Source organism: Solanum verrucosum, unplaced genomic scaffold (assembly GCF_900185275.1).
Source record: "Solanum verrucosum unplaced genomic scaffold, falcon-dt-bn FXZP01000054.1, whole genome shotgun sequence".
Taxonomy (NCBI): Eukaryota; Viridiplantae; Streptophyta; class Magnoliopsida; order Solanales; family Solanaceae; genus Solanum; species Solanum verrucosum.
The window spans coordinates 159,647-231,735 of record NW_026020199.1 but is presented as its reverse complement, the minus strand read 5'-3'; the positions used below and the strand labels follow the sequence as shown (position 1 = coordinate 231,735).

The 72,089-nt window shown below is 35.3% G+C and overlaps 4 protein-coding genes and 1 non-coding gene across 5 annotated transcripts; 4 read left to right on the top strand and 1 right to left on the bottom strand.

Annotated features, from left to right (window-relative positions):
• Positions 1 to 29,689: 29,689 nt before the first annotated feature.
• Positions 29,690 to 30,660, top strand: LOC125829999 (uncharacterized). The gene has a single exon (XM_049509223.1). It carries the CDS (start codon positions 29,736 to 29,738, stop codon positions 30,468 to 30,470), a length of 735 nt encoding a protein of 244 aa, XP_049365180.1. The 5' UTR covers positions 29,690 to 29,735; the 3' UTR covers positions 30,471 to 30,660.
• A 9,591-nt stretch (positions 30,661 to 40,251) lies between these two features.
• LOC125830001 (protein trichome birefringence-like 4) lies at positions 40,252 to 43,850 on the top strand. The gene is made up of 5 exons (XM_049509226.1): positions 40,252 to 41,348; positions 41,952 to 42,144; positions 42,640 to 42,833; positions 42,956 to 43,114; positions 43,400 to 43,850. The coding sequence occupies exons 1-5, from the start codon at positions 40,252 to 40,254 to the stop codon at positions 43,770 to 43,772; spliced, it is 2,016 nt and encodes a 671-aa protein (XP_049365183.1). The 3' UTR covers positions 43,773 to 43,850.
• Positions 43,851 to 56,517: 12,667 nt separating this feature from the next.
• LOC125830008 (small nucleolar RNA R71) lies at positions 56,518 to 56,624 on the bottom strand. The gene has a single exon (XR_007443121.1). It is a non-coding gene; the product is annotated as a small nucleolar RNA R71 (small nucleolar RNA).
• Positions 56,625 to 57,390: 766 nt separating this feature from the next.
• On the top strand, positions 57,391 to 58,281 carry LOC125829989 (uncharacterized). The gene has a single exon (XM_049509216.1). It carries the CDS (start codon positions 57,391 to 57,393, stop codon positions 58,279 to 58,281), a length of 891 nt encoding a protein of 296 aa, XP_049365173.1.
• A 915-nt stretch (positions 58,282 to 59,196) lies between these two features.
• On the top strand, positions 59,197 to 59,511 carry LOC125829988 (uncharacterized mitochondrial protein AtMg00860-like). The gene has a single exon (XM_049509215.1). The coding sequence runs from the start codon at positions 59,197 to 59,199 to the stop codon at positions 59,509 to 59,511; it is 315 nt and encodes a 104-aa protein (XP_049365172.1).
• The last annotated feature ends 12,578 nt before the right edge of the window (positions 59,512 to 72,089 follow it).

Genomic DNA, 72,089 nt, shown 5'->3' with positions numbered 1-72,089 from the left:
TAATTATGAGTTTGATCACATGAATAGATAGCTAAGACGTTAAGGAACCCGTATGACTTTATGGAATTGAATTCGTGCAAGTAGAACTCCCGAAATTGATCTTAGCGTGAACGGGTAGTTTGTGAGTGTCGTTGGTTAAAGGTGTGTTGGGAATTATTAAAATAACTCAATGTTTCTGTGCAAGACGCTGAGGTGGGATTTCTGCCGCTAGGACGGAATTGTTGTACAGTGTGAGTACCGCTATGGCAGGTCAGACGCGACTTAAAGTCAGAAATAAACCCCAAAAACATTTTATTCTGCAATTTTCGAACTTGAGAGCTAAAGAACGAACCCAGGGGTTTTCTTGACAGTTTTCCACCATTCTTGAGGCTAAAGGTAAGATTTTCACTCCCTAAATCTGTTTTTCGATCCATAGAACGTAATCTAGCGGGTAATTATCGATGGGAAGGGTTTTTGATCTGGAAATTATGGTGGAAGAAGCCCTAACCTGGGTATGGAGATCAAGGGTTTGACCTAGGATTGATATTATTGTTTATAATCTAGGTAATTAGATGTTGTTTATTGATCTTCGCGCTATTATGATTGTTTGTAGACCAAGAACACGCAGAACGAATATGGAAAGGAAAGAATCAAGTTTCTTAAGGGATTCAAGATTGTTTCGAGGTAGGTGATGGGTTGTGATTTAATGATTGTGTGATATATGTTTGTTATTGCTTCATTATAATACGTGTATGTATGCGAATGTTGCATTATTGATCACACTTGTTGTAAATGAGGATAGATGAATGATGAATGTCATGAATCATGAATTGATTGTATGATTATGAGAATGTACATTGTGATTGTGATTGTGTCTTGTTAAATGGATCGGGTGTTGAGTTCTGACACACTAACTTGGATCGGTTGCCACATTCCGGCATAAATATGGGATCGGTTGCCACGTTCCGGCATAATCATTGGATTGGGTACCACGTTTTGGTATGCTAACAGTTTGGGTTCCATGAGAGGATCATGACTTGACATAACTGTATAATTGAGACTTGTGAAATGCTCTATTGTTATTGAATGTCGTTGACATTTTTTATATTCAGTATATGCATATGATTATATTGTTGTAATGGCTTATGTATGTTGCACTTGTGGGATAGCCGTGTGATCCTACCAGTACGATATGGTTGTGTACTGATACTGCACTTGCTCGTTATTTGTTGAGTATAGGGCATCTGCAGGCGGCTATTGACAGACCTCGCTTAAAAGATCAGTGATCATTTCGAATTCAAGGGTGAGTCAGTTCTTCCGGGCTGCCATGAGTTCTCTTTTCTTTAGTCCATCTTATTAGGACTTAGACTAGTTCATTAGATATTTTTATGTTTAGCTGGGTTGTACCCATTTTCCTTTAGACTTTCGGTTAATTGTTAGAGTTTTGGTACATTGACTTTTAGGTTCTAGGCATTTAATTCCGCAATTCGTTGTTAGATCTTTTGGAAGTTTATGGGAACTTCAGTATTTAGTCATTTATGTAACACCCTAGAAAATTTTTTGAACTAAGACTTGAACCATCCTTCGTTGTGAGTAGGATTTTTACCGAGGAATTTAAAATTTCTTGAGTGTTAAGGTCACTAGATGTAGCACATTGAGTTCCAAGAATAACCAAAGAGAAAAGCATTCAAGTCATTCCTAGTTCTTCTAAATTTTGGGTCAACTTCAGACGACCATAACTCTTAGTACAAGATGATTTAGGTGGGCTATAAGATAGTTAATGAAAGGTCTTTGAATTATCTTTCCAACGCCACCGAGTTTGCTAAGTTTCGAGTTCGGATTAGTGAGATATGCCTTTTTGAAGTCAGGTTGTCCAGTTAAAGAAAGTTACCCGAAAATAGTAAGGGGTATTTTGGTCGTTTCCTTACCCAATCAGCTTTAATTCATTTTTAGTACGGTTTTAAGGGTCTAATCCTATTAGGTTCAGTTTTATAATCCTAAAATATGCCTAGGGTTTTAGTTGAGAGTTCAAGAAGAGAAAAGAAGAGAAAAAAAGAGAGGATCAAGCGTTCGTCGAGATTCATGTGTATTGTTGCGGATTTTCTCCACAGATTTGATCCCTAAGAGGTATGTAAGCTTCCATAGTGTTGGGTTAGTTTACCCACACGTCAATCATGTTATTTTCAGTGAAATTTCATTCTTGAAGTTGAAAGATTAGAGTTCTTGATGAGTTCTTGATATGTGTTCTTGAAGTTCATTCTAAATCTTGTTGTGTTGGGGTTTTGATGATTTATTGAGATGAAATTTAGTAATTTGAGTGTTATTTTGAGTATATTAGAGTGTAAGTATGTTAAGTAATCGAATCCAAGTGATTGGGGAAGAAACCATTCCATTCTGGGTGAGTTAGGGTGAGAAAATGAGCAAAGAAAGTCGTCGAAGTTTTATGGGTTGGGGCCTAGCGTGTCACGCCAGCCAGGGCGCCCCAACCACTTCTCTAAACTTTAGGGACTAGCGCCCCGCGCCACTCAAAGCGCCAGGGTCTCCTACCCCCACCCGTTCATCATTGTTTCGTCCGTTTGAGTTCTTTCAAAGAGTACCTTTACTCTTTTTTTATTCTAAACACTCTAAACTACTTCTAAACACCTAGAAATCAGTCATAAAATGATAATAACCTTGAATTCATAATTCAAATTCAAGGAAGAGTTAAGAGTTAAGTTTTGAGAATTCTTTCGAACATTCTAAGAAAGTCTCTTTGAGTTCTTTTGAGGAGTCTTCTATAATTTCTAGTGTCTTGTTTCAAGACTCGAGCAAGTGAGTATGAGGATGAGGAGAATGTATTCATAAGTCTACTTTTTCATCATGAGACCCTTCATATCATGAACCATAACTCTTGAATTCATAATTCACATTCAAGAGAGAGTTAAGAGTAGGGTTCAAGAAAGCCTTTGAGTTCAATTGTGAATCCTTTGAGATCCATCATCGATTTGAATTACATTTTGAGGAAGTAAGTAAGAGAAAGAGAAGAGTCATATACATGAGTTCCATGTAGTTTGTATACCTTCGAGTCGAGTCGTTCGACCTCATAAATTATGCATGGACTCCATAAATTGAGTATCATTGAGAGGAGTAGTATCTTCAAGTTCTAAGTCTTGAGTATTAAGTTCCTAACCCCTTTGAGATTATATTTCTAATCATGGTACTATTACATGTTACCCATGAAGTCCTTGAGTTTAATTGTTCATGCTCATAATTCCGCTTGAACCCTATAAGTCGAACAGTCTTGAGATGAGAAATATCTTTGAGTCCTTAAGTTGAGTAGTTCATGCTCATAATTCCGCATGAACCCACTGATTTGAGTATTCTTGAAATGAGTAGTATCATTGAAGTTCTTGAGTTCCAAGTATTGAGTTCTATCTATGGTTATTGAAAACCCTGCATTGAGTCGTTCACGTCCATAATTTGGCATGAACCATATTTTAAGAAGTCTTTTACAAATGTTTAACTTTGTTTTAAGACTTAAGCTTTAAGTTGAGTAAAGAGTAAGAGTAAAGTTCATTTTCTTTAAAAATGGTGTATGGGAACTAAGTATTCCCAAGAGTAAATGTTTTTACATTTACGATGAGAGGAAACTGAGATTTCCAAAAGAGTTTTGAGCAGTTTGAGTACCATCTCTTTTAAGAGATAAATTTTTGAGTAATTATCTCAAACCACAGAAAAGTTATGTTTTTAAAAACATATAAGCTAGTATATTTTGAGAGTAGTATTGAGCATCGATATGGGGGAGAGTACAGATAACTCACATCCCCCATAAATCATGTAGCCATCATGGGTAGAAAGGATCATACTTTTTAGATGACTCTTTAGTGCGTTTTAGCATAAACTAGTGGATCCACTTAGTTAAGGCTTTCTATATGACGGCAAAGTATAGGACAGTTCTGGCAGCGTGGGAAAGACGTTGTATCATCACTTAGGCTCATAGTGGTGGTTGTCGGTTAGAAAAACTCCCACAAAGTTATATTGTATTTTTATATATACAAAATGAGTATATTGTATTCTTTAATACATTGAGTTGTTTTCTGTTGTTTTAAAAGCTTTCCATATATTGTATCTCTTATTGTTGCTTTATATTGAGTTGAGTATCCATAGTTGAGTATCTTGAGTTGATCTGTGCTCCATTGTGTCGAGTACCTTATTGTTGAGTTTCACTGAGTTGAGTATCTTATCCTTGAGTACTTATGAGTTGAGTAAGTTTGATTATCCTTGAGTATTCCTTGAGTTGAGTGAGTTTGAGAAGAGGCAATCATGTTTCCCTTTTTATCAAGTTTCAAGCTGATGTTTATGCTCTAGAATTCCCCTTACATGCTCGTATATTCCACGTACTGAGCCATTTGTCCTGCATCCTTTCATGATGAAGATACAGGTATTCAGGGTCATCAACATGAGCTTTGTTGATACCACATGGAGTTCGAGTTAGCTATGGTGAGCCTCCTTTCTTCCAGAGGATTTCATTTACTTTTTAGTTATATCAGTTGTGAGGAGGTCGTGGGTCCTGTCCTGACTTCCATCTCTGTCCGTTAGAGGCTTCATAGATAGAAAGTAGAGTTTGAGAAGTCTATTTCATTTATCTTATTAAATGTATTGAAAACTTGAGTTGCCTATTGTTGGCTAGTTGAATATTCTATTTTTTTATTCAAATTTTTACCCATTTGAGTTAAAGATTTGTAAGTTTTATGAATTTTATTCAATTTTTAAGGGTTTGCATGCTTGAGTTAGTCTTCCGCTTGTAGTCAGCCAGGATGAGGGTTTGCTTCAGGACCAACAATGGTTCTCGAGTGTCGGCCACGTCCAGGGTGTAGGCTCGGATCGTGATAATTTAAACCACCGTCGTATCTTTAAATGCTTGATTTTGTATTAATTAGTTAGTATTAATGGTTCTCCCACCGAAGGATTAGTGTGGGTGCCAATCACGATGGTCTGAGCCGTGACACTAACTCCTTTACGGTTATTAAGTTTTCTCCAAAAAACATACAAAAATAGATATTTATTATACTATAATAATATTTAGAGTTGAGGGTCAAAACCTAAATTATCCAGTCTTTCAAATTTCATACATGAACTATTGAGAGAGTGTGAGTTCCCTACTTGAACTATCATCCAATAGTAGCGAAATATACCTCGACTAATTTCTGATAATGTGTGTGCACTCTCTCTTTTGTTTAAATATTATGTCACGTAAGACTCCACGTGAAAAAATAATTTCACTGTAGCAAATCTAAATGAATTAATATTAAGTTTAAAGGTTAAAATTATTACCATATAAATTAATTTATTCCAATCGTGACATCCATCAGTATCTTCTCCATCTTCTTAGTCGTGATCTCATTTTTGCCGTTGCATCGATATCTCCGACTTGAAAGGGAAGAGTATAGATTTTTTTAAAAGTCAATTAAAAATATGTTAAAAAAATTAAATATGTCATCAAATATAACTGTTATATATGCTAGGTGGACGAAGTTATTATGGAAAAAAAGACATAGAAGCATAAATAGACAATCATTTGATCTAATCAACGTCTAGGTGTGTTTCGGTAACTATTGAATGATAGTTCACATTAAAAAAAGCTTACAGTTTCAATAATGTAAGACAGATACATATCAATTAGTGTGTCTAATTAAGAGATATAACTGAGAGTCATTAACTAAGGAGTGTGTCTAATTAAGAGATATAAATAAAGGTCATCAATTAAGGAGAAAATCATGTTTGTCACAACTTTAGAGGATATGGCATATCACAATTCCTAAAATAAATCAAAACAGTCGAAATTTGTCTCTCTTTTTTTGGCGATTCAACAATTTTAGACTTCTTAAGTCAAAAACATGTACACTTTATCAAATTCATGAAATCTTTTAGATAAATATGTATATTTTGTCAAATTTATATATACATAATAAGATACATTGATAAAAGTTAAATAATGTGGAAAATACATGCTAGCAACATATATTGTCATATACAAGAACTCTACTTAGATACAAATATATATAATTTGTCGGGTATATGTTCCCTTCGTCATATACATTGGTGAAAATAATATACATTATGTCTTAACTCAGAAACATGTATTCTTTATCAGCTTCATGAACTCTTACCCAGATACAGTTGTATATTTTTATAGATACATATACACTTAATCATATATACTAATAAAAACTAGATACATATAATCGTAACTCAAAAACGTGTAACATATCTCAATATTGTATCAGATATATGCATAAATCTCCACTTATTGTCTTCACAACAATTGATTTTTTGACCAAAAGGCATCATACTTGTTCACCTTTCTGCAAACTTTGGAATATCCTCTGCCTTGTTGTTAATGACATTAAGAATCACAATCGATCCTTTATAGAAAATTTTTAGTGATGCAACTTTTTAATGTCATTTTTCAATCAACAACAAGCCTTGAAGTAGGACTAGCCAACAAACAGTTTAGCACTAACAAGTTAGTGAAAAAGAGAACAAAAATAGTTATGAACTATTTCTTCATGCTGAAAGTGCTATAATGGAGGTGAGGGAGAGAGAGAGTGATGAATAAAATGTGGGAGGAGAAATTTTGGAGAGAGTGTGTTGATTTGGAGTGAGTGCATAAATTTTTGAAATAATTAAGTGAGTAGTTAATTAAGGATTCTATTATAGGCTAATTTTAAAGAATGATATATCTCAATGTATCTAACTTAAATATGGTACAAATTTTTAATTAATGAAAATATATGTAATTATTTTATAATATAGGTAGAATTAGTATATATGGTATATGGATGTATGTTTAATCAGGTAGTTTTTCAAGAAAAAAAACTCTACCAATATTGATTCTACAAAAACAAACTCCATTGATATTTTCAAAAATACCCCTCAACTTTCATTTATTGGTTGACTTTACCCTTATCATCAAAGTAAAACTATTAATGTCCTCGCCATCTAGAAACTCAACACATATACCCTTGATTTGGATGGAATCTCCCAAATTGACTTCAGTTGTCCAATTTCAATCAAAATTATTCGTTTAAAATGAATTTTCAAGTAAGTCGACCCGCAACCCATTAAATTAAAATTCAAATCAAATTAAAAACAAAAATCTACTACCATTATAAGAAAATCCAAATATAATTTTCAAATTTTCCCAAACCAAATACTATCTTCCATTATTTTTGTTGAGTGTACCACCATGCAAATAAAACACCCAAAGTCCATTTTTGTTCTTGTATGACAATCATGTCATTCAAAATTATCGTCACCGATGATTCGAACAATAAAGCAGAAAATTGATATGTTTTTTTTAATCAAGAATGGGTCATCGAAAAATCTCATAAATGGCAATAGTGATGTATTTCCTTCATGCATCCTTCAACATTGGATAACATAGCCATGGACCAGATCTAAATTAACTATCTCTCTTTGTTTGTTGTGAATCAAGTTGACTTTGTACGGGTCTATGTGTTAGGAATTTTGAATGAGACTGATTTGTATGGAATTATTGGGCCGAGTAATATGCTGGAGAGTTTTATATGGGATCTAGGCCCAATTAGCTATTGTTAAAAAGGTCTAGGGATTAGAAAGAACGGTTATGCAAATTATGTCGAAGCTTTGGCTTTCAGTTATCTCTCATCCCCTTTCTCTGTTCTAGTATCTCATCCCCTTCTAGTTACCTTCTTCTATGTTGATCTATCCGTAATTAGTATGTTATTACTTTGTTGTGTGTATTAAACGTTGTAATGTGTATCCAGTAAATATTATATATTAGTATTTGTGTTGGGAATCGAGTTTGTTTCATTGGTGCTTTCATCCAAAGGTCTCTCAAATGGAGGACCATAGAGTACTCAAGGATTTCGTTGATGATTCAATACGAGAAATAAAGGATTCTATTCGTAAATATCTCACAGAATTTCGTTCGATGTTGCTGGAGGTTTTGGGGGGAAAGGCTACATCTTTTGAACCCCAAAATACAGTTACAAATGCAAAATTATGGCAGTTTCGAGGCAAGAATCCGGAGGCTTGGATAGTCCAAGCAAAGCATTATTTCGATTTCCATAAAATTGAGAAAGATCAGTAACGTGGCGTCGTTCTACCTTGATGGTGAAGCATTGAAATGGTACCAATGGCTATTTAGAAATAATCAACTAATTGATTGGCCGCATTTTGCTGATAAGGTGAGAATTCGATTTAAACAAAAAGGATTTGAGTCCACGGGAGGGAGATTCGCTAATTTCGAACATGTAACATATGTGACAAAGTACCAAAATTATTGTGAGGATAGCCTCGGTGAGTCAGGTTTACTATTCCCAAGTCACACATATGTTCATCCACAATGGAGAAACATAACCAATTCACTTTTATCGTAAAATAACGGTGAACAATCAGAATGCAAAAGCAATACCAATGCACACAAGGTGTTCGATGAATCATCTGATAGGCACAAAGATGCAAATTCTCTCTGTACATCCAGTAAGCCTATTGAATTTTTCATTACCCCTAATGATCTAGTAAGTTCTGTTTCCAAAATTGAAAATAGTTGTGGTGATTATGTTGAAAATGAAGACAAGAATGATGAAGAGGAAATTGTAACCATCAGAAACAAACCTATAGATTTTGTGATTGCAAATGCAAACAAGCCTTCATTCTGGATTAATTCTATAGTATCTACTACATGTGACATTTCCATGTTTGATATATGCAAAGCTTTAGATGATCGTTGGAATCAGTTGTTTGCTTACCCTGTCGGGCTTGCTCAACGTTTGGAGGAGATGCCTTCTATTTCTTACACTTTCAATTATGCCAAACTTATGAGCAAAGTTACTAATGATGGTCGGAACTGGAACTATGTTGGTTGTTCTATTATTTTATCCTTAGACATGCGTCCTAAATTTGTTGAATGTGAGGGTTATAATCTTAAATGTTTGGGGTCTCAAAGTAATTTAGTTGGAAAGGGTATATTTTTACATGTATGGGATCCTGGAATACATCGGCAGTTTGTGAAGTTAAACAATTTGAATAGTGGCATTTTGTTCCACATCCAAACTCAAGATGTTCTTGTGAATATAAAGCAACTTAAGAGACCTATTTGCGTATTAACTGTGCATCAGCGAGAATCATTACTTGTTGGTGGTGGAATTGAAAAGTGGATGGTGCGTCGCTGGAATTCTCAGAAAGTAGATCACCAACAACTATTTGAAATCTTCGAACAAGAATATGAGCATGTTCTTGCAAAGTGGACGACAGAGCGATGTGGTAAATATAGATGGGTTGAAGATTTGGATGGTAATAATAAAATAAAATGCAATATGTGTCGTATAGTTGTCCATCAAGAATTCCAAGAAGTGAGCAATGGTCAGAATCTTATTTCATGGTTCTATCTAGCATGTGCAAAACTTGAATTTAAAAAAAGTTATTGTTTTTATCCAACCCCTGTGGTATATTAATGGCAAGTGCTAATGCCTTTCTCTGGACCTATGCTACATTTGTATGGTCTCAGCTTGAAGTTGCTTATCATAATGTGGATAAAATGATGAACCACATTAACCAGTACATCAGTGTATTGACTAAAAACGAAATGGAAGCAACACTGTCATTGGAATTCCTGTCAGTCTATATTGATGTATTTCCAATTACAGCATATGCAAATGTTGATGAGAATGTCACATTTGATATTGCCTTAGTCAAGTGGCTATTGATATATTTCCTCCAAAGGATTTATCAGGAAGATAAAGAAGATACAATACTTGTTAAAGCAACTTTTAACACATATCCAGGTCTTATCAAGTTTGCCGTAATAATATCAATATTGTTCTACCCGAACCTTGAGGACAAGGTTCTTATTGAGGATGGGAGTATTGTTATGAATCAAGTCGACTTTGTATGAGCCTATGTGTTAAGAATTTTGAATGAGACTGATTTATATGGAATTATTGGGCCGAGTAATATGTTGGAGAGTTTTATATGGGATCCATGCCCAATTAGCTATTGTTAAAAAGGTCTAGGCATTAGAAAGAACGGTTATGCAAATTATGTCGAAGCTTTGGCTTTCAGTTATCTCTCATCCCCTTTCTCTGTTCTAGTATCTCATCCCCTTCTAGTTACCTTTTTCTATGTTGATCTATCCGTAATTAGTATGTTATTACTTTGTTGTGTGTATTAAACGTTGTAATGTGTATCCAGTTAATATTATATATCAGTATTTGTGTTGGGAATCGAGTTTGTTTCACTGTCTCTAAGAAATTTAACCCCGAAACATGAAATCTTTCACCAAATTATATCAAATTTCATACATGAACTCTCCAAGAAGTTTTCGAACTTTTGTAATAATATTCACCCAAAACGAAGCTCGTTTGTGGCAATTAAATTTTACAAATTTAACCTTCGATAGAGCTTTAGTGACGGATTGCCTTTTTCAAATTGATTCTCTCCAAATCAATGGATCATGAAACAGTATCATCAACGAAAATAGATCGAAACAAAATTCATAACTCGCGACTTTCAAATTTTCAAATCAAACTCAAGCTTCTTTTCTTTTATTTTTTGAAGCGGTGAAACAACTAATTATTCAAACTTCAGTTGCAATTGAAGAAGAAGAAAAAAAACTTCAACTCCAATTCAATGGCTATCCATGAAATTGGTTGGAAACCGTTGTAGATCTCTTCATAGTTCAATCCAATTCAGTGTCAATATTTTAACCCTCTTGTTAGTCATCTTGAAGATTTAATTTGGTATGTGTTGGATTATTTATTATATTATAATGGGTTGGGTTGGATTTAAAGAAGAGACTGGATAATTGATTGAAATTGGGCGATTGAAGTCAATTTAGGAGATTCTATGGATATTCTTAGAGGGCTCGGGCATGAGTTTAAAATGGGAATGGATCATTTAAAAGAATTTGACTTAATTTTAATTGATTTGGGATTTCCGTCCAAAGACTGGTATAGATGATGGGTGTGTTTAGTATGAAGGAAAATGTTTTCCATGGAAAATGTTTTCCTAGAAAATGTTTTCCTCGAAAACAAGTTGATTTTTGACTTATTTTTTCATGTTTGGTTGGTGAGTAGAAAATATTTTTCGGAAAAGATTTTTAGTGTTTGATTTATCAATGAAAAATATTTTTGAGAAATATCTTTTATTTTCACTAGAGAAGAAAATGTTTTTTGATATTGAAAATAGTTTTTAAAAACAAACTTAATTTTTTTTTGGGGGGGGGGGGTTCGAGGATAGGGGTGAAAAATTGAAATTTTGAAGTTGAAAATATTTTTAAAAAACAAACTTAATTTTTTTTGGGGGGGTGAGGGCTGGTAAGGGGGTGGGGGGGAGGGGATCGAGGGTTTGGGTGAAAAAATAAAATTTTGAAGTTGAAAATATTTTTTAAAAACAAACTTAAAATTTCTTTTGGGGGTGGGGGTGCTGGTAGGGGGTGGGTGAAGTGGGGGGTCTGGGTAGGGGTGAAAAATGAAATTTGAAATTGAAAATATTTTTGAAAAATGAACTTAACATTATTTTTTGGGGATGGTGGGTGGGGTGGGTGGGTGGGGGTTCGAGGGTAAGGGTGAAAAAAATGAAATTTTGAAATTGAAAATATTTTTTAAAAATAAATTTAAATTTTTTTTTGGGGAGGGGGGTGGTAGGGGGTGGGTGGGTGAGGGGTCGAGGGTAGGGGTGAAAAAATGAATTTTTGAAATTGGAAATATTTTTTAAAAACAAACTTAAATTTTTATTTTGTGGGGGGGTGGTAGGGGATGGGTGGGTGGGGGGTCGAGGGTAGTCGTGAAAAAATGAAATTTTGAAACTGAAAATATTTTTTAAAAACAAACTTAAATTTTTTTTGGGGGGTGGGGGGTTGAGGGTAGGGGTGAAAAAATTAAATTTTGAAATTGAGAATATTTTTTAAAAACAAACTTAAATTAATATTTTTTTTGGGGGGGGGGGGCTGGCTGGCAGGGGTGGGTGGGTGGGGGGTCAAGGGTAGGGTGAAAAAATGAAATTTTGAAGTTGAAAATATTTTTTAAAAAACAAACTTGAAATCTATTTTTTTTTGGGGGGAGGGGGGGCTTGTAGAGGGTGAGGGGGTCGAGGGTAGGGTGAAAAAAATGAAATTTTGAAGTTGAAAATATTTTTTAAAAACAAACTTAAATTTATTTTTTTTGGGTAGGGGTGGTGAGTAGGGGGTGGTTGGGGGCTGATTTGAGGGTAGGGACAAAATAAATTTATTTTTTCAACAAAAAAGTAATTGTAATTTGAAGTTGGAAGAGAGTTTGGAAAATGTTTTCCTTAAGTTTTGAAGGGAAGTCATTTTCCTTAAATTTGAGGAAAATGAGTTGATTTGGAAAACATTTAACCCAACCAAACATGAGAAAATTGGAAAATATTTTCTGGAAAATGTTCTCCTTCATACCAAACACACCCGATAAGTTGATTAACGGTAAGGGTAAAATTAATTTATTTTAACGGTAAAAGTAAAGTTAACTAATAAATTAAAATTGAGGGGTATTTTTGACTTTTTTTTTTCTTTTACCATATATTTAGGGCTGAAAGAAAACCTATCAACATTAATTCTCCATATCTTTTCTTCTTATTACTGAGTTTTTGGCTAAAATCATCCTTCAACTATGACTCAAACCTAATGTACATCCTTATATTATCTAAGTGAGCAAAAAACATCCTTATACTATCCAAAAAATAACAAGAATCATCCTTCACTCTATTTTTTGTTAAGAAACTGATTGAATCAATAAAAAATATTTTTTTTGAATTTAGTGATGTCTTAGCCCCGACGAGAAGATCAAAGTTACTTAAAAAGAATAAGGATATGGATAGGAAATGAATCTTTCATTCTCAGAATTTAAATTTTGTGAGTTGTTAGTATATATGTTTTTTGCATCATCAAGTAAATTGACTTGCAACAATACGTAACTTTGGAAATATTTATACAGTAGGTTCCGATGGTTAGAAAGATTATGTAAAAAAAAATCATTTTAAAAATATTGCATCCAACTATATAAATATGTTCTTTAATAAAATATTTAGTACGTATGTACGTTATATACAATGCAATTCACATTTTATACAGTGTACAGAAATGCTGGAACTTTAGTGAAATTACGTAGGCGTTTAGTTATGAAAATAAAATAAAAATTACTTTATTTGAAACTTTTGAAGTTGGGGTTGTATTTGGCCATACTTTTTACAAAGAATATTTAGAATTTGAATATGAATATGATTTAAATCCTTAATTTCTGAAAATTAGAAAAATCACCGACTTGACTAGCTTAACCATGTGTTCATATATTCATTCAACTTGATGCATTTTTTTTTGTTGGTGGCGTGAGTTTCTTAAAAAAATAAATAGAAGGATGAATCTTGCAACTTTTTCGGATAATGCATGAATGTTTTTTGTTCACTTATATAACACAAGGATATACTCTAGATTTAAGTCATACTTTAGGGATGATTTTAGCCAAAAACTCTCTTATTATTGATTAAAGTAGAAGCTCAATAGTATAAGTTAAGGAGGTAAAAAATTTTAAAAAAATAAAAGAATGAAAAAAATAATGAAGTCGAAAAAACTCATGAACTATTCAACGTTTTTTGGGTGTTTAAGTTTTATTAGGAAGGCAAGCAAATCAACTTCTTCTTTTTTGTATTACTCCATTGTATTTGTGTAATACCCCAGAATTTTTTTTCGAACTAAGACTCGAACCATTTTTCGTAGTGAGTCAGATTTTTGCAATGAATTTAAAATTTCTTGAGTATTAAGGTCACTAGATGTAGCACCTTGAGTTCCAAAAAGAATCGAATTGGAACTAGCAAAATCTGAAATTTTGCAAGTTATGCTTAAGTTATGAGTTTTGGGTTAACTTGAAATAATCATAACTCCTAGCACAGGATGATTTAGATGTGCTACTAGATATCGTAGGAAATACCTTTGAATTATCTTTCCAACGCCGCCGAGTTTGCTAAGTTTCGAGGTCGGATGACTGAGATATGACCTTTTGAAGATAGGCTGCCCAGTTAAGGAAATTAGCCGAAAATAGAGAGGGGTATTTTGGTCTTTTCTTTACCCAATCATATTTTATTCATTTTTAGTAATATTTTAAGGGTCTAATCCTATTAGGTTCAGTTTTATAATCCTAAAATTAGCCTAGGGTTTTAGTTGAGAGTTCAAGAAGAGAAAAGAAGAGAAAAGAGGAGAAAAGATGGGAGGATCAAGTGTTCGTCGAGATTCTTGCATGTTGTAGCAGATTTTCACCATGGTTTTGATCCCTAAGAGGTATGTAAGCTTTCATAGTGTTGGGTTTATTCACCCCACACGCCAAACATGTTATTTTCAACGCAAATTTCATTCTTGAAGTTGAAAGATTTGAGTTCTTGATGAATTCTTATAGGTGTTCTTGAAGTTCATTCTAAATCTTGTTGTGTTGGGTTTTGACGATTTTCTGGAGACTAAAGTGAGTGTGTTTCAGGGCTGTATTAAGTAGATTAGAGTGTACTTATGTTAAGTAATAGAATCCAAAGGATTGGGGAAGAAACCATTCGATTCTAGGTGAAATAGGGTGAGAAAACGAGCAAAGAATTTCGTTGGATTTTCTGGGTTGGGACCTGGCGCGATGCACCAGCCAGAGCATCCCAAACCCTCCTCTGAAGTTTAGAGGCTGGGGCCCCACACCACCCATAGCGCCAGGGTCGCCTGCCCCATCCAGTTTGTCGTCGGTTGCCCCGTTTGAGTTCGTTTAAAGTGCACCTTCACTCCTTTTCGATTCTAACTACTCTAAGCTACTTCTAACCTCCTAGAAATCATTCATAACATGATAATAACCTTGAATTCATAATTCAACTTTAAGGTAGAGTTAAGAGTTAAGTTTTAAGAATTCTTTCGAACATTCTAAGAAAGTCCCTTTGAGTTCTTTTGAGAAGTCTTCTACAACTTCTAGTAACTTGTTTCAAGACTCAAGTAAGTGAGAATGAGAGTGAGGAGAATGTATTCATGAGTCTACACTATCACCTAGATTCTTCATATAATGAACCATAACTTTTGAATTCATAATTCACATTGAAGAGGGAGTTAAGAGTAGAGTTCAAGAAAGTCTGTGAGTTCAATCGTGAATCCTTTGAGATCAACTATTGATTTGAACTAAGTTTTGAGGAAGTAAGTAAGATAATGAGAAGAGTTCTATCACGAGTTCCATAATGTTATGTAGACCTAAGAGTCAAGTCGTTCATGCCATTAAATTTTGCATGAACTCCAGAAGTTGAGTATCTATGAGAGGAGTAATATCTCCAAGTTCTAAGCCTTTAAGTGTTGAGTTCCTAATCCCTTTTGAGAAGTATCTTTGAGTCCTTGAGTTGAACATTTCATGCCCATAATCCCGCATGAACACTATAAGGCGAACAATCTTGAGATGAGTAGTATCATTGATGTTCTTGAGTTCCAAGTATTGAGTTATATCTATGGTTATTGAAAACCTTGCATTGAGTCGTTCATGCCCATCATTCGGCATGAACCATATTTTAAGAAGTCTTTTACAAATGTTTAAACTTTGTTTTAAGACTTAAGTTTTGAGTTCAGTAAAGAGTAAAGTTGAAGTTCATTTCTTCAAAAGTATATGGGGACTATGTATTCCCAAAAGAGTTTAAAATGTTTTCACATTTAAATAAGAACGGAAAACTGAGATTTTCAAAAGAGCCTTTGAGCTAGTGTTTCAGTAAAGAGCCTTTGAGCTAGTTTTTCAGTAAAGAGCCTTTGGGCTAGTTTTTAGTTAAAGAGTAAATGCTTTCACAATAAAGCAAGAGAGGAAACCTTGATTTACAAGATAGCCTTTGAGCAATTATCTCAAATCACAAAAAGAGTTTTGTTTTTACAAACATATGAGCTAAGTATATTTTGGGAATAGTATTGAGCACCGATATGGGGATGCGAGTTTAGATAACTCAAGTCTCCATAAACCATATAGCCATCATGGGTAGTAAAGGATTATACTTTTTAGATGACTCCTTTAGATGCTTTTAGCATAGGCTAGTGGATCCACTAAGTTAAGTGTTTTATATGATGGCAAAGTATAAGAAAGTTCTGGCAGCGTGGGCAAGATGTTGTATCACCACTTAGGCTCATAGTGGTGGTTGTCGTTTAGAGAATCTCCCACATAAACTATATTACTTTATTATATAAGTAAAGTTAAGTTTGTTATTGCATTTTCTTTAACGAATTAAGTTGTTTTTACTGTTTTATAAGCTTTCCATATATTGCATCTTTTACTATTGCATTATCCTTGAGTATTTCAAAACGAGTATCATATCTTTGAGTTGAATATCTAATCTCTGAGTTGAATATCTTATTCTTGAGTATTCCTTGAGTTGAGTAAGTTTGAGAAGAGGTAAGTATGTTTCGTTTTTATCAAGTTTCAAGCTTATGTTTATGCTTTAGAATTCCTCTTACATGCTCGTACATTCCACGTACTGAGACATTTGGCCTGCATCTTCTCATGATGCAGACAAAGGTATTCAGGATCATCAACAGGAGCTTCGTTGATACATCCGAAAGTTCGAGTTAGCTATGGTGAGCTTCCTTATTTCAGGAGGATTTCATTTACTTTTCAGTTTAGTCAGGTTGTCGTGGGTCTTGTCCCGACTTTCATCTTTATCAGTTAGAGGCTTCATAGATAGTCAGTATAGTTGAGAAGTTTGTATTATTCATTTATTTTATTAAATGTTTTAAAGACTTAAGTTACCTATTTTATGGCAAGTTGAATATATTATTTTTATTCTAAATTGTTCATTTGAGTTGAAGTTTTTGAAAAGTTGAGTTTATTGAATTTTATTTAGTTTTAAGCTTTTGCATGCTTAAGTTAGTCTTCTGCTTGTAGTCAGCCAGGATGAGGGTTCGCTTGGGGACCAGCAATGGTTCTTGAGTGTCGGCCACGTCCAGGGTGTAGACTCGGGTCGTGAAAAACTTGGTATTAGAGCACAGAGTTTAAGTGTCCTAGGGTGTCTATGAAGCTGTGTCAGTAGATTCTCGTTTATGGTTGTGAGGGCCCCACTTATATAAACAAGGGACTACGGACATTTAAGAAAAGTTTCCCTTCTTTCATACTATTAATCGTGCACTAGAGCTATGTCCTAGAGATTTTATTCTTACTCCTACGTTTCTCAGATTCATTCATTCGACTACCCACCATACTAGTGGTGGTTGAATAGAAAAGTCAGATCCTTATGGATGAGTTGTTCTTAGCAAGAGTCTTGAGAAAGTCATGAGACTCCAGAGGGGCTTGAGAGTAGCCCAAAGAGTAAGTCAAGTATTCAGTTTCAAAGGAATGCACCCATAATTATATGAATCGTGCGTTTGAGCTAAAAGTGAGTTGTACTCTCTTCTTTAAGTCTTGTTTCAGTTGAGATACTCATGAGAAAGTATGTTTAGATCTTGGGTAGTATTTTCATCTTAAAAGATGGCATGAATGACGATATCATGAGCAGTAGTAGGGAAAGACCCCAGAGTTAGAGGCAAGTATGCAGAGGTTTAATAATCCTAGAAAGGGAGACAGTGATGAGGCAAGCTATGTTATTATAGTCATGCACCTAGTAAGTTATTAATGAAGACTTTTCCCTTATGGGTAGACTAAGAAGTGATGAGTTGTGAAGATTGCATCATAGAAGGTAGAGTGTGTTTTAGCTAAAAAGGAGTTTGCGATGAAGTGTCATTGTGTAGGTAATGACCAAGTGTATGTGTTGAATAGAAGCACCGAGTATTCATGAAGGGATAGATATAAACTAGGCTTATTATATGTTTGAGAGGGTCATGATGTACAAAATGTTATAGAACTGATTGAGTAATGAGGTATAGTATAGTAGGTGAGCAATCGTATTGATATTCGGGTTTAGTAACAAACATTAAGCTTGAATTTGAGACAAATGTCATGATCCAAAGAGTGGAACCATGAGGGTGATGAAGTTAGTCTTGAGATTTGATCTTGTATACTTGGCATAGAGTAGGTGAGGAATTGAAATGTTAGCTACAATGAATATGAGTGGTACAGGTGAGAGACCCTAACCTTAAATAAAGGCAGTGAAGTGTGGCTAAGTCACAAGAGTAATAAGAGCGTTAAGAGGTGTACCGAGAGGGAATGTAACCAGAAGAGGTTAAGGGAAACACCTTAGAAAGAGGTCTTAGTACCGCTTATAGAGAGATTGGTAGGCATGAGATAAACTTCTCCCAAGTGTTAGATTTAATGAAGAGGTAGACCATTTAGAGATGATGAAATATGTGCATAGCTTTCAAGTGTTAGCTTTAGACCTAATGGGGAGATAACAAGATGAGAAATTGAGTCAAGTGTTTGAGATTAAGATGGTAATGAATTCCAAAAAGTTTGGGAGATATTCTTTCGGAGGTCCTTTTAGTAATGGAGTGATGTTAGAAAGAGGAGGTTGATGTTCTTATCGTGTTAGTGATGGTGTGATAATTCCATCTAAGGTTATTAACAATGAGGAAGAAAAGGATTAGGTCTTACTAAGAGAAATATTTAAATGAGATCCCTTAGTTGGATCTAAAGGAGTCGGTTAGTAGGAGTTCATGGAGTTGTTCGAGTACTAAGCTTGAATGTGGTGGTAAAGAGTACTAATTTTGGGATGAGATTCCTTATAGAGAGGTATAGAACCCGAACCTAAGTATTTGGGTTAAGCTTGAATATAGTAAGGGAAGACCATTAGACTCAGACCTTAGTAAGAGTAACCCATTCCATACCCAGTCCAGTCGTCATTCGATGGCGAATGATCCCAAGGGGGAGATATTGTAATACCCCAGAAACTTTTTTTGAACTAAGACTCGAACCGTTTTTCGTAGTGAGTGAGATTTTTGAAAGGAATTTAAAATTTCTTGAGTATTAAGGTCACTAGATGTAGCACCTTTAGTTCCAAAAAGAATCAAATTGGAAATAGCAAAATCTGAAATTTTGCAAATTATGCTTAAGTTATGAATTTTGGGTCAATTTGAAATTCTCATAACTCCTAGCACAGGATGAGTTAGATGTGCTACTAGATACCTTAGGAAACACCTTCGAATTATCTTTCCAACGCCACCAAGTTTGATAAGTTTCGAGGTTGGATAAGTGAGATATGGCCTTTTGAAGAGAGGTTGTCCAGTTAAGGAAAGTTAGCCGAAAATAGAGAGGGGTATTTTGGTCTTTTCCTTACCCAATCAGATTTTATTCATTTTTAGTAATATTTTTAAGGGTCTAATCCTATTAGGTTCAGTTTTATAATCCTAAAATTAGCCTAGGGTTTTAGTTGAGAGTTCAAGAAGAGAAAAGAAGAGCAAAGAGGAGAAAAGAGGAGAGGATCAAGTGTTCGTCGAGATTCTTGCGTGTTGTAGCAGATTTTCGCCAAGGGTTTGATCCCTAAGAGGTATGTAAGCTTCCATAGTGGTGGGTTTGTTCACCCACACGCCAAACATGCTATTTTCAGCGCAAATTTCATTCTTGAAGTTGAAAGATTTGAGTTCTTGATGAGTTCTTGATAGGTGTTCTTGAAGTTCATTCTAAATCTTGTTTTGTTGGGTTTTGATGATTTTCTTGAGATTAAAGTGAGTTTTATTAGGGCTGTATTAATTATATTAGAGTGTACTTATGTTAACTAATCGAATCCAAGTGATTGGGGAAGAAACCATTCAATTCTAGGCAAAATAAGGTGAGAAAACGAGCAAAGAATTTTGTTGGATTTTCTGGGTTGGGACCTGGCGCGATGCGCCAGACAAAGCGCCCCAAACGCTCCTCTAAAGTTTAGGGGATGGCGCCCCGCACCACCCATAGCGCCAGGGTCGCCTGCTCCATCCAATTTGTCGTCAGTTCCCCCGTTTGAGTTCGTTTAAAGTGCACCTTCACTCCTGTTTTATTCTAACTACTCTAAGCTACTTCTAAACACCTAGAAATCATTCATAACATGATCATAACCTTGAATTCATAATTCAACTTCAAGGTAGAGTTAAGAGTTAAGTTTTGAGAATTCTTTCGAACATTCTAAGAAAGTCCCTTTGAGTTCTTTTGAGGAGTCTTCTACAACTTCTAGTAACTTGTTTCAAGACTTAAGTAAGTGAGAATGAGAGTGAGGAGAATGTATTCATGAGTTTACACTATCACCTAGATTCTTCATATAATGAACCATAACTCTTGAATTCATAATTCACATTGAAGAGGGAGTTAAGAGTAGAGTTCAATAAAGTCTTTGAGTTCAATTGTGAATCCTTTGAGATCAACTAATGATTTGAACTAAGTTTTGAGGAAGTAAGTAAGATAATGAGAAGATTTGTATCATGAGTTCCATAATGTTATGTAGACCTACGAGTCAAATCGTTCATGCCATTAAATTCCGCATGAACTCCAGAAGTTAAGTATCTATGAGAGGAGTAATATCTCCAAGTTCTAAGCCATTGAGTGTTGAGTTCCTAATCCCTTTTGAGAAGTATCTTTGTGTCCTTGAGTTTAACATTTCAGTGTTGCTTACCATGATTTAAAATTGATATGGGTTAAAAATTGGAGCCCTGTGTTAAAAATTTTGAGTAGGGTTGAAAGTGGAGCTCATGCGTTAAAAGTAAGATGCATGAGTTAAACGTGGAGCTCATACGTTGAAAGCATGACGCGTGAGTTAAAAGTTGAGCCCTAGCATTAAAAGTTTGCATGGTTAAAAGTAGTAGCCTATGCTTTAAAGTAAGCATGAGTTGAAAATTTATTTTGTTTTGAAGGATGGAGTAGCAGGATATTGTTAAAAATATATTTGAATTTTTTTCTCAACATGTAGTAGCACAAAAATCTTCATTATCATCACGTTGATTGCAAATTGATTTGAAATCACTTGGGTCTGTCTTCAATCGTATTCAATTATTGAATCATTTAAATTATGTGCTCTGATACCACTTGTTGGGTTCAAAAGTGATTAGAGCGTCATGCAGAAACTTATAATTTGCAAATCATAATGTGATAAATTAGATGACAAAAAAACTATACTAAAAGATGTAATATTATTATATGATAAAACCAATTGACCTATATAATTAAAAACTAATAAAAAACATAAAATATGTAAAGAGAAAATCTCTCCATAAACAACGACTCTTTATTGACTTACATTGCGGATGTTGTTAAGTTCTGCTATTGAGAATAATGATCTTCAATTTATAGATCTCCAAATTGTTCCTCCAAGGAAGGAATAACCCAAATATGGAAGAAAATTATATTTTCCTTTCAGTAAAATTTAAAGCATTTATGGTAATACTTTGATTTTTCTTTAAGGAAAAAATAAACTTCAAATAAGAAAGAAAATCAGGGTAAAACCCTAACAATTTTTTGTAACTCATTAGATATAATTAGAATAATAAATATGATTGAATTTCTTATTTAATAAAGAATTTATTTTATACAAAGAACTGAGAACATATATTCCACTGTATGGACAAAACAATTTAAATGGATATTTTAAACCCTTTCTCAAAAAATAAAAAGTATGTTGTAAAACAAGAGGAAAATATAAGAATACTAAACAATATAGTAAGATAAGTAGTGATGGAAAGTATAAATCTCTTCAACTGTATTTCACAAGGGTGAAAGACTACCCTTTTATAGGATATTCAAACCATCCTTTTACAGCATTTGACAAATACGTTAGAATGATAATTAATTAATTAATATAATAAATAGATACATTACGTTAGGAATAGATTAAGTGAAACATCCACCATTAAATGGATTTGTAACTCTCCCTCTTGGATGTTTATAGATAATGTGTCTCGTTAAAACCTTACTAGGAAAAATCCAGTGGGAAAAAGCCTAGTGAAAGAGTACACACATCTTGTAATACGCCTTGAGTGTTGCCTCATTAAAAACCTTACCACGAAAACCCAATGGGACAAAACCTTGGCTAAGGAAAAAAAAGTGCAACGCGTATTAACTCCCCTGATGAAAAACTTATTTGATATCGTGGAGACGACACATTCCAATCTTATATGTTAGCTTCTCAAATGTTGACGTTGGCAATGCCTAAGTGAATAAATCCGCAAGAATATCAGTCGAACGAATCTGTTGAACATTTATCTCACCATTTTGTTGAAGATCATGTGTGAAAATGAACTTAGGTGAAATATTCTTTGTTCGGTCTCCTTTGATATATCCTCCCTTTAATTGAGCTATGCAAGTAGCATTATCTTCATACAGTATTGTTGGAATCTTTGTTTTCACAGAAAGACCGCATAATGTAAAATGTGTTGAGTCATTGATCTTAACAATACACACTCACGACTGGCTTCATGAATGGTTATTATCTCTGCATGATTTGAAGAAGTAGCAACTATTGTTTGCTTCATCGAACGTCATGATATAGACGTACCTCCATATGTGAATAAATAGCATGTCTGAGATCTAGTTTTATGTAGGTCAGACAAATATCCCGCATCTACATAACCGATCAATTCTGACTTGGATGCGTTAGAATACAACAACCTCATAACAATTGTTCCTTGAAGATATCTGAATATATGCATAACACATTTCCAATGTCTTCTTGTTGGACATGAGCTGAATCTCTCCAATAAACTTACTGCGAAGCAAATATTTGGTCAGGTACTGTTGGCAAGGTACATTAGTTCCCCGATAGCACTGAGATATGGTGTTCATCACTAAGAATATCTGCATCTTTTTCTTGGGGTCGGAATGGATCTTTATTTATATCGAGAGATCTCACAACCATCGGGGTACTCAAGAGGTGTGATTTATCCATGTAAAATCGCTTCAAAACTTTTTCAGTATATGTTGATTGATGGATAAATATTCCATTTTTCAAATGTTCAATCTGAAGGCCAAGACAAAATTTTGTCTTTCCAAGATCTTTCATTTCAAATTCTTTCTTCAAACACTCAACAGCTTTTCAAAGCTCTTTAGAAGTTTCAATGATGCAAGTCATCAACATAAACAGATATTATTACAAATTTAGATTTTGACCTTCGTATAAATATACAAGGACAAATAGGGTCATTTTGATACCATTCCTTTAACAAGTATTCGCTAAGATAATTATACCATATTCTACCACAGGAGAATATGTTTCCTCATAATCAATGTCAGGCCTTTGCAAAAAATCTTGTGCCATAAGTCGTGCTTTATATCTTACGACTTTACCATTTTCATTGCGTTTTTGCACAAAAACCCATTTGTTCCCCATTAGCTTGACACCTTCAGGTGTTCGGACTATTGGTCCAAAAACTTCACGTTTTTCAAGTGAAGCCAATTCTGTTTGAATGGCTTCCTTCCATTTTGGCCAATCATTTCTCTGTCTACTTTCATTTACAGATCTTGGTTCCAAATCTTCATCTTGTTGCATTATTTCAACTACAACATTATAGGCAAAAATATTATCCACCACAATAATATTTTGATTCCACCTTTTTCTCGTCAAGACATAATTTATAGAGATTTCGTCATTCTCATTATTTTCAAGTACATGGACCTCCTCTTTGGTGTCATCATTTATTATGTCTCGGAGCTCTTCATGAGCAATTGCCTCCATATTATGATCATCTTGATCATTTATTCTTTTCCTTTTCCGAGGATTTTTATCCTTGGAACCAATAGGTCTACCACGTTTCAAACGTGGTCCAGACTCATTTACCTTAACATTTTGTCCTATCGGGATATCAACTCGAACTTGAGCATCAACAACTGGGATATATGATTTAGTAACCCGTGGAAGGTTAGTAAATGCATCCGGCAGTTGATTTGCAATATTCTGTAAATAAATTATCTTTTGAACTTCTTGCTCACATTGATTTGTTCGAGGGTCTAAATGAGACAGTGAAAGTAAATTCCAATCTATCTCATTTCCCAACTGCTTTTGTTCTCCCCCTAATGTTGGGTATACTGATTCATCAAAATGACAATCAGCAAAGCTTGCCGTAAATAAATCTCTAGTTCTAGGTTCCAAATATTTTATAATAGAATGAGATTCATACCCAACATATTTCCCCAACCTTCTTTAGGGACCCATCTTTGTGCGTTGTAGTGGAGCAATTGGAACATATACCGCACAACCAAAAATTCTAAGATGAGAAATGTTTGACTCCTGACCAAAAACCAATTATAATGGGGAGATGTCATGATAACTGGTTAGCCTTATGCGCACAAGTGCTGCTGCATGCAAAATAGCATGCCCCTAAACCGAAACAGGCAACTTTGTTCTCATCAACAATGGTCTAGCTATCAATTGAAGACGTTTAATCAATGACTCTGCTAAACCATTTTGAGTATGAATATGTGCAACAGGATGTTCAACTGTTATTCCAGTGGACAAACAATAATCATTAAATGCTTGAGATGTAAACTCACCAGCATTATCAAGACGAATTGTTTTTATTGCATAATCTGGAAATTGTGTTTTTAACCTTATTATTTGAGCCAACAACCTCGCAAAAGCCATATTGCAAGTTGATAATAAGTACACATGAGACCATCTTGTAGATGCATCTATCAAGACCATATAATATTTAAATAGTCCACATGCAAGGTGAATAGGCCCACATATATCACCCTGTATCCGTTCCAAAAATGTGGGAGATTCCACTCCAACCTTAGTCGTTGATGGTTTGGTAACCAACTTTCTTGTGAACAAGCAGCACTAGAGAATTCTTTTGATTGAAGAACATTTTGGTTCTTCAAAGTATGCCCATGTGAATTTTCAATTACTCTGCACATTATATTATTACCGAGATGACCCAACCGGTCATGCCAAATGATAAAATCATTAAAACGAGTAAACCTTTTGTTTACTACGGCATGTGATTCAACTGTACCAATATTTGTATGGTACAACCCAGAAGAAAGTGCAGGCAATTTTTCATGCACAATTTTCTTCTCCGCATTTATTGTAGTAATATAAAGGTATTCAACCTTTCCTTCATTCGCAGTCTCAACATGATAGCCATTTTGGCGAATAAGCTTGAAACTTAACAAGTTTCTATGAGACTTACTACAATACAATGCATTTATCAATTACCAATAATATTTCTCCGGGTAGTAATAAGGCCGCTCTTTCAGAGCCCTCAATCAATTTTGTACTACCGGATATTGTATTAACATATGCCTTTTTCATTACCAAATGAGAAAAATATTTATTTTCTCTTAGTATTGTATGAGTTGTGGCATTGTCCAGAAAGCACATATCTCCATTACTCATCTTGGATCCAACTGAAGATTGGAAAATTTTATTTTATCTTTAGAAAAATAAAAATACATAATAAAAAGTACGAAACTTAACAAAAGAAAATCTTTAAATAAGACATTAAAAACACATAACAACATTATTCATTTCCAGTTCAATTATCAATCTTCAATTGCGATCCCCAAAGAAGTCCTCAGCTTCTAGATAAGTAATATCATCGAGCCCATCAAAAACATCATCTTTCAATGCTAAGTTTGCCTCAACATTCTCATCATATTTTTTGAGAAGATCCTGCCTGAACATCATCTTTAAGAGTCAAATGTGACTCCACCCGGGCATTAGAAGAGGAGGCACCGCCTTTATTTCCTTTCCTTTTGAATGAATTTTGATACAGCCTAACAAAAATGCTCAAGTGCCCAACATTCATTTTCCAGTGACCTTTAAGGCCACAACGATGACCTTTAGAAGGATTACTTTGAGAACCAACATTGTTCTCCCTTTTTGTTATGACCACCACCTCGACGATTATTATACGTCTTTTGCCCTTGCCACATCCACGCACATTATCATGGCCCCGATTATTTTGTCTTATTTCAGACTGGCCGTGTGCTTCTACTCTGTGTGCCTCCGGCAATGGAGCACTTCTAGCAGGACGGGCTTCATGATTTTTCATTAAAGGTTATTATGCTGCTCAACCACCAAAAGGCATGAGATTAATTCAGAGTATTTTTTAAAACCCTTTTCACGGTATTGCTGCTGTAATAACATATTGGAGGCATGGAAAGTAGTTACTGTCTTTTCCAATATGTCCTCATCTTTTATAACTTTCCCACATAATTTTAATTGGGAAGTGATTCTAAATACAACAGAGTTATACTCAATTACAATTTTATTATCTTGAAACCGTAAGTGCATCCACTCATAACGAGCCCTTGGCAATACCGTTGCCTTGAGGTGGTCATACCTCCCTTTCAAACCTATCCACAATTCAAGCGGATCTTTCACTGTTAAATATTCAACCTTCAGACTTTCATCAAGATGATGACGAAGGAAAATCATAGCTTTCGCTTTATCCTGACTTGATACTGATGAGTCAACAAATTGAACTCATTTAGGGCTTTATTTTAATAGAAATAGTGTCCAATGCTTGTTTTATCTCAATACTTGATTAAAATGCTTAAGTTTCAGGTATTTGAAGTTTTACTGGAAGCATGGACACTTAGGCGCAAAACGGAGCAAAAATGGCTGAAAATAACAAGAAATGAAAGTATGCGGATCGCCGAGTCTAACTTGGCGAGTCGCCGAATTGACATGCACCACCATTTGTTCCAGCACGCGAAACCTTGAAGGAAGTGGATCAAAAGGAGACATAAGGAACAGTCAACGAGTCACCGATTAGTTCCGCGAGGCAGTACTGTACCGCCCAATGATCCAAAATATGAGGATACTGAAGGCAAGGCACTGAAGGCGATGAGTTGATTAAAGGGCGGATCGTCGAGTTCATCGGTGATCTCGACTAATGTCGCCGAACGATCCTCTGCAGCACAATCTGTGAAAACTATAAATACTAGTTAGAGTTGTAGTCTTAGTGTGGAACAATTATTATTATTATTTTCACTTTAGAACATACTTTAGCTGATATTTTTCTCTCAAGTTTGGAGAGGGTTTCGTGGAGACTTGAAGAAAGGAGTTCATCTTCCCCAAGTTGGAAGTGAGTCTTCTTTATTCTTCTTCCGTAGCTTAATTCAAGGTTTAATTTTTTATACCCAGTTGATTTCTTTATCATGTTAGGTATAATTTCTTATTTCTTGATGTGTGGCTAAAAACTCCATTCTTGGGGTGTGATTTAGCAAATATGAGTTGATATTCTTGTTGGGTCTTGCTTGCTGATAGGTTAGATGTATTTTAATGGTGATTTCACCTAGTGGTTGTGGTTTAATCTAAAGGGTTTGTAGTTGCAAATACAAAGCCACCTATGTGTTTTCAGCATGCCCGAGAGGGAGGTCGCGAAACCAAAACCACTAAACTGATGGCCTAAGGAGTGGGTCTACATGAGGTTCAGCCCGAGAGGGTGAGCCCTAGTCCCATATCCTAACACTCAGCTCGAGAGAGTGAGTGGAGTAATGCGTAGGCTGGTTTTCATGCGACAAATGGGTGTCCAAGAGGAATGCATTTGAAACGGGGTAAGTTGCCCGAGAGGGAACTTATTTCCATTTAAAGTTTAGCCTAGTCATTATTATTTTGCGAATTTCCTATCGAAAGCATATACCTAACAATTTATCTCAACTTATATTGCGGCCACATCCCAAGAACCTTTCCCCATACTTGATTTTCTTGTTTATTTTGTTGTTTTAGTACTTGTTACAAAACCCCCTTTGATATTTGACACTTTTGTGTCACCCCCTTTAATTTACAATGTCTTTTATCGCAAATGTCTTTAGCTACGACTAGTTAGAATGTAAATTCTATTTTTCTATCAATTCTCAAAACCGCTCCCTTGGGACACGACCCCAACCTTTAGTTGGGTTACTATACTATCAACGATCGTAGACACTCATACCGTAGGTTTAGTGTCGTTAGTCACGATAAGCATCAGATGCCTTATTTCCTTCTATTATACAATCACCAAGATCCTTAGCGGTAAGGTGAATTTCAGCATCAAGTACCCATGACAAATAGTTCTTTCCAAAAATGTCAAGTGCCACAAATTCAATCTTTGACAAATTCGACATGATGAAAACTGACTCTAAATGAAAATTGATTAACTTTTAGGAAAAAAAGATAATCCCAAATTAAGTAGGTCTCAATTGGTTAGAGACTCGTGCTGATAACGTGTTGTAAAACAAGAGGAAAATATAAGAATACTAAACAATATAGTAAGACAAGTGGTGATGGAAAATATAAATCTCTTCAAGTGTATTTCATAAGGTTGAAAGACTACCCTTTTATAGGATATTCAAACCATCCTTTTACAGCATTTGACAAATACGTTAGAATGATAATTAATTAATATAATAAATAGATACATTACGTTAGAAATAGATCAAGTGAAACATCCACCATTAAATAGATTTGTAACAAAGTAGATTTAAATTAAATTCAATAATATATAAAATATCTTTTTAAAAGATATCGATCAAATAATTGAGACAAGATATATTTCTGACACTTCTAATGATCATTTTTCTGAAAATAAACACCAAAGTAATAACAGTTACATAAACACAACACATAACCTTACAAGTGAAGCAAAAAAAAATAAATTAAATCAATACTAATGAGCAAAAGGCTCGTATAGCAAAATTTACTTAAACCAAACATCATAAAAAGTTATATAAACATATCTTAATTACATACTGTTAAACTATTCTCCTCCACAAAGGAGTTCTATTCTTTCTTTCTCACTCGATTACTAGTAAGTTTGTGAGTGACATCATCGGACTTTAATTTTTGAAAACGATAATAATGTGCATTAAACTCCAATAAAAGGTTAGACATTTATATGTAATGTGTTATTAAATTATAAAATAATACTACAAAACTATAATAGAGAAAAAAGTAAAAGAGAAGACTTATCATTTTTCTCCGTGATTTAATACCAAGAAAAATCCTTTATTTATAAGGAAAACTTCCTTGGTCTCAAAATTAGGATTACTAACATTTTTAGGGTTATTAATTTTCTCCAAAACAAATATACAAAAATAGACATTTATTACATAATAATAATAATATTTAGAGTTAAAAGGGTCAAAACTAAACTATCATAGTCTTTCGAGTTTCATATCTAAACTATTGAGAGTAAAAGTTTTGTACTTGAACTATCACTCAATAGTTAGCGAAACATTCCTTGACTTATTTTTGATGATGATGTGTGCACTCTCTTTTGTTTAAACATTATATAACGTGACACTTCATGTAGAAAAATAATTTTACCATGACAAATCTAAATAAATTAATACTAAATTAAAAATGAAATTTAAAGGTTAAAACTATCACCATATAAATATATTTATTCCACTGTGACATCCATCATCTTCTTCTCCACCTTCTTAGTCGTGATCTCGTCTCTGACATGACATTGATTTCTCCGACATAAAGGGGAGAGTTTAGAATATTAAAAAAAGTTAATTAAGGATATATTAAAAAGTTAATATGTCATCAAATAGAACCTATATTAGTTGGATGTAAATTTTATGGACATACGCCTAAAAGCATATCTAGACAACCATTTGATCTAGTCAGCATCTAGGTGTGTTTCACTAATCAATGAGCTAATTTAGATATAAAATGTATTTTTGACCTTAACTTCAATAATTTATATCAAAAAAAGGAATAATTTTGATATAAATATATCTTTTATAACATAAAATTTGATGTCAAAATATAATAATGATGATATATTCCACCGGTTCATGAACAAAACAATTTAAATATACATTATTCTTAACTTTTCTCCAAAAATGAAATAAAAATAAGTTAGACTATAGTGTGTGCCTCGAGGAAACCGAGTAAGAGGACACCAAAAGTCCGTCATGTCGATGACGGAGGCCACCCTCTCCACCGCCGGTAACCGCCGTTCTTACCGGTGCTACAACTGCAACGATGCCTTTCACATAACCACCACCGCCGGCGTCAGCTCCTCCTTTCGTTGCCCTCGCTGCTTTCATCGCCACCTCCTCCCTAATTACACCATTGCCAGTCTTATGCCTTTTTCTCAACATTTAACTCTTACCAATTTTACCCTTTCCACCAACAATTCTGTTACTTTTGATTATTCCGATTCCGAAACTGAATCCGATGAGAGTGATTCCGACGATCTTTCGTTTGAGTTGTCTAACTCAACTCAATTCCGTTCACCGACTCTTAAATCGTTTCTCAACTCACTTCCGAGTGTGAAAATCGATGAATCATCGAAAAACTGTTCGATTTGTATGGAGGAATTTGGAATTGATACGGAAGCGAGTCAATTGCCTTGTAAGCATTTTTTTCATAATGATTGTATTGTCCCTTGGCTTAATCGGAGTAATACTTGTCCACTTTGTCGGCATAAATTGCCGCAAGAAGATGAAGATGAAATTGAAAAGGAACTAGAAGTGATTTTGGATGGTGAAATTGGTGGTAGAGAATTTCGAGATAATAATGTTGTTCTAGTATCAACAGCATCATCCTTGACTGAAGTTGGTGAGGATGTTGATGATGATCTTAGAGAAAGGGATCTGGATGCAATGCGCGATGAAGATGGTGATATAATGATGGTTGATGCTTGAAGTTAAAAAGAGAAACATATAGATATGTATATAATTATCCTTTTTGGGTATGATTTTTATCTACAATGTCTTTCGATTTTGCCCAAAAAGATCAATTTTTTAGTGGTGTCCTCTCTTATGCTGAAATATAGGATATAAATGTTATGTTATAGGATCAAAATTTAGTTGATGTTCGTGTTTTATCATAAGTTCATATGTGGAGTTTTCGATGCATTCTATAGAGATTTAATATTTGTTGTGAACATTGAAACTCTTTTGGTGGCAGTTTACTAGAGCATTTTTATGTACATACACCCACATTGAAGCCTTCTATGGCAATAGAATCTACTGTAAATTTCTATATGGAAATTTTGATTTGGTGATCTAGGAAACTTGCCATGAAGCTAGTTTTAAGAGGAGACTCTTTGGAAAAAATAGACCTTTTCTACGTAAAACACAGGAAAGAAATGATAAGTACACTTGCTAAAGATTTCAGACTTTGGAAAAAAGGTTACAAGAAACAAAAACTGAATGCAGCATAGAATTGGTCATTGTTGTTGGATGTACCTTTTAAGACCTGACCTATTTCTACCTAATGCTTCTTGTTTGCAGTACCTAGTCAAAGCACGTGGTAACTTGTGGAAAGCTTTGAAGAATGGTATTCTGCTGAACCAGATGCAGAGGCCAAAAGGCCCAGGTTAACTATTAGAGTCTGCTTGGTGGCAGGTGCATCAGTGCCCGTACTAGTAAATATGGGAAGTTGGTTGTTGCTATTTCCCTTGTGAGCGGTGGGGGTGTTGGGATTTTATTTTCACTACGTCAAGTCTGTAGCGGTCAACTTTGAAGGATTTCCTATGTGTGTTGTACAACTAGAGGAAATGAGAAAACTTTACAATTGAGAGCATCAATTAGATTAATTATTTGTCCATACTAGTCACTTAGAGATAGAAACCTCTTCTATGTTCAACATTATCATGTTAAGCAATGCAGTGTCGTGAAGTATTTCTTCAAACTTTCCATTTAATTTTTGTAAGGTTCTATTTCATAATATTACTTCAATCAAGAAGTATGCTCTTTTATAGAAAATGTATATACTTTAAATTTTTTTGTTATAAACAAGAAATGAGTAATGATTCCCGCCCCATGTGTTTATGTTATGTTTTGGATATGATTCAATTGCTTCAAATCTATGTAACAGAGGGTGAAGTCTATATGTATGGCATATACATGAGATCTTCTTGGTAATGGCATCAATTCTTGAGTTTTAAGCATTCCCAACTGTATTCATTTAATCTTCCATTTTAAGTACAATCTAGTTTTGAGGTCACTGTCATCGGTAAATGATGATTCTTTGTACTTATGGGTTGAATTTAATCTTACATCTTGAAATTTCTAGACGGCATGGTATAAGTGTCACAGATGTTCTGAAGATAAATCTTTTGGGGTGGTAGGAATTTTGTGGTGAGACCTGATTAGCAACGCTTAAAAAATCTGCTTGTTTTGGAAAGTGCTTCTTGAAAAAGTACTTTTGGAGAGTAGCAGTGAGTGTTCGGCTAATCAATTTGAAATGTACTTTTGCCAATATTAGAGTAGCAATTTGCGCTAACCCTTCGTCTTCTCTGAGATTTTAGTGTTTCAATTTCTTTTTTTCTTTTTGTCTCCAACCTTTGCAAAGGCGAGTTATTCTTCTGCTTCAATGGAGTTCGGTGGTGGTTGTAAAAGGGGAAGGCCATATAGCCTTATGAATGGCAATGGCAGCTTTAAGAAATCTAAGCTAGGTAACTTTTTTTGCTTTACTGTTTGCTGCATTTCATCCTCCATTTCTAATCTTTGTTTAGTTGCTTCTTATAGGCTTCATTATTTGTTATCTATATGTGCTGTCAAATCTAGGGTTTTGCTAATTTTTCTTCTCCTGGTTTTTTGAATTTAATGATGTACATGTCACTCTTTATTGGCGTTGTCTATTTATTGTTTTCTAGTGGCCTTTATTTTGGTTTATTCTGTATTTTGTTCCGTGAAGCAAGGTTATAATGCTTATGATTTTCATTGGTTTTTCCTTTTGTTTTCATTGTTGTCATGTGTTCGTCATATTTCTTTTTTACCAAAATGCATAATGGTGTATATTAATAGAGCTTTTTTCGGCTTTATATATTTTGTTGTCAGTTGTGGTGGATGACAATATCTACGTAGTGGTTGTAAATATAGTTTGATAGATAGAATGCCACACCAAAGTGCAATGTTTGAATAATTAAATGAATTTAGAATTCGGAAGTTCTAACTATGAGTGAGTTTCTTATAAAGTATGATACTTAAAAACTTACAAAGTCAAATTTGAAACCAATGTAGTAAAACATTTTTTCATGATTGAGCTGACAATTTTGTTTTCATGTAAGAAAGAGAGGACAACAAATTTGCTGTAGTTACTGGTCCTTTTTTTTTTCCTCCAGAAGGCTTTGTCGTGCTTTCTACCGTATTTTGTCATGATTTCTTCACTTCTATTGTTCTTTTTTGGATTTGCTTTGATATACTGTTTGTTGAGCCGGGGGTCTATTGAAAACAACCTCTCTAACTCGCAAGATAGGGGTAAGGTTTGCATACTCTCTACCCTCCCCAAACGCATTACACTGGGTATGCTGTTGTTGAGCACTTCCTTTTTTAAAAAAAATAAGCACTTTTGACTTTTCAAAAGCTTGGCCAAACAGGCTATAACCATGCACGAACCTTTTCTTTTTTTTTTTGTTTTAAATATAAAGATCTAAGTGCTAGACTTCATTGATTTCATAGATACATAGGGTGTATAGTCCACACTCCACAGATGCTTTTGTAACTAGCGATACCAACTTGGTATTGAAACTGTTTACAATAATTGCTTATTTATTAAAAGATCGATTGAGTTCAGCTTTATATGGTTTCATTCCTCATGCTCCATTCCTTATAAGTGTGGGGGTGGCGCTCTATGGTGCTGATTCTGAACATAGTTTTGTAGAAAGAGATAATCATGACTATCATAAAAATACTTTGTCCCATTTTATATGGCGTTATTTAATTGAATGTTGCTTTTGAAACTTTATGACTTATATGTAAATATTAGTGATTGTGGAGCAAAATGTATACAATAGTGGTTCACAAGTTAGTTTGATTGAGAAATGTTACATCAAAGTTCAATTTTTTTTATTGTTGTAATGAATTTCCACTTTTGAAAGATGTTTAGAAAAGGAATGTCGCCAAACATTCTGGAGTATATTAGTTTTGATATTTATCTAACAAAACTAATAGTATCAAGGAAAAAAAAGATCATGATAACAATAAATGTAAATAAAGTGATTGCTTCTTGAGCTGTGGATGGAGTTACTCTTTTTGTAGGATTTTGGAAGATTTGAGCCTAAATATGCTAAAAAGTTGCATTTCTGGCAGATTTTAACTCCTGAATTTAGTTTTACTTCATGTACCATTGCACTTATCATTTCAAATTTAATTATCTGCTTTTGTAATTGCTTAAGCACAAGTTCTGGCTTCCATAAAATTAAAGTACTTTTTATTTGCATAATAGCCGAGGCACAAGTTTTTGTACTTTTTCTCGTTTAGGTAAATTTTGCTCAGGTTCCGCTTCTAGCTTGTTTTTCTGATCAATTGTTTAGTGTATATACAGCTCTGAGCTACTGGACTGATGGCAGGTTTTCACTAAGCGGGGCAGGGAAGTCAAGTATCAGACTAATAAATACCTTTAGTGCTTATTTACTTACTTTTAAGTGTGGGATCTTAGTCAGTCTTTTCTGCATCTGTTGTCCATCACTTAACTGTCCCCATCTTCCAGGTGAGAATTTTGGTCATACTCCAGGCTGGTCTCATTTCTTTGTTTTTCCATACATTTAAAAGTATTACACATAGACTCGGGTCTATCTGGAACAGCCTCTCTTCCTTCAAGGGGGTTAGGTCTGCACACACTCTACCCTACAGACCCCACTCACTGGTATTACACAGGGTTTGTTGTTGTTGTTGTTGTTGTTGTTGTTGTATGTAGAAGTAAGACGCACACTCTCTACGTAAACTTCTTTAGGCCAGAGGTCTATGATGCAAGACTATGGTACCATATGCAACTATGCTCAGATTAGCTATACATGAAATCCATATCCAGAGTTTACTTTTTTGCTTTCTTATAAATTAAAAAAAAAAGAATACATATCATGGGTTTAATTTTCTGCCTTGTGATTACTCTTCCAAGTTCTGGTTTTTCTATGTTGCTTGTGATCCATTAGGTTTGCCATTATAGTTCTGTTAGTTGTTTGCCCACTCCTTATATTGGGGTTCTAGTAGCTGCCGCTTGAAGTTAAACCGTTTTTGGGAAGTAGTCAGGGTGAAGAGTCCATAATTGTAACTCTTTTAGTTTGAAAATTGAGGATGTTGCTCTGGCATATTTGCTCAAGTGCCAGCATGTTTTATAATGATTTTAATTAAAAAGGTTTTTAGGATGTAGTCTTTGAACAGCTTCTTCTTTAGGATGTAGACTGGATTTAGGTACGCAACAATCGTTCGAAACATCTGCTACCAAGTCAATGGGTTGGTCAATGAATGTGTGCTCTTTGCTGAATTAACGACTGATTTTGGAACCAAACCAGGTAACTTTAGAGGTGATGGCGATGTTAGATTCTGAAGAATCAATGGCTCTACTGGTGACCTGTTGAACTGAAGAAGGCTGCTTTGACTTTGATTAGCCAACGAGTGCTGGGATACTGTGCTGTTCATTTGTTGGTGATATTTGTACATATGGTATAGCTGTTATAATAGCATGGTTTCTACTTTGTCAAGTCGTATAGTTCAGTTCTGTCATAGAGAGGTAATTCTATCTCTAAACTATCTTACAGAATCCTACTGCTGAGGTTTGCAAGGGCTTGGGTTGAGCTGGGGTAGTTTCCAGAATACCAGACAATTATGCAAGGGTTGCTTCCAACTCTATTGAAGTCGAGCTACTTGTCATTGTTACTCTATCAATTGTATCGTCTAAAGTCTAAACCATGGTTGGTAATCATCTACATCATTAGGAATGGTTAGTATTTGATTGAGATACCGGTGCATGAGTTGGATTTTCTTTGAAATTTTGTACTGTGCGAAGGAACAACACTTCGAAGGAAAACAAACAGCTGGGCATTATGGTCATAAGTGCAAAACGAGTTTTTTTTCTCTTTTCTTTTAGTGTTTTTTTGGAAACAGCCTCGTAGTGGTAAGGTATATATATACTTTACCCTCCCTAAACCCTACTTTGTGGAATTTCATCGGGTAGATTGATGTTGTATTTTACTTTCTATATAGACAGTGTTTAGTGTGACACAGAATGTCTTTCAGAAGAAACTTGCAGATGACATGTTAGAGAGTCCGGCACCAAAATGGACGCACTTTGGGCACCATATACTAGAAGGACCCATTCTAATGGACATTTCATCAAGAAATGAGCAAACTGTCCTTTACTACTCTCAACTCTGTCTATTTCCACTGTAAAATAAAACACAAATATTTTGATGGGTTTGCCAGTAAATGATCAAACTATAACTTTTTTATTAGCTTTTCATGTGAAGGAATATTTATTTTAAAATTTAAGTGTATTATCACCGTCCAGTTGATGCATAGAATTGTGAGACTTATAGTTTGCAATGAAAGTGAACACAGTTAATGGTGGTAAGGGACAGTTGCAACCGTTTTGATCTGTATTTTTGGGGAGGATCCTTTTGATATGGATACTCAAAATGTCCCTTTTGAAGCCCTACTCCATATTAGACCATCCTAATTTACTGATGAATACTCCTATGAGATTATCAGTTATGACAAAAGAAGATAATTATGACAGTTAGATTAATTTTTTGAAAGAAGTATGAGCATTTCTTCTGGAAAAATATAGATGGAGAAGAAACTAATCCAACTGAGCCGATATCTATTCGGTCTAATATTGTACTCCCTTGCCTAGTTTGATATGCGATATAAAATTATGATTTCAAATTAAATTAATTTGAAATTTAAGTTTTGTTTGGACATTTAAGTTGCATTTTTCTTGTAAACAAGAAAATTTTATAAGTTGTGAAATCTATATAAAAAAATACAATATATTGAGATGGTGGGTGCACTGTTATAAAAAGAGTGATCTATGATACAAATTTGATCGGTTCGACATTTAGGTTTTTACTACTAAAAACCGTTAAAATTTTAAAATTTAGGTCTAAAATCAATTCTCTCTCTCTCTATATATATATATAAACACCAATTACTACTTAGAGAAGTGGTATTTAATTTTAGAAAGAAAAATATAAAAATTAAATTTCTAACCTCACAGAGAGAGGTGCAACCAGTCATAATTGCATTATGTGATACTTCAAGTGTGAGTTCACACATCTATATTTCAGTATTTTTTAAAATATAACACTACTATATATGATTTCGGGAGGGGACCATGGGTTCACATGAACCCGGTGACCCCCCTTTAGTTACGCCTCTCTGATTCTCATACTATCTTGCTAAATGAGCTAATTATAGTTCATAAACACAATATTGAATATCAAATATCCAATTGCACATCTCCTTGTTTTTTGTGAAAATAAATATTTGTGATTACAAACTTTTTAATACATTTAGTCTTATAAAAATATACTAGTCAATAAGAGTAGTGGCCAATTATTTTTTAATACAAACTTTTCACATGGTGCATATCATCACTTCACGATAAACATGAACCTTCTTCTTCTTCTTTTTTCGTAAAATTTAAAACGATGATAAAGATTTATGGGTCATGTTTCACATTTAATTTTTCTCTTTTAAAATAATGATTTAGAATTTCAATTTTATTTTTTTTTTGAAAATCTAGGATTTTAAATGAAATGATGATCTCAAATTGAATATCCAAACACTGATTTGAAATCATGATTTTATATCACATGTCCAAAAGCTAAATGTATACAAAGGAAAAATCACTTGTCTATCACTGATACCTGTTTTAAATGTCACTCTTGTTTTCTTAACCATATGATTAAATAATGCCACATAAATTAAGACCAGAGACTATAATTTATAATACAACATCTAACATGAAATAATGCATTATCAATCCATGTATAACATGTCTCCATATAAACAATCTTTAATAGTATACATCCTTTTTACGTTATCAATATATATAAATTAAATGATTACTAAAACCCAACATATTCTAAGAATAACCACAAATGGTTAAAAACTACAAATATAGTAAAACAAAGTTTTGCGGTTAAGGAGGATTGCGAACCGGTGGAGAGCAAACGTCCAAATAGGCCTATTGTTTTGTTGATAGTTCACCATATATAATTAGGTGCTATTTCAAAAAATATTTGACCAAGTTTTGACCTACCAAATGTTTTTCTATAAATATATTAATAAATAATTTAATGCACTCTGAAATAATTATGACCTACCAAATGTTTTACTATTATTATTTAAATGGAGAAGGGCCTAAAATGTCCCTTAACTATTTGAATTGGTACAAAACTACTCTTCATCCATCCTTCAGCCCCTAAATATCCTGACATCAACCTTTAGGCTCAAAAATACCCTTATTTCTAACGGTCTACACTTATAAGGTGGATGGCAGGACAATATTGCACCAAATCTCATAGTTTAAGGGTATTTTGAGTACTTCTGCGTTAAATAATTTACTTAATATATAGGCTTAATTATATGATTGACCCGATTTTAAGTTTTATAGTAAAATCACCCCCCTCCTGCCTCCCCTTCACTTCCTCTCTCTTCCACTTTTTTTCTCTTGGATCTTGTCTACTATTTTTTTAAAAAAAAAATCAACTTATGACAAAACAAGGGAGAAAAAAGGAGAAAAATAACAAGGACATTCATATAGAAATAATTAGTTCAATAGAATATATTTTTTTGTGTGCTCAAAATTCAAAATAAACTAATAAAAATAATCTTTTCTCCTATTCCCACCCCTACCCCACCGTGATAATTACATAAATTAAAAGAATATGAACATGTAAGTTCATTTCACGTTTGAATCTTTGTTATCCAAATTAAGAATAAAAGACTTAAAAAGTAAAAAGAGGGAATGAACAAGACAATTGGATAATCAATAGAAAATTTTTTATTAATAAAAAATAAAAATCTCTTTTTAGATGGACATTTAGATGCGGATTTTAGATGGATCCCAAGTTATGAGTTGTGTTATAATAAATTTGGTATTGATTTAAAATAGGCCAATAGGAAAATATCATGAAAATAATATTTTTTGAGTATTATTTTCAAGCGTATCAAGTCAAAATATGAATTATATGTGATTTTTTATTATTTATTTGAGAATGTTTTAAATTTGGACCAATCAAATTTGATAACATAATAAATAAATATTTAATGATTTTACTTTAGGGGAGCTGTTAAAAATAAGGGCAAATATGAGCCATTTGGTTAATATCGGGGGCATTTTTTAGCCTAAAGGTTGATGTCAGGGGTATTTGGGGACCGAAAGATGAATGAACGAGAATTTTGTACCAATTCGAATAGTTGAGGGGCATTTTAGGCCCTTCTCCGTTATTTAAATAAATATATAAATAAACTACCATAAAAGTTAAAACTCACATTAATAACCTAACATGTCAATATAAAAGTTAAAGCTCATACTAATAACCTAAATTGCAAGCTCACAAATTCACATGTTTGGTTTGATAGTTGAAAAATCTGAACCAATCCGATCATATACCTCCCTAGTTCTAGTAGTGTACTGTGTAACAGTAACAATATCCCAAACATTGATCCTATTATCATACACTCAACTGGTGCAACTAAAGGCTCCCATGCATCTTTTCTCTGATATATGTTTTATCTTTTCGAAAAAAGAAGAAGTCAATATAACAAGTAAAAGATACCTTAAATTGGTTGGCAATTTAAAGTGATTATATATAAAAACATTATTTCAATTTATGTGAGGTATCTTTTTCTATATTTAAAAATAATTTAATATTCAACTTTATATTTTATTCTTTATAAGATGATTTTTATAACTTTACAAATATATCTATGACTTGTTTTAAATAAAAAACAGTTTTAAATTTTTATTTCTTTTTTCCTGAAATTCTGTATCCATTCTAAGTGCATCACATGGATGGAGAAAATATAATATACTATGCAAATGTTTTATGCTCCAAGTACAATTTTTCTAATCAATTTAATATTTGAAACTTGACATATCAACCCACATGATATTAGTTCAGTTTACTGAAGAAGAAAGCTCTTTTTATTCTTTACAAGATGATTTTTATAACTATATAAATATATATAATCAATGTATAATATATGTATCCTCTCCTGGTGCGACAATAAGCACCAGTTAACTTTGGGGTGTTGATTTTTAGTAGTAGTGGGGTGGCATAATGACTTTATTTTAACGATTAGGAAAGTAAACAATGAATCTGGCCATTTGTTTGTGTAAATATTCCTTTTTAAAATTATTTTTAAAATATAAACCTATTCTGCTACGCGCCTACGCCAAACAAAAAGAGCTATGACAAAACATTAGGTTGAAAATTTCTATTTACTATTTTTGAAATTAGTTTAAAACTAGAAAAAGAACATCATAAAGAAATGATCAACTTAGCATTTTGACTCCATAAAAAGTGGAGCACATATTTGACAAAATACCTATATAGCTCATACTCCATCCATCCCTTAAATCTCAAAATATGCAATTATCCGTTTTGTTATTCCTATTCTCTCATTCTTATTACACAATTAGATCTTGCGAACTTTTCTCATTTGTATCCTAATTTTGTTAAAAAAAACGATGGCAGATTCAACGCCAACGTTGCCAGTAACACGAAAACAAAGTTCATTTCCGTTACCACCACCACCATTGCAAATTCGAGATAATAGCCCTCGAATATCAGAGTTAAGGAAAAGTCTATTTTCACCTTCGTTGCGAACACCGACATTCAGAAGTACTCAAAAATCTATGTTGTTTTTGGCCTATGTTTTCACTTTTTTATTTGTCACATGTGCTATCTTTTTTGTATTCAATAATCCTTCAATCAATCATTCTTTTAGAAAAGTCCTGAATAGTAGGAGATCACATTTTTCCACAATTTTCTCACATTATTTTCATTCTGATCATGAAAACTCAACTGTTTACTCTCTTCCATATAATGATTCTTCAATTTCTCAAAATGGTTTTATTGCAATTTCACCTAGTCAAAGGAATGATTACTCTGAAAATGGTTTACAGAGTTCCATAAAAAATGATCCTAGTAGTAAAAGAGAAGAAGAAGAGATACAAAAGGCTAATTTGTTGTCGAATTTGGAGAAAAATGATCAGTTTTTGAAGAATGAAGGTAAATCTAGTAGTAAAAAAGAAGAGGAAGAGAGACAAAAGGTGAATGTGTCGTTGAATTCGGAGAAAAATGATCAGGCTTTGAAGAATGAAGGTAAATCTAGTAGTAAAAGAGAAGAGGAAGAGCCACAAAAGGTGAATTTGTCGTCGAATTTGGAGAACAATGATCAGTTTTTGAAGAATGAAGGTAAATCTAGTAGTAAAAGAGAAGAGGAAGAAACACAAAAGGTGAATTTGTTGTCGAATTCGGAGAAAAATGATCAGGTTTTGAAGAATGAAGGTAAATCTAGTAGTAAAAGAGAAGAGAAAGAGAGACAAAAGGTGAATTTATCGTCGAATTCGGAGAAAAATGAGACAAAGAAAGAGGCTTGGTGGGAAGTGATGAGTCATTGTGATGTTTTTGATGGAATGTGGGTGAAAGATGATGCTAACCCTATGTATGAACCTGGTTCTTGTCCTTTTATTGATGAGCCATTTGATTGTTATCAAAATGGAAGACCTGATAATGGTTATCAGAACTTTAGATGGCAGCCTAAGCACTGTAACATTCCAAGGTAAATAGTGCTACTTTTGTTATTTATTGCATATGCATTACTAGGTAGAGGCAGAGACACAGTATCGGCCTAACGTAGTAGCCTTGGTTCAAATCCTGTATTTATCTTAAAAATCCATTGAATATGTATACATTGTTGATTTAGAATCTAGTAACTTAGAAAGATTAGAATCCAGATAAGCTTCAAATCCTTGCTCCATCAAGGACAACCTTAGCAAAAACTCTAAGAGTTGTTGTAGTGTGACCTGGAGGTCACAAATTCTAGTGTTGGAGGTACTCTACCATTTCGCATAAAATGTTTTCTTGTATATGTGTCTGTAAATAATAACCACCAAAACCCCACACCTAAACCTAAACTTACTTACAAGTGAGTAACATGCCCCAAAATACTACGTCTGATATTGACAGGTTCAAATTGTGGAAACAACCACTTACAGAAATGCAAGATAATGCTGCGTATAATAAACCAAATATGGTATGTCCATTTCTGGATCCTGCATATAGCATGAGTTGTGCACCAGTCTGTCCTTTTTAAATTTTATGCATTGCTAGGTTTAGTTTTGGTAATGTTCTTTTTGTAAAACAGTATTACTTTACTTTTCAGGTTGGATGCCAAAGAAATGTTGGAACTTTTGAGAGGAAAGCGATTAGTCTATGTCGGTGACTCTCTGAACAGGAATATGTGGGAATCAATGGTTTGTCTGCTCAGAAATTCTGTTGAAGACAAGAATAGGGTTTTTGAGGTATCTGGGAGAGAAGATTTCAAGAAAGAGGGTGCTTATTCTTTTATATTCGCGGTAAGTTTCATCATTTCACTTATCTTCCCTTCCCACTAATGTCAAGATTATCCAACAAAATGTTGTTGCATCTTAGTAAAAGGAGGTGAGAGGAGTACTGATGGAGGAGGAGAGAGTAGGAGGTTAAGGATGTATCCGTTGTAGATATGCATCTGCATTGCTGGAAGCAAAGTTTTGGAAATTAATAATCTAACGGAACAATGAAGACGAAGGTAATGGTACATCATTTTAGGTTCTTCTCCAAGACTTGTACATGATGCATCTAAATTGCTGGATAAAAGAAGTCTATTAGGCAAAGTGACCAAGCTAACTTAACAAATAAGAAGTCTTGCATTATATGTCGGAATTTACTTGGTTCTTGTTGTTTCAATATATATACGACATAGCTTTTGAAAACTGAAATGAAACAAACAATGTCATATCATAACTAGGTATCATTTTAGTTTCCTTAATTCCTTGAAACAATCTGTTGATCCCTTGTTAAACTGTGTGCAGGATTTTAATTGTTCCGTTGAGTTTGTACGTTCTACATTTCTCGTTCAAGAATGGGAAATTCCAGATGGGAATGGATCAACTAAAGAAACACTCAGATTAGATTTGGTAGAAAGGTCATGTGACAAATACAAAGGAGCCGACGTCCTTGTCTTTAACACAGGACACTGGTGGACTCATGAGAAAACATCTGAAGGGTACTACCCTTTTTTTTTACGTTCATCATGTATTCATACGTTTTATCTTTTTTGCAGAAATGATATTTATTTTGATTTTCATTGTAGAATGCTAATTTACTATTGTACTAACAAACTTTTAGGAAGGGTTACTATCAAGAAGGTGGCCATGTTTATGGTGAACTAAACGTTGTTGAGGCATTTCGCAAGGCAATGACAACATGGGCAAGATGGATTGAGGCCAATGTAGATCCTCAGAAGACAGATGTTTTCTTTAGAGGCTATTCAGTCTCTCATTTCAGGTAATTCAAATATCGTGTTCCCTAATTTACCTTCAACTCTAGATCACATTCAAGAAAATCCTTCTTGGTTCATTGGTAAGAGCATGACGCGTGATGTGATGTGTGTATTAGAAACACAACACAAATTTAAATCATTCAGTAACAAAAAGCCTAGTATTTAAGTACAAAATGATAGATGGACAATTCCATTGTCCACCGAGTTTCAAACTATGTGCTAGCTGATCCTCGAACATTTGAGAAGATTCAAAAGTAACCAAGTTTTCTGTTGCTGTTTGTTTTTTGCAGTGGAGGTGAGTGGTATGCTGGTGGAAAATGTGATAGTGACACCGAGCCACTTCAGGATGAGAAAGATTTGTCACCTTCCCTGTATCCACCAATAATGGGAATGCTAGAAGATGTGATAAAGTGGATGAAGTCACCAGTATACTATTTGAATGTTACCATAATGTCAGACTTCCGCAAGGATGGACATCCATCGGTATACAGGAAGCCAAACATGACAGATGAGGAGAGAAGGACGACGTTAAGGTACCAAGATTGCAGCCATTGGTGCCTTCCTGGTGTACCAGACACCTGGAATGAGCTTCTATATGCACAACTATTGATGAAACATTATCAGAAACAACACAAACAGCAACAGCAGCAGATAGGTTCTTAGGCAAACATAGCTATACTATTATATCGATATGATATATTGTTTGGCGTAAAATGTCTAGAGTTAGTTGTAGTTTTTCAGGATGAGAAGTCAGAAACGAAGCTATTAGCTAATAGATACACATAGTTCTATGTGGAACCACTTATCCAATAGTATAGTATCAAGTTACTTTTACTTTACCATGTTATATAAAATCTGAATATGTACACATCCTTTTAAGGATTGTCCTGTTGATCGACCAAATACTCTCGATATGCATCTTTCATCTGATATATAAATTTATTTTCTTACTCTTCATAACGATATTGCCTAGGTCATGCACGATTTTTGGCACAGTAGAGATGAGATCTCAATTTTATTATTTTTGCATGGTTTAAACTAAATTAAGGCTCTTTTTAACATTGAATCATATTTTCCCTTGTGTGACTTCATATCATTCTGTTTCCTTCAAACAAGTGATTTCCTACTTGGTTTTCGTATTGTTTTGGAGTTAATGAATGGGTACAACTTGTATGGATACATTGTCTCCCTCCATTTTATTTGCTTGGCACTCTTTTCTTTTTAGTCTGTTTAAACATAATGACGCCTTTCTATATTTGAAATCAATTTAACATCAAACTTTCCCTTTTACACTTTAAACTATATTCTTAAAGCCACAAAAACCTACTAACATGTTTAGGACCACGAAATTCAGAAGTCTTTCTTCCTTTATTAAACTTTGTACCTACTCAAACTAAGCCACATCAATTGAAACAGAGGGATTGCAGGGGCGTAGCTTATCTATCCCAGGGTGTCCAATTGAACACCCTTTGTCGGAAAATTACGTTGTATATATATATGTCAAATTCTACATTTAGAGGATATATATTTAAAGTTGGACACCCTTGACAAAAGTTATGCCTTTGACGTATTGATAATAGGTGTCCATTTGAATGAAAGAGTTCCGGGTTCAAACCTCAAATGTAATGGAGCTTAACAGGAAGAGAGGAAAGGAAAACTGGAGAGACAAGGAACCATTCTCATTGATACAGTCATGAGTTGAATAAAATGCCACCATCTATTTATATCTAACTAACCGACGCAACTAGTAAAATAGCTAAGTCAACTAACCACTTCCTAACTACATGTAGTTGTTCTCTGGTGGATGTAGGATCATTCTGATCCGAACAACGTTAAATAATGTTATTCTTTCTTATTTTTTATTTTCACGTTTCCGCTAATACAAGATAATATCCTAAAGGTGTCCTATTGGCCACTCTGAGCTATGGCAGAAGAATAAAAAATTGTTCTATCGTACAAATCCAAAATATGCCAATGCCTCTCAATCATGTTACATCACTCTTAATTCATTCAACATGGTTTCAGAATTTAAAAGTTTAATACTATGATAACAACTAAGTTTACAACTAAATATTTATAGATATAGATATGTTTAGTGAATTTTTTAATGTGTATATGCAAGATTTAAGCATAAATTATTAAATTCACACGAACCCATAATTACCAACACTATAAATTTGCCCTTAGTGGAAAAATATATAAATTTTTGTTTCGAATTTCTAAAGTAACATTTATTTTGAGACGAGGAGAATATAAGCTTAGCTTTTGGCCTCTAGAACTTAAAGAGTCAAGGCAATTGAAAGACCGAATACAGATCAATCCAAATTTGCGTAGGGTAGACTCATTAAAGGAGGTAAAACGGTCCAAGGAGGTGGAACAATATCTTTATAAGGTTTCAATTAAATTGTTGTCAATTTAATTTCGTAAATTCAGAAAAGAAAGGCCTAAAAGATATTATCTTGCTTATACTTCAATGACCAGTCTATTTATTCAAATGGACGTATGTGAGGGCGTATGTAAGAGGGGTCACCGGGTTTATGTGAATCCTTGCTCCCCTCCCAAAATCATATATATAGTAGTGCTATATTTTTTTTAAAAATATTTAAATACAGATGTGCGAACCCACACTTGAAGGATCAAATAATGCAATGATGATTGACTGGACCTCTCTAAGTGAGGTTATAAATTTAAATCTTATATCTATCTTGTCTTATTTATCTTTCTAAAATAACATTTCTCTAAGTGGTTATTGAACACTTTATATATATAACTTTATTTTTTCAAAATTTTTAAGTTTGTCACATTAGAAATTCCTATTTTTTTTAGCACAGTAACTTTTTTTTATAAATTAAACCAAATATGTGTTTTATAACTACCCGTACCAGATGATATATATTACATACAATCAATGGGTTTAGTCGATCTCAATATCTTTGATATGATATATATATATATATATATAACGATTTTTAGTGATAAGAACCTAAATATCAAACTGATCAAGTTTATATCTTAGATCAATTTTTTCGTAATAGTACACTCATGATCTTGAAATCCTGAATACGCCTCTGCTTTGTATATATATTAACTCCGGAAAGAATAGGGAAGATGTTCATTTAGCCAGTGAGGTTGTATTGTTGTTAAGACCACAGAAAGAGCCAAAAATCTTGTGTGTGTTGTTCGAAAGTAGTTGTTCTATGTACTTTGCAATATTACCTACAATTAGGGGTGTGTTTGGTATGAAGGAAATTTTCTCATGTTTGGTTGGATTAAATGTTTTTAATTTTTTTTTTCCAAATCAACTCATTTTCCTCAAATTTAAGTAAAATGACTTCCCTTCAAAAATTAAGGAAACCATTTTCCAAAACTTTCCTCCAACTTCAAATTACAATTTTTTTGTTGAAAAAATAAATTTAAAGCTTATTTTTAAAAATATTTTTCAACTTCAATTTTTTTTATTTTTTTACCCCACCCTCGATCCCCCCCGCTAGCCCCCTACCCCCACCAAAAAAATAATTAAAAGTTTGTTTCTAAAAATATTTCCAATTTCAATTTTTATTTTTTTACCCCACTCTCGACCCCCCCCCCCCCCCCCCACACACAAAAAAATAATAATTTAAAGTTTGTTTATAAAAACACCTCAAGAAAATTTTCGATTTGCATCAATAACTTTAAAATATAAAAAATAATAGGTTTTAGAAAAAAATCAAAATTTTATTTTTTTCATAAATGACCAAAAAATATAAAAAACCTTCAAAAATGTCCGACTTGCACCAATGACTTTTAAATATAAAAATAATGGTCCCATCCTCGATCCCCCCTCCCCCATCCAAAAAAAATAAATTTAAAGTTTGTTTTTAAAAAATATTTCTAATTTTCATTTTTTCACCCCCAGGCCCCCTACCAGCCCTCGCCCCCCCCCCCCCCCCAAAAAAAAATCAAGTTTGTTTTTTAAAAATATTTTTAATTTCAATTTTTTTTATCCTATCTCATCCCTACCAGCCCACACCAGCCTCACCACCCCACCCTCCCCCAAAAAAATTAAGTTTATTTTTTTTAAAATAATTTCAATTTCAATTCAAAAATCATTTTCTACTCTTTAGTAAAATTAATTTTCATTCATAAATCAAACACTCAAAAATCTTTTTCGAAAAATATTTTCTACTCACAAACCAAACATGAGAAAATAAATAAAAAAATTACTTGTTTTCCAGGAAAACATTTTCCTTCATACCAAACACACCCTAGGTATTCACTTTTCATGTTGGCACGAATTTTTCTAAATGGTGTGACACTACCTAGTGATGGAGCTACATGAAGAGGGGTCGATTCAACATTCTTTGTCGGAAAACTAAATATTTCATAGAAAAAATTATATTATATATATATTGATCAAAAATTACTTTTCATACATACAGATTAAATCATGAACACTCTTGTCAAAATTTCTGGTTTACCATTAGCCTGATGTTGCTCTTTCTCACAGGAAAAATAGATCCTCTTAAAAATAATTAGCAATAAAATGCCATACAACTTATTAGCTTCAAATTTGATAATGAAGGTGATTAGGTGAGTGTTAGCTAAAATTTCTCATCTTTGGTGTTCAGTTTCAGGTTCAGGAAGCTTACATTTTAATAAATTGGTTGTCAATCTTTTATCAACATTATGCATAAACTTTTAAAATTTTATTATTTTCTAAAAAATCCAATTGATGTAATTAAAATTAAAATATAGATGATTAAATTTGTTGTTACTTTCTACTTCTTAATTTGTCTAATTCAATTCAATTTTGAATCAATCATGTTTAACATTGCTTTTATAAGACTATCTTCAATTCTTTGAGGTGTCTTCTTAAACATTTAAAGATCAAACTAATTAAATTTAAAAAGACATTGTCTTAACATTGAATATCTTCTTAAGTGTAATAATCACTACAACATTGATGATTTGAACCTATTTTTGTAATTAAAAGTAGTATAAATTTTCATACAAATGAAAAAATGATACTCTATTTGGCATACTTAATTAGGTAAAATCGTAATTCTATTATGGGAGTGACTTCGATGGAAAGGGCGGAATTGGCCGCTTATCAACTTAAGGGTGTTAATTTGGCTCAACCAATGGAAGGAAGCAAGACAGATAGATGCGGGTCCCCTTGAGTTGGAAAGGTTCAAGTCTGCTTTTTTGTTTTTTCTGATACATATGGATCATGCTCCTTCATTTAGTATTGGTATTACCCAACTAATATCTTCTAACACTGATCGAATTTACGACTCTGACGATACACGGGCTAAAAATAGATCTAAATTTTTGCATGAACTCATTACAATGAAGAATCAGAGTATTAATAAGGTGAAGAAGGATGTACCTTCATCTTCTAAATTCAATATTGAAAAAAAACCTCAAAAAAGAGAAGAAAAGTTGCAGTTGCAATTTCTCGACCTCACTATCCAAGGTATGTATTCTTCATCTATTTGTGTTTTTTATATGTTTGATGTTGAATATGGTGTGTTGGGAAAAAAAAATCTTATGTACTATTGTTAATGTGATTTTTCATATTGCGTTGTACATAAAACCTTAATTTTATTCTATTTTTTGAATAATTGTTATGAATGTATCAAATTATAAAGTTTCTATTAAAGTCTTGGTTGTAGTGTGCTCACTTATCAAATAGCTTGTATATTATACATTAATATTTCATATCTAATTCAGGAAGTTATAATTAGTATCAAAATTTTGACATATTTACATAGATTATATACCTTAAATGAATATCAGATACTTTTTTTTAATAATTATGTATCAAACAAACAGTTAAGATACTTTCTAATATAAATTATGTATCATATATTTAAACTTGATGTTTAGAGCTCGATCTTAATTTTATTTTGTATTTTTTGAATAGTTCTTATGAATATATCAAGTATAAAGTTCATATTGTTGAATGAGTTGTTATATTCATAACCTTGTATCATATACAATATAGTTTGGTCATAATGCATAGTCAAGATATTTTGTAGCTGCTCTAGTATTTTTGTTCATGTACCATATACAAGGAAGTGAAAGCCTATAAGTATTTTATCTTATTGTTCTTAATTTTATGTTTAATTCAATTTTATATTGTTTATTCTGTATTTTGTAGGGACTGTGGACTATTTGTAGTTGCCTTTGCTGAGTTCTTTAGTGATGAAATTCATATCCCATCTGATGATTTTCGATCTGATTATCTCTGTAATAGATATGGAGCATTGTTATGGAGATACGATAGTGACATGGCCAAGATAGGATATGTTAGTGAAAATGACGATTCACCAAAGCCTAAGGGTCACTTCACACAACCACCCCAAGATGATTTGGTTCATATAGAATAGTGATTATGTATCAGTGCATAGACACCGTTCGATATTTTTTGTTTTTAAGACAATTTTACTTGAGAATTTTAGAGTGTTTCTCTAAAAACTACTTCATATTACGTCTGAATTTTAATTTAGTTTATAATTAATTACATTATTTTGTAATTTCTTATATTTTTGTGTTATCAATAAATTGTTCTTGATACACATACATCATATGGTACTAAAATTTTCACATTATATATTTTGTTTCCACAAAGATAAGTATCAGACACATAACTGATTTACTCAAATATTATTATAAACAGTTCTTTAGTTATGACATAATGTATATGGTACACTGGATATGACACACACACACACTCACACACATATATATATATATATATCATATACATAAAGATTCTATATAGTACATACATATTTCTTAATTAGTATCAAACACAAATTTTGGACACATCTATTGTTTATATACTTGCAATGAGTATGAGATACATGTCTTATAACTATGTAACAGACAACCATTTAAGATACTTAGTAGTGTAACTTATGTATCATATAATTAATCATTTATGTAGCAGATACATAACATATCTTTATTATACGGTGATATATTAAAGATTTATTTTTATTTATACAACATCTCAATATTTGTCTATTAGAAACAATATTGACACACAAATGTTAACAATTTTTTATATTGTATCAAAATAACCCATGTTAACACCACAATGTATTTAATGTAACTATAACAGTGGAAAATCTATAAGTGAAAAATTATTCAACATGAACATGACGTCTTATAAAAAATATGTTTCACTTCTCTTTGGGAAAGAAAGTACAAGTTCTTCAGTTGTGTCCTTCTTGTCCACAACGTGCACAAGGTATCTTGTCCAGTTAAAATCTACCACAATTATATTTTTTTTGCTTAAGGCAAATAATTTATCTTCCTCCAGCATCATAAATTGAAAAAAATAAACTCAGATAACATGAAACAACCTGAAAACATTAAAAATCAGTGAGACATTATATGAACTACATTTTTTTTTATTTCCAAAGCAATACCTATCTAACAACAAACTAACACATAGCGACATAATTTTGTAACCATCTTATAATATGTACCAGATACATACAATAACCAATGATACAATCATTTACAAAAATTCAAGACTGATATATATTAATGTATCATCTACATTTTTTCTTAATCAAAAAAAGTAATTTACATATTTTGATTGTTACATTATTTATATGTATAATATACACAAGTCTAATACATCTATACAAATCTGTGATACACACACTCGATATTAAAAATGTATCTGATCCATCTCAATTGTTAATTCATTTGTTACATGTATCATATACAATCTATTATGATGATACATTTTATACAAATCACAGTCAAATACAAAATAATGACCACACCATAATCCATAGATTCAAAATTACAATACACGCGTGTTGTTTACTACTAATGTATCATGACTTACATAGTCACATCAAATGACAAAACAAAACTATAACCATGATACATTAAAAAACTATATACTAATTTATCAATAACCAACTCACGGAATATCTTTAGAAATAGCAATGTGTCACGATTACATGTTTCAAAAATTGAAAAATAACAATTGACAATACAGAACAATAATTCCATACTTTTTTTTTATCAGATCTCTTTACTTTGAAATTGAAGTTGTGCTCAATATTATATTTCGCCATTACAGATATGAACTACCTTCTATGATGTATCTGATTTCCATGTTTTGTTCTAATTTCATTGATCTCCAACTCATCTGCAATTGCAGATTTGAGATTCACAAAAGAAATCATTTGTCCAACACCTTCGTCACTTTTGTAACCTTCATAACTCACCTCGTTTACCCAAATTACTAATTGTCTCAACAAAATTGATATATTCATCTTGTATCAGCCACTTTGATCAAGTAATTTGAAACTTTCACGATTTCAAATTGATAGAGAAAACGAAAATTTGAATTTTGAATTTTGTGAAGCTTCTACAGATTGGAATAGATTGATACCAATCAGTTCTGTGTGATTTGTGGGTAAGAAAATCAATTTTACGTTAATATTCCATATTAAACACAACATATAAGTTTTATAATATATCATAAGTAATGTATCAGATGAAACTTATGTATTCTGATGACTGATATTTAAGAATTTTTTGTAAAATAGAAAAGATAGGATAGGATGTAATTTAGGTCACACACTATGTGACTCCTATAAATTATACAAAAAAGAACACCAGATTCTTTTTCTTCCAATATATTTTAGAACTCTTTTTTGGTTATATACTTTAGGAGTCAAAATTTTTTTAAAAATAAAAATAAATGACCAAGCCATTTTTTCAATTAACGGTCTTAATTAAATCATTCCCAAGAGCAAAACCCTATCTAGGAAATCATAAGCAATAGAAAAAATTTGAAGCAACTTCTTTCAAAGGTACACTACTTCAACTATTCTGTTGAATATCTTTTGATGGTATATATATATATATATATATATATATATAACTTTCGGCTATTTTTAGTTAGTTTAGGTTGACGAGTTGTTAGGTAAGATCATCAATTTTTAATTTCAAGGGAAAAGAGTTGCAAAACATTCAAATTAAAGAAAACAAAGAAGATGGATGTTAATATGGCTACGGACATCCTCAACAGGCTACCTATGAGGTCACTTCTACGATTCAAATATGTTTAAATGTTATGGGTGACATTGATTTTCAAGCCTTACTTTTCGATGAAGCATCTCAATTATGCGAGGAATGACAAGAATTCCCAAAAAAATCCTTGTTAATTAATGGTACTCTAAATATGAGGAATTTTCCTTGTATTATTCTTCTTTATCGTCAGTTCAACAGGTGTAACGACCGATTCCTGTCGCTATAGAAAAGCCAACATGGAAGTAAATTGGGCCAGAAAACTTTTTTTTGTAGTACTTGGAAATTCTAGCCTAGGCCACACTTGGACGAAATTAGTGTTAGGGGAGTTCTACAGAGATTTGGTAATGAATGGGAGATCTAATTATAAATTTGATCACATGAGTTGATAGCCAAGACGTTAATGAGCCAGTACGACTTTACAGAATAGAATTCGGGCGAATAGAACTCTCGAAAATGATCTTGGCGTGAATGGGTAGTTTGTGAACGTCAAGGGTAGAAGGTGTGTTGTGAAATGGGAGTTTGGAACTCAATTTGCGAGATTCTATCTCCGTGTAAGCCGCCGGGGTGGGATTATTCCCGTCGGGGGAGGGGGGCGCTGTTGCGGGTTGGGGTCTGCCGTAGTGGGCCAGTCGCAACTTAAGTCGGAAAGACCCCAATTTCATTATTTTTCTACAATCCTTGTTCTTAAGAGCTAGGAGACGACCTAGGGTGGTTTCTTGACAGTTTCCCATGATTTTTAGTGCAAAAGGTAGGGATTTTACTCCTCTAATCCATTTTTTGATCCGTAGAACTTAGATTCTTGGGTAATAATCATTGGGGGAGGGTTTTGGCTTGAATTTAATGGTGGGAAAAGCCCTAGCTGCACATTAGGATCATGGGTTTGGTCTTGGGTTATTGATTTTGTTATAATCTAGATAAATTAGACCTTAATTATTGATCCTTAAGTTAAATTACTTGTTATAGACCAAGAACAAGCGGAAAGAATTCGGGAAGGGAAGGCTCAAGTGTCTTAGGAGGATTCAAGCTTGGTTTCGAGGTAGGTGATGGTTTGATTTCTTGTTGTGTGATATATGCGGTTGATTGCTACATTGTATTGCATACGTGTATGTGAATAGGGAAATGTGAACCAATCTAATGAAATGATGATGTGTGAACAATACATACCATGAACCTGTTACTTGATTATATGATTTGAGTATTGTTCATTATGGATGTGATTGTGATTGTGGTTGTGCTGATTGGATCGGGTGTCACGTTCTGACATTTGCATTGGATTGGGTGTCACGTTCCGACACATATATTGGATCGAGTGTGATGTTCCAACACATACATTGGATCGGGTGTCACATTCCACACACTAACAGTTTGTGTATGGGTTCCATGAGAAGACCATTTGTGATAATTGTGTTACAAGTAATTGCCATTGAAGTTGGGAAATTGTATGTTGCTGTAAAATGATGGCTGAACTGTATTATGTATATGTATGCTTATTGTGTTGTAATTGCTTGTGTGTATTGTGCTTATGGGAGTGGCCGCATGATCCTACTAGTACACAATGGTTGTGTACTGGTACTGCACTTGCTTCTTTTTTGTTGAGTACATGACATCTTCAGGCGGCTACTGACAGACCTCAATTAGGAGATCACTGATCGAGACCGGATTCAAGGGTGAGCCAGTTCTTTCAGGCTGCCACAAATCCATCCTTATTTTAGTCCACTTTTTTCCGACTCAGACTATTTGTGCTTTCAAACATTTGCTTATGTTTAGTTTCAGGGTTGTAGCCCGTTTTCTTGGACTTATCGTTTAGTAGAGTTTTGGAACATTGAATTTCAGATTCTAGGGGTTGAATTTCCACAATAGCTATGTTAGTTGGTTATTTAAACTTCAGAGTTTATGGGAACTCTATATTTCTTTAGACATTTAAACCTGCCTCTGTGTCTTTAAATGTTCTAGTTGTCGTTAAGTTGCTTAGTTGGGTTGTAGTAATGATTCTCCCAGCGGAGGGTTAGTGTTGGTGCCAATCACGATGGTCTGGGTCGTGACAAAGTTGGTATCAGGACCCTAGATTTGTTGATCTCATTGTACCAAAATGAGTCTAGTAGAGTCTTGTGGAACGGTACAAACACATCTGTACTTTTCTTCGAGAGACTATAGGACTTTAGGGAATCTTTGTGTCTTTTCTTGTCTCCTTTCGTGTTATGACTTGATTCCAATTGGTATATGGTGATCCAAATTGGTATCTAATCTCCTTCACTCTTCTGTCCGTAGATGGTTAAAACTAGATTCAATGGTGTCAGGCACCCACTAATGAGCCAGCAGAGGAGTCCGCAACCAGAGGTCATGGTCGAGGGAGGGGTAGGGGAAGAGCAAGGGGCAGGGGCAGGGGCAGGGGCAGAGGAAAAGTGACACCCTGATGAGTACGAGATTTGGACTCATTTAAGGCTTTGTTTATATAGAATTAGTGTCCTCAAATGCTTAATTTGTGCCAATAACTGATGTAAAACCCTTGATTTTTAGGTACATGGGTTGAGGAACAAAGCTAGGACATTAGTAGGCAAGAAGGACAACACAAGATGAAAAAGAGAGAAGAAAAATAAACCTGATGATCGCCGTGAGAACCCGACGGATCACCGAAAATAGTTCCTGGATTGCCTTAGTTTATACACCGTTGAACCTAAAATAAGAGGAATTTCGGTGAACTACATCTCCTATCGACGAATCATCGACTGCTTCGGTGAAGGGCAACCATGTCGCCAAACAGTACTGATGAAGACCTATGTGATTGCTGATTGACGAGCTAAGATCACGAAATGGAATGGCGATCCAGATCTGGATCGCCTAAATTTACAGTGGCTGGATGAGGAAAATGTGAAGGAAGAAGGCGAGATGAGAGGGCGATAGGCGAGTCACCTAACGGGTCGGTGAAGCCCGACTTTCCTCGCTGAATGACCCAAAAAGCCACACCTCAAATTAGTATAAATTGATTTTTGGAAGAGAGAGAAAGCATTCAGGTATTGAATTTCGTCTTTTTATGATGATTGGCTAAAACCCCAATCTTGGGGGTTTGACAATGTGACCAATTGCTTTGGTTAAGTTAATGGGTTCTAGTAATTATTGACTTTCAGTGTTAATTTGAAGTGGGTCTGAGTTATTACTGTGGTTTATCTTCTATATTGTATGTTTATTGCGATATATTTTAGGGATTTACACTTGCTTGAGAAAGAAGTGTAGAACTAAGGTAGTAACTTGGCATCCTTAGCTAGTGGGTCTTGACAGTTTCAGCTTGAGAAAGTGAAACCCAAGCTCCATCCTTTGTATCTAGCTCGAGAGGGTAGATTTGATGAGATCATGAGCTGGTCTTCTTATATGATGCATTGAGGTTCGAGAGAACTCAGTGAAAACAAGGTATTTGTTCGAGAGAAAAGTGCCTTACTTAAAGTTCATACTACCCACAACAAATTAGCATAGTTGGTTAAGGATTTTCACCTATTGAGTTAACTTTGGCAATTGGTTAGTCATTCCCCTAAGTATTACCTTCTTATTTGATTGTCTCCTATTGATTGTTGAAGTGTTTGGTAGTCCGTCAATTTCTCACTTGGATTAGTGGTGACGTTTTCGAGTATTGGTTCACAGATTTCAAGGCATTTTGTGTGTTCAGCTGAAAAGGTCACCATCATAATTTCATAATCGAATTCAAAAGAAAGCTACTCTCTGTGGGATCGACCCCAACTCATTTAGTTGAGTGTTATACTGACTAGCGATCATTGACATTTAGAATTGGATGAAGTGTTTTTGAAACGTTAATCAAAATGGCGCCGTTGCTGAGGAATACCGTTGTTTAGAGTTCTTTTATCGAGGTTTGACTTGTGAATATGTCGGCTGTAGTTGAATCGATTTAGGTTGCATTGTACTCGTGTTGAGTGGGCTGAATAGAAATAAGAATGAGTGAGGCAGAGGTGGATAATAGCCAAGTAGGTTACTGAGACAGTATCAATGATATTAATAGTGTGTACAACCCATCTCAACCAAGTGAAATGGGTGCAATTTGCCTACCATCAACGGATGGGAATGCAATATTTGAGGTCACGAGCACAACTCTTCATCTCTTCCAAATGAAGGGACTTTATAGAGGGCTGGCTCATGAAGATCCACATGAGCATGTAAGGAATTTTATAGATGTTTGCAACCCGTTTTCATTCAGGAATGTGTCACAAGAGTCAATCCGGCTCAGGTTATTTCCACTATCTTTGACGGGGGAGGCTAGCAAGTGGTTGGCAGATTACCAAGGAATTCCATCATATCGTGGGATGAGATGATCACGACATTCAACGCGAGATTCTTCCCTCCATCGAGGATGATAAAACTCAGAGATAACATTCAAGATTTTAAGTGATTGGAGGGTGAACCCATCCATGAAATGTGGTTGAGGTTTAAGAAACTCCTTCTTCAATGCCCAACTCATGGGTTACCAAACGATTTGCTACTCCAATATTTCTACCAGAGTCTTGATTCGGTAAATAAAGGAGTAGCTGATGATTTGGTTCGGGGAGGGATAATGTTGCAATCATTTGAAGTGGCTTCATTTTTTCTTGATGACATGACTAAAATAAATCAAGCATGGTACATTTGAGAAGATCAAGTTTTACCTTTTTGTTTTAGAATGACTCAAGAGAAACTTGATAAGGAAAGAGAAAGGGATGAGAACATTAAGAAGATGTTGGCCCAAATGGAGCTACTACAAGAGTAGGTGATAGAAAACATGAAGAAGAAAAAGGGGGCAAATGGAGTGTTTAGAGTTGAGGAGGGTTCTTCCTCGGGTTATTCAAAGCCAGGGGTGAATCAAGGTTTGAATTCCAAGAGATATGAGGAGGGTTTTCAACCACGCTATTTATAGTGATGTGGGAATCAAGGTTGGAACTTTCACAAAGATGAAGAGCAAAGAAGATATTGTCAAGAATGGGTTGAGCAAAGTGACTATTGGAGAAGAGAGGATGATCATGAAGAAGACCACACTCAATCGAGTGAGAGCCCAAAGTCGAAAAGGAGTGCAAGTAGTCCCCGGGTGAATGACTTGTTGTCACGCATCCTTGACAAAGTTGAAGGTTTGGATGATTTGTTAAAAGGAATGAAGGCCGATTTTTCATCATTGAATAATAGAGTGAACTCTAACGCGGATGCAATCAAGCTACTTGAAGGTTAGTTGAGTTTCCTTTCAGCACAATTGGAGCCAAATATGACGAGGGAAAATGGTGATAGAGGGCTAGCTATGGTTACACGTAGTGGAAAGGTGGCGGTAGGTGATGTGAAAGGGCATGATGAAGCACAAACTCGCGAAGTAGACAAGGGCATTGAGGAAGATGAAACACCCATCCAACAAAGTGTTGCCAAGGAGTTACAAACAAACGTACCAAAAAGCCCTCCAATGTCAAAAGTGGCGCAACCTCTTCCCAAAGTTACCCCTCTATTTCCCCAACATCTTAAGAAGAAGAACAAAGATGAAAAGTTCAAGAAATTCTTGTCGGTGTTTAAGACACTATCGATTAATCTCTCTCTAGTGGAAGCATTGTTGGAGATGCCGGGTTATGCCAAGTTTATGAAGGAGTTAGTCACCAAGAAAAGAAGCTTGGACTTTGAAAAAATTGAAGTCTCTCATAGTCGTAGTGCAATTATGACTAATGAGACGATAAAAAAGAAGGAAGATCTCGGAGCTTTCACTATCGATATGGTCAAATTCGCCAAGGCTCTATGTGATTTGGGAGCAAGTATAAACGTAATGTCATACGCAATCTATAAGCAACTTGGATTGGGTGAACCAAAGTCAACAACAATGAGGCTTTTGATGTCAGATCGATCTATCAAGCACCCCGTGGGAATACTCTATTATATCTTGGTAAAGGTTTGCCGATTCATTTTTTCGGCTGATTTCATCATCCTTGATTGTGAGATTGATGCGGAAATTCCCATTATTCTAGGAAGGCCTTTCCTAGCGACCGGAAGAGTGTTAGTGGATGTTAAAAGTGCAGAGTTGAAATTCTGGGTGAATGAAGATGAAGTAACCTTTAATGTTTGTAAGTCAATGAAGCACCCAAGCGATATTCACGTTGTCTCTACTATTGAGGTTTAGTGATGAGGTTACTTTGATGTGCATGAATTAACCACTTGAGGTCGTGCTTGCTAACTATGATGAGTTTGAAGTTCAAGGTTACGAATAAGTAGTAGGTGCTCTTTCGGGCATGGGGGAATATTCAAAGACTCCATTGAAGCTGGACATTGATTAAAAAATAGAGAAAGTCCTCCAACAAAGCCATCAACGGAGGAACCACTGAAGCTTGAGTTGAAAGAGCTTTTGTCCCATCTCCGATATGCATTCCTGGGGGAAAATAACAACTTGTCCATAATTATTGTTGCCAACTTGTTTGAATGGAAGGTGAAGTTGCTCCTGGAAGTATTGAAAAAATACATCAAAGCCATTGGAAGGACGATCGCTGACATTGTAGGCATTCCACCCGGCATTTGCACTGACAAGATCCATCTTGATATCGAACGTAAGCCAAGTGTTGAACACCACAGGATATTGAACCCACCAATGCAAGAAGTGGTGAAAAAAAAGATTATAAAGTGGTTAGATGCGGGAGTGATTTACCCTATTGCGGATAGTAAGTGGGTCATTCCGGTCCAATGTTTACCTAAAAAGGGAGGCATCACAGTAGTTCCAAATGAAAAGGGGGAGATTGTTTCTATGAGACCGGTGACCAAATGGCGAGTATGCGTGGACTACCGAAAGTTGAACTCGTGGACCGAAAAAGATCACTTTCCCATGCCCTTTATAGATCAAATGCTTGATCGACTTTGAGAAAGAGGATGGTATTGCTTCTTGGATGGGTACTCAGGTTATAATCAAATCTCCATTGCTTTGGAAGATCAAGAGAAAACTACCTTCACCTCACCATATGGAACTTTTGCCTTCAAATGGATGTCATTCGGATTATGTAATGCTCCAATAACATTTCAACATTGCATGCTATCTATTTTCACTGACATGGTGGAAGATTCAATGGAAGTTTTCATGGATGACTTCTCCGTTGTGGGTGACACTTTTGAAGCATGTTTAGCACACTTGGGACAAGTTCTTCAAAGATGCGTGGAGACAAATTTGGTCCCAAATTGGGAAAAATGCCACTTCATGGTTAGGGAAGACATAGTTGTTGGTCACAAAGTGTCACAAAAAGGGTTGGAGGTTGATAAAACAAAGATTGAAGTGATTGAGAAGCTACCACCACCGATTTCGGTGAAGGGTATTCGTAGTTTCTTGGGGCATGCCGGCTTTTACCGGAGATTCATCAAAGAATTATAAAAAATTGCACACCCTCTATGCAAACTTTTGGAGAAGGAGGTGAAGTTCAACTTTGATGATGCGTGCATGGTGGCTTTCAAGTGTTTGGAAGAAAAAATGATATCCACCCTGGTTATCATTAGTCCCGATTGGGTAGAACCCTTCGAAGTGATGTGTGATGCAAGTGGAACGGCATTAGGTGTCGTGTTGGGGCAAAAATGCAACAAACTATCACCCCATTTACTATGCAAGCAAGACTCTAACTACACGGTTATAGAACAAGAATTACTTCCGGTAGTATATGCGTTTGAGAAATTTCGGGCATACTTGCTAGGAACTATAGTGATTGTTCACACTGATCAAGCTGCCCTATGTTATTTGATGGCAACGAAGGATGCCAAGACAAGATTGATAAGGAGGGTGCTATTGTTGCAAGAATTTAACTTTGAAGTCAAAGATAGAAGATGTTGTGAAAATCAGGTGGCTGACCATTTATCAAGATTGGAAGGCAAGGAAGATGACGAGCTGGAGGTAGACATAAATGATTCCTTTCCCGATGAACAGGTATTCACGGTAACTCTCCAACAAACTCCGTGGTATGCTGATTTTGCTAATTATTTGGTATGTGGGATAATGCCGAATGAACTGAACTTCTATCAACAAAAGAGGTTCTTGTTCGATGTCAAGAAATATTTTTGGGATGAGCCATACTTATTTAGAGAGTAGACCATATCATTAGGAGATGTGTTCCGGAGGAAGAAACCAAAGAAATTCTCCATGCTTGTCATGCTTCACCGTTTGAGGGTCATCATGGTGGGGCACGTACAACTGCTAAAGTTCTTCAAAGTGGTTACTACTAGTCATCACTGTACAAAGATGCTTACGAGTTTGTTATGAAGTGCACTCAATGTCAGAAACAAGGTGGAGTGTCTAAAAGACATTAGTTGCCTCTCACACCTATTTTAGAGATTGAGCTATTTGACGTTTGGGGAATAGATTTCATGGGTCCATTTGTGAGTTCGTTTGGTAATAAGTACATTTTGGTGGCAGTAAATTATGTTACTAAATGGGTGGAGGCAGTCGCACTACCAAACAATGAAGGGAGAAGTGTTGTTCAATTCCTAAACCGCTACATTTTTGCCAGATTTGGTACTCCTCGGGCTATTATTAGTGATGGGGGATCCCATTTTTGCAACAACCTTTTTGCATCCGGATTGAGCAAATATAGAGTGAAACACAAAGTAGCAACTCCGTATCATCCCCAAATGAGTGGCCAAATCAAAGTGTCGAATCGGGAGATCAAAAGTATCTTGGCCAAAACAGTGAATGTGAATAGGAATGATTGGTCTCAAAATCTTGATGATGCTCTATGGGCGTATCGCACTGCCTACAAAACACTAATAGGTATGTCCCCATGCCAGCTATTCTTTGGAAAATCTTGCCATTTACTGGTTGAATTGGAACACAAAGAACTATAGGCATTGAAAGCTTTAAATATGGACTGGGCAAAGACTTCAAAAGGGAGAGTAGATCAGCAAAATGATTTGGATGAATTCAGGGTCAAAGCTTATGAAAGTTCAGTTATCTACAAAGAAAAGATGAAGAAATGGCATGATTTTCAAATCCTTAAGAGGGAGTTTCGAGTTGGAGATTGGGTGTTACTATATAACTCTAGACTACGACTCTTTTTGGGAAATCTCAAATTGAAATGGTCAGGTCCATTTAGAGTAACTCGGGTGTTCACAAATGGTGCCATTGAAGTAGAAAGTAAAGAATGCCCTGCCTTCAAGGTGAATGGGCAACACTTGAAGTTGTATTTTGGAGAATGCCATGAAATTTCTGTGATTGAAGTGGTGTATTTGGAAGATGCTTGAGAGCATTTCCACATCGTGCCATGACGTTAAATAAGGTGCTTCTTGGGAGGCAACCCAAGTTTTAGTTTTTCAAATAATGCGTGTTGTATGTGCAGGTGTGGGCAACTTTGTGAGGTGAAGGTTCCATCGGCAAATTGCCAAATCCGTTAGGCAATCTCGATGTTGATCGCTTTCGTGGCATCAAATGTTGGCCTCACATACTGGAACATTAGGTAAGACATATCCGTCACTTGGCGACACGCTGAATTAATTGGGCGACCTGACTTTCACCGCCTTTCTGCATTAGTCCTGATAGCTCTGCATCTTCGAGCAGTCGGTGAAGTTCCACCCATTAGGCGATGCACCGAAGCCATTCGGTGTACTCGCTCTAATCCACCCTTTTGTTCATAATAGACTGGTTGCAGCCTGGAAATTTCGATGAGCCCCTGAATGTTCGGCGAATCGCCAAACCGTTCGGCAATTTCGACAAACCATCACTGAATGGGCATCTAGTGAAGATTTCCTATCACCCTACTCTATTAATTTTAGTGCCAATAGTTTACTTTTGCAGTTGTTATTTGCTCTCTATTCACATTGAGGACAATATTGGATGCTTTTGGTGGGTGGGGGTGGTAGGTGTTTGGTCATTAAAACCTTTGTTCGTTCAAAAAGTTATTTGAGTTTTCGGTGATGATCTATACTGATGACTTGAATAGTGCTCTTAATTGAACAAATATTAATGCACGACTACAATGAGGCCAAATGAAGTTGCATAGACAATATGTGGACTTTTTACATCTCGTTGTGACTAGCCAATTAATCGAATGAGTCTCTTGTGATGAATACTGCACACTAGCAAAAGTGTGGAGTCTTGTTTGATATTGGTGCCAATGCCTTGTGTGATGAGCTTACCGTGAACCTAATTGTGTGATGACACCTAGAATTTGCCCCATTGGTCCGGTTGACTAGGTGATGCAAGCTCTTGAAATGATCTTAGGCAAAATTTTTGAAGAGTGAAACAATTTGACAATATACCTCTTTTGTCGCCAACCTTGTGAGGTGTGTGAACTTTGCTTGAACCCCTTTGAGCCTTATCCTTTTCTTGGAAATAACTTGATGTAATTGTAACCCTTCTTCATCCATTCACCCATAATCCTCATGAAGTGTGGTTTGTTTGAATAGCCAACTTAGGCCAAAAACATAAGTTGGGGGTGTGGTGAAAAGAGGAAGAGAATCAAGAAGTGTGAAAAAGTCCCCATGATCCATGATTTTGAAAAAGATGGAACCCCTCCGTACAAAAAAAAGAGAAAGAGAAAGAGAAAGAAAAGAAGAATGAAAAAGTTGTGAAAGTTGCAAAAGAAATATGGTGTCCGGTATTCCATTGGAAGTGAATAATGGGGAGAGTTTTGAGCATGATTGAAAATGCTGAAGAAAAGGAAGGAAAAATGATGTTCATACCACATTTCATGAGGATAGAAGACACTGAGCATAAATGACCATACCTGCACACTCAACCTCGTTACAAGTGTTGAAAAGACCTTTTTGATCTTGAGTGAGCTGAAACAAATGTTGATTGGAAAAAAAAGGGCAAACCTATGGGTGAAGTCATGCATGTGTTCATCTTTGTGAATGTGAGAGTTGTATGTGATTCCGGTTGTAGAAGAATTGTGTGTGAATATGGAATCATCTTTATTATGAGGGCATTTGAGTACCTTTGTTGAGCTTGAACTTGCATTTGAAGCAAGTATTGTGAACCTAAGAATCTTTGATAATGGTGAGTCACAAATTGAATCTTTGAGTACACAAGTGATGCTTGCATGAGTAAGTTGAGTCTAGTTGTGTGCATTCATGACTGAGTCTTTTGTAGCACTGTCTGAGACATCCTTTTTGAACTGCTGAACTTGAGTTTTACTTGAGGACAAGCAAAAGTTTAAGTAGGGGGTGTTGATGAGTCCGAGATTTGGACTCATTTAAGGTTTTGTTTATATAGAATTAGTGTCCTCAAATGCTTAATTTGTGCCAATAACTGATGTAAAATGCTTGATTTTCAGGTACATGGGTTGAGGAACAAAGCTAGGACATTAGTAGGCAAGAAGGACAACACAAGCTAAAAAAGAGAATATAAAAATAAACCTGATGATCGCCGAGAGAACTTAGCGGATCTCCGAAAAAAGTTCTTGGATCACCTTACTTTACAGATTACTAAGCATAAAATATGAGGAATTTCGATGAACTGCATTTACTATCGGTGAAGGGAAACCATGTCGCCAAACAGTACTGATGGAGACCCAGGTGAATGCTGATTAGCGAGCTAAGAGACTAAAAGGCGCATCGAGGAATGGAACGACGATCCCCATCTGGATCGCCTAAATTTTACAGTGGCTGGATAAGGAAAATGTGAAGAAAGAAGGTGAGATGAGAGGGCGATAGGCGAGTCGCCGAATGGGTCGACGAAGCCCGACTTTGCTCGCCGAATGACCCAAAAAGCGACACCTTAGATTAGTATAAATTGATTTTTGGAAGAGAGAGAAATCATTCAGAAATTGTGAGGCATGAATGAAAGAGAGAAGAACACCGTTGTTGATTTTGAGACATTTTTACACTATTTTCAATTGGGTATTGTAATAGCAAGGAGATTCTTGATAGTAAACTTTTGATTTGCAAATACCCAGCTACGGAGTTTGTAGCAGATATTGAATTTCTTCTTTTTATGATGATTGGCTAAAACCCCAATCTTGGGGGTTTGACAATGTGACCAATTGCTTTGTTTAAGTTAATAGGTGCTAGTAATTATTAACTTTCGGTGTTTATTTGAAGTGGGTCTGAGTTATTACTTATGTTTATCTTCTATATTGTATGTTTATTGCGATATATTTCAGGGATTTACACTTGCTTGAGAAAGAAGTGTAGAACTAAGGTAGTAACTTGGCATCCTTAGCTAGTGGGTCTTGATGGTTTCAACTTGAGAAAGTGAAGCCCAATCTCCATCCTTTGTATCTAGCTCGAGAGGGTAGATTTGATGTGATCATGAGCTGGTCTTCTTATATGATGCATTGAGGTTCGAGAGAACTCTGTGAAAACAAGGTATTTTTTTGAGAGAAAAGTGCCTTACTTAAAGTTCATACTACCTACAACAAATTAGCATGGTTGGTTAAGGATTTACACCTATTGAGTTAACTTTGGCAGTTGGTTAGTCATTACCCCAATCATTACCTTTTTACTTGATTGTCTCATGTTGATTGTTGAAGTGTTTGGTAGTTCGTCAATTTCTCACTTGGATTAGTGACAACATTTTTGAGTATTGGTTCACAGATTTCAAGGCATTTTGTGTGTACAGATGAAAAGGTCACCATCATTATTTCATAATCGAATTCAAAAGAAAGCTACTCTCTGTGGGATCGACCCCAACTCATTTAGTTGGGTTTTATACGGACTAGTGATCGTTGACACTTAGAATTGGATGAAGTGTTTTTGAAACGTTAATCACACCTGCCAGGGGTGGTGCCCCAGTTGAGAATGTTCCTAGGGAAGAGGCCCCTCTTGCACCTCAAGAAAAGGTAGAAGAGAATGTGAAGATTGAGGACGAGGGGGATGTTGAACTGGAAAAGGATTCACCGGCTAGGAATACCAGTGTTCCTCCCTTAGACCTAGTGTTAGCTCAACAAATCATGTCTTTTCTGAATGGGTTGGTCGGCCTTGGAGTCCTTCCCATAGTGCAAACTGCTTAGCCTCCGATCAACCGCCTCTTTACTGCTACTATACCCATGGCGGATGGAGCATTAGGCACTGATGCCTTCTTCCATCCCTAGTTGGGTCCCGTGATGACTGGTAATGAGCATGAGATGTTGACTAAGTTTCTGAAGTTGAAGATGCTTGTGTTCCATGGTTCTGAGAGTGAGGACGCCTATGAGTTCAGTTTGGAATGTTATGAGAGGCTTCATAAGTTGGGTATTGTAGATAAGCATGGAGTAGAGTTCGTGACCTTTCAACTCATAGGTGAGGCTAAGAAGTGGTGGAGGGCCTATGTGGATCATTAGTTTTGTCCCAACTCCCTTGGACGCAGTTCCATGCTCTGTTCTTGGAGAAGTATGTACCCCAGACTTTGAGGGATCGCAAGAAGGATGAGTTTATGGCCTTGGAGCAGGGTGGTATGATTGTAGTCGCCTATGAGGCAAAGTTCCATGCCTTTTCGAGATATGCTACTGAGTTGGTAACTTTAGAGGAGGAGAGGATTCGCCTTTTTGTCAAGGGATTAAACTCCGAGTTACATGTATTGTCTGTTCACATGACCTCTGCAGGTAAAAACTTTAATGAGGTGACAGACTTTGTGAAGAAAGTGGAAAGAGTTAGGTGTGATGGGCAGGCCAAGGCATTGGCTAAGAAGACCAAGAGCACAGGTAACTTTTATGGTTCTTACTCCAGAGGTTCAGGTAGGCCAACACTTGCAGCCCGTCAAATTCAATCAGCCTTTCCCGTTTTTACAGATAGTTACTTGAGAACTCCTCAACAATATTTTATTCAGGATAGCCAGGGAGTCGCACATTCGATAGGCAGAAGGCATCTTTTGACCGCACTTATAGTAATTGTGGGAAACCTGAGCATATGCAGAGAGATTGTCCTTATCCACGCATGTCTGACCCCGTGCAACAGTAGACTAGTGAAGTGGTACCAGCGGGTAGTGGTAATAATGGTAAGGGGCGTCCACAAGGTGGGCGAGGAGGAAATCAGTGAGGCCGTGGAGGCCGGGGAAATGGTAATGCAGGTAGAGGAGTCGTGTAGGCAAGGAGGTTGCCTGTCAAGATGACATGGCTCAGTGTTATGCCTTTGCAGTCAAGACCGAGGCTGAGGCGTCTGGTGCAGTGATCACAAGTACTATTCTTGTATGTGACCGGATGGCTACTGTCTTGTTTGATTCGAATTCTACTTATTCATATGTGTTAGTTTAGTTTGCCTTGTGATTTGATATGGTTTGTGATGTACTTGATGCCCCCATCCATGTTTCTATCCCAGTTGGAGAGTCGGTCATAGTCACCCTTTTCTATCTTACTTGTCCTATCTTGTTTATGGGTTTTCAGACTTGGGCTGATTTGGTTATTTTGGATATGACTGACTTCGATATAATCTAAGGTATGACTTGGTTGGCCCCCTATTATGTTGTGCTTAATTGTAATGCTAAGTCTGTGACTCTAGAGATCCCGGGTAAGGAAAATTTAGAGTGGGAATGGGTGTACAAGCCTAAGCCAGCTAAGGTTATATCCTTCATTCGGGCTAGGAAACTGGTGGGGCAGGGGTGTTTGGCATATTTGACTCATATTCGGGATGTTGAGGTTGAGTCACCCTCTATTGAGTCTATTCCTGTAGTATCTGAATTTAAGTGTTCCCTACCGATTCGCCTGGTATGCCTCTGGATAGATATACAAATTTCTGCATTGATTTGGAATCGGGCACTCGCCCCTATTTCTATCCCTCTGTATCGCATGGCTCCTGTAGAATTGAGAGAGCTTAAGGCTCAAATCCAGAAGCTTCTTGATAAAGGGTTCATTTGTCGTAGTGCTTTCCTGTGAGGTGCTCCTGTCTTGTTTGTTAAGAAAAAAAGATGGTAGTATGAGGATGTGCATTGAATATCGACAATTGAATAGGGTCACCATCCAAAATAAGTATTTGTTGCCTCGAATAGATGATCTGTTTGACCAGTTACAAGGCGCGTTAGTTTTCTCTAAGATTGACCTAAGGTCTGGCTACCATCAGTTAAAGATTAGGCCTAAGGATGTACCAAAAATGGCATTCAGGACCCACTATGGGCACTATTCATTTTTAGTGATGTCGTTTGAGTTGACCAATGCGCCTGCAATTTTCATGAGTTTGATGAATGGTGTGTTCAAACCGTTTTTGGATTCTTTTGTTATTTTCTTCATTGATGACATTTTTTTGTATTCAAAAAGTAAAGAAGAGCATGCTGACCATCTTCGCATTGTTTTGGGTGTCCTTGGGAAACAAAAGTTGTATCCCAACTTTTCTAAGTGTGAATTCTGGTTGGATTCAGTTGCCTTCTTGGGGCATGTAGTTTCAAAAGAAGGGGTAATGGTAGATCCCAAAAGATTGAAGCGGTTAAGAATTGGGTCCGACCTAGCTCTGTGACTAAAGTTAGGAGTTTTGTGGGGCTCGCTAGCTACTATCATCGGTTTGTGAAAAACTTTGCTTCGATTGCCACACATTTGACAAGACTGACTAAAAATGAGGTGCCTTTCGAATAGACTGAAAAATGTGAAGAGAACTTTCAAATGCTCAAGATACTCCGACTGCAACACCTATTCTAGCACTGCCGATGGAAGGTAACGATTTCATTGTTTATTGTGATGCTTCCCATTCGAGTTTGGGTGTTGTGTTGATGCAGGATAAATATGTCATAGCTTATGCATCGCGACAATTTAAGGTGCATGAAAGGAACTACCCGACACATGATTTGGAGTTGGCAGCGGTAGTGTTTGCCCTTAAGATCTGGCAGCATTACGTTTATGGTGTCAAGTGTGAGGTGTTTACTAACCATCGTAATCTACAACTTGTATCCACTCAAAAGGTTCTTAGTCTGAGACAACGGAGGTGGATGGAGTTACTTAAGGATTATGATGTAACCATTCAATATCATTCGGGTAAGGCTAACGTGGTGGCCGACGCATTAAGCCTAAAGGCGGTGAGTATGGGTAGTCTAGCTTTCTTTGGTGTGTACAAGCGACCTTAGGCCAAGGAGATTCAAACCTTGGAGTCTAAGTTCATGCAGTTGGGCATCTCAGAGAAAGGTGGAGTGTTAGCTATCATTGAGGTTAGACCCACGTTCATTAAGGAGATAAAAACCAAGCAGTTTGAGGATGAGAGTTTGAATGAGCTTAGAAAGAAAACATTGTCTAGTAAGGCACAAGATATGGTTCTTGATGCGGGTGGTGTGCTTAGTTTTAAGGGGAGAATTTGTGTTCCCCGAGTGGATGACTTGATTCAGAAGATGATGACAAAATCCCATGGTTGGCTGTATGTGTGACCAAGATGTACCGAGACTTGAAACGACTTTATTGGTGGCCTGGCATGAAGAAAAACATATCTGAATTTGTAGCTAAGTGCCAAAAATGTTAGCAGGTAAAGTATGAGCACCAAAGGCCTGCATGTTTGCTTCAATGAATGCCAATTCCGGAATGGAAGTGGGAAAGGATACGTATGGATTTTGTGGTTGGTCTTCCCAAGGCATTGTGAAAGTTTGATTCCATTTGGGTAGTGGTAGACATATTGAATAAGTCAACCCAATTTATTCTAGTCAGAGTAGACTATAATGCTCAATAGTTGGCTAAGGTTTATGTGAAAGAGATAGTGAGGTTGCATGGGGTGCCCATTTCTATCATCTCAGACCGTGGTATGCAGTTCACCTCCAAGTTTTAGGGAAAATTGGATGAGGAATTGGGCACTCAACTTGATTTTAGCACAACTTTCCATCAACAGACGTACATGCAGTCAGAGAGAACGATTCAAGTGTTAGAGGACATGTTGAGAGCATGTGTAATCAACTTTGGAGGGCATTGGGATAAGTTCCTACCTTTGTGTGAGTTCTCCTATAGTAACAGTTATCACTCCAGCATTGACATGACACCTTTCGAGGCACTTTATGGGAGGGGATATAGATTACCCATAGGGTGGTTTGAGGCTGGAGATGTGAAACCTTTAGGGGTTGATTTGGTGAAAGATGCTCAGGATAAGGTAAGAAACATTCAAGCTACACTTCTAGCAGACAGAAAAAGTATGCGGTAAGGTAAAGGACATGACATTTCAGACTGGTGAGCAAGTTTTTCTAAAGTTGTCACCCATGAAAGGGGTGATGAGATTTGGCAAGAAGGGCAAGCTTAGCCCTCGATACATTAGACGATTTGAGATCCTTCACTGTGTAGGTCCAGTGGCTTATAGATTGGCCTTACCCCCTAGCTTATCTGGAGTTCATCCAGTGTTTCATGTGTCCATGTTGAAGAAGTATCATGGTGACAGAGATTACATCATAAAGTGGGACTAAGTTCTGTTATACAAAGACTTTCTGTACGAGTAAGAACCGATTGCAATTCTTGATCGCGATGTCCGAAAGCTGAGGAGCAAGGAGATAAAGTAAGTGAAAGTTCAATGGAAGCATCGTCCAGTTGAGGAAGCTATTTGGGAAACCGAGAAGGACATGTACGACAAGTATCCCCAGTTATTCGACGATTCAGGTACTACTCTACTCTTGCTTTAGCCCTTTTCTCTTAGTTTGTCAATCAGGGACGAGTGATGGGTAAATTGGTATCTATTTTAATGACCGGTTCCCATCGTTATAAAAAAGCCAATGGGGAAGGAAATCGGGCCAGAAAACTTTTTTTTGTAGTACTTAGAAATTCTAGCCTAGGCCACATTTAGACGAAATTGGAGTCAGGGGGAGTTCTAGATAGATCTGGTAATGAATGGGGGATATAATTATGAATTTGATCACATGAGTGGATAGACAAGACGTTATGGAGCCTGTACGGCTTTACAGAATCGAATTCGAGCGAGTAGAACTCCCGAAAATGATCTTTGGCATGAACGGGTAGTTTCTGAACGTCAACGGTAGAAGGTGATTTGTGAAATGGGATCTTGGAACTCAATTTCCGAGCTTCTATCTCCGTGTAAGCCGTCGAGGTGGGATTATTTCTGCCAGGGTGGGTTGGGGTCTGCTGTAGTGGCCCGAAATAGCAGAAATAGGTTGTTGTTCTTCTTCCAAAGTGAGTCGTGGGTTGGTGTTTCGATAGGTGAGAGGTGTGAAGCTAGATCGTACTAAAGACAATGAAAGCCAGTAGAGAAGAAATTTCATAAATAGATTGAATGGTAGATAAATGATCAGAGGATGAGAGGGGTAGAAAATTTCCTCCCTCCGGTGCTGTCTCACCACTAACCACTCTTCTTGTCGTTTCAACCTATCCTCATATATAATTTGGCCTGAAAGTGAAAGTCATTTCGTTTAGTACGAGATTTATTCACACCTCGCGGTGCTTACACCTCTCACCTATCTAAGTTATGTTCAAAAACCTCGTCCGAGAACTTGTCCAATCGCGCCTTAAGTCAGGAAAAACCCCAATTTCGTTATTTTTCTGCAAACTTCATTCTTAAGAGCTAGGAGACGACCCAAGGTGATTTCTTGACAATTTTCCACAACTTTTAGTGCTAAAGGTAAGGATTTTACTCCCTTAATCTATTTTTCGATCCGTAAAACTTAGATTCTTGGGTAATTATCGTTGGGGGAGGGTTTTGGCCTGAAGTTAATAGTGGGAAAAAGCCCTAGCTTCACATTAGGATCATGGGTTTGGTCTTGGGTTATTGGGTTTGTTATAATCCGAGTAAATTAGATCTGAATTATGATCCTTGTGTTAAATTACTCGTTGTAGACCAAGAATAAGTGGAAAGAATCTAGGAAGGGAAGGCTTAAGTGACTAGGAGCATTCAAGCTTGGTTTTGAGGTAGGTGATGGTTTGATTTCCTGTTTGTGTGATATAGGCCAGTTGATTGCTACATTGTATTGCATATGTGTATGTGAATAGGGAAATGTGAAGCAATCTAAGGAAATGATGATGTGTAAACAATGCATGCCATGAACTTGTTACTTGATTGCATGGTTTTAGTATTGTTCATTATGGATGTGATTGTGATTGTGATTGTGGTTGTGCTGATTGGATCGGGTGTCACGTTCCGACGCATGCATTGAATCGAGTGTCACGTTCCGACACATATATTGGACCGGGTGTCACGTTCCGACACATACATTGGACCGGGTGTCACGTTCCAACACACTAACAATTTAGGTATGGGTTCCATAAGACGACCATTTGTGACAATTGTGTTATATCTAGTTGCCATTTAAGTTGGGAAATTGTATGTTCCTCTAAAATGATGACTGAACTGTATTATGTATATGTATGCTTATTGTGTTGTAATTGCTTGTGTGTATTGTGCTTATGGGAGTGGCCGCGTATCCTACCAGTGCACTGTGATTGTGTACTGATACTGCACTTGCTTTTTCTTTGTTGAGTACAGGGCATCTTCAGGCGGCTAATTACATACCTTAGTTAGGAGATCACTGATCGAGACCAAATTCAAGGGTGAGCTAGGTCTTTTAGGCCGCCACAGATCCATCCTTAGTTTAGTCCACTCTTTTGGGACTCAGACTATTTGTGCTTTTAGACATTTGCTTATGTTTAGTTTCGGGGTTGTACCCCTTTTTATTAGACTTATCGTTTAGTAGAGTTTTCCTACATTGACTTTCAGGTTCTAGGGGTTGAATTTCTGCAATAGTTATGTTAGTTGGTTATTTAAACTTAAGAGTTTATGGGAAATCTATATTTCTTTAGACATTTAAACCTACTTTCGTATCTTTAAATGTTCTAGTTTTCGTTAAGTTTCTTAGTTGGGTTGTAGTAATGGTTCTCCCACCGGAGGGTTAGTGTGGGTACCATTCATGACGGTCTGGGTCGCGACATCATGTTGAGAAAGTATACAAATTTGATCGTCCTTCTAAGTAGGGGTGTCAGAAGAATATGAAAAACTGACCAAACCAACCAAACCATATTGAATCAATTTATATCATTTTTTAAATAAAATTGTGGATTTTTATTTAAGTGTATAACCGTGCTGAACAATTGAGATGGTCTTTCTAATTTATAAAAGAAGATCAAAAAATTTTCGAACTGAACCGAATTACCTTACATATAT

Bases quoted from the DNA above. Each gene is read 5' to 3' on its own strand.
- LOC125829999 (XM_049509223.1), top strand. From the start codon at position 29,736: ATGTCGATGACGGAGGCCACCCTCTCCACCGCCGGTAACCGCCGTTCT.
- LOC125830001 (XM_049509226.1), top strand. From the start codon at position 40,252: ATGGCAGATTCAACGCCAACGTTGCCAGTAACACGAAAACAAAGTTCA. The intron at 42,145-42,639 runs GTAAGTTTCATC...AACTGTGTGCAG, and splicing joins CTTATTCTTTTATATTCGCG to GATTTTAATTGTTCCGTTGA. The intron at 42,834-42,955 runs GTACTACCCTTT...ACAAACTTTTAG, and splicing joins CATGAGAAAACATCTGAAGG to GAAGGGTTACTATCAAGAAG.
- LOC125829989 (XM_049509216.1), top strand. From the start codon at position 57,391: ATGACGAGGGAAAATGGTGATAGAGGGCTAGCTATGGTTACACGTAGT.
- LOC125829988 (XM_049509215.1), top strand. From the start codon at position 59,197: ATGGTGGAAGATTCAATGGAAGTTTTCATGGATGACTTCTCCGTTGTG.